At 39.8% G+C, this 72,089-nt stretch overlaps 1 protein-coding gene across 1 annotated transcript; it reads right to left on the bottom strand.

Annotated features, from left to right (window-relative positions):
- Nucleotides 1-15,915: 15,915 nt before the first annotated feature.
- LOC131243234 (uncharacterized) lies at nt 15,916-65,112 on the bottom strand. The gene is made up of 12 exons (XM_058242430.1): nt 64,933-65,112; nt 46,164-46,383; nt 45,867-46,067; nt 39,873-39,943; nt 39,510-39,672; nt 36,803-37,396; nt 31,883-32,263; nt 31,232-31,307; nt 31,072-31,135; nt 30,323-30,458; nt 16,329-16,442; nt 15,916-16,239 (listed from the first exon to the last, which is right to left on the bottom strand). The coding sequence occupies exons 1-12, from the start codon at nt 65,043-65,045 to the stop codon at nt 16,174-16,176; spliced, it is 2,199 nt and encodes a 732-aa protein (XP_058098413.1). The 5' UTR covers nt 65,046-65,112; the 3' UTR covers nt 15,916-16,173.
- Nucleotides 65,113-72,089: the final 6,977 nt, after the last annotated feature.

The raw sequence follows: 72,089 nt of genomic DNA, 5'->3' as shown, positions 1-72,089 counted from the left end.
CATACATTATAAGGGTCCCATGAGGACAGCACGTGCCACCAAGGCAAGCCCAACCGTCCCTCACTGGATGGTGAGGATGCATCACATACATCAGTGGGACCCACCGTCCAAGGTCTGGATGGTGCGGGTACAACACATACCTCATGTGGGACCGTACCTTTACTGAGGTGAGGCACTTTCCTGATATGAAGAACAATTTGATTTCTCTCAATGCACTCGAAGAAATAGGGTGCAAGTTCACCAGTTTTAATGGTGTCCTTAAAGTTTCAAAGGGAGCGCTTGTAGTTACGAGAGCACAAAGGCATGGTAACCTTAACAGGTTGGTCAGAAGCACTTCAACAGGTGGAGCTGCAGCTATGGTAATGGATTTTATGTCTGTACGTATGTGGCATGCACAACTAGGCAACATGAGCAAGTGGGGCATGAAGGTACTTTTTAACCGATACTTAATTTCAAATTTTAAAAGTTTTGATTTAAATATATGCGAGCATTATATATATGATAAACAATTTAGGTTATCTTTTAAATCTAAAAAATATGTATGTAAATGAGTGCTTGATTATGTGCATTCTGACAAATGGGGCGGTAGGCGGTGGTTTCCACCAAAGGATCGTTGTTGTTTATCACATTCATTAATAACCACTCTCGAAAAGTTTGGGTTTATTTCATGAAACATAAATACAAGGTTTTCACCTATTTCAAACAATGGAAGGCCATGATGGAAAAACAGACGAGGCAAAAGGTGAAAGTTTTAAGGACTGATAACAGTGGTGAATTTACTTCCAATGAATTTAATGAGTATTGTAACGATGAAGGGATCATTGAGCACAACACGGTGCTCCACACACCCGACCAAAATAGTGTGGCTGAGCGGATGAATTGGATTGTCCTAGAGAGGGACCGATGCATGACTAGTAATGTTGTGTTAGTCATGGACCTATGGATTGAGGCCGTTAACACGGTTTACTATTTGGTGAATCATTCCCCTTCCACAACGATTGATTGTAAGATTCTAAAGGAATTATAGAGTGGTCAGAAAGTAGACTACTCAGGATTGCATATATTGGGTTGTGAGGCTTACTCTTTGTTTATCATTCACGTACTAAACACATTGATGTTCGTCACCGTTTTATTTGAAAGTTGCTTGAGGAAATAGGTGTGTGTAACGTCCTGGATTTTTGTTATTTTGAATTTCCAAAAACCCTTGAAAACTTTCATTATGACTAGCCTACGCTGTCGCTTATTGGCCCTTGATGCTCGAAGTGAGCTTATATGTGGGTGGTACCTGTAAAGAACCGCACAAATCTGATAAATCAACCGTAAGAAGCTAACGAATTCGTCCGATCACTTAAACATTGGGCTTAGCCTCATGATTTGTTGACATAGAGCCCAAATCTAGCCGACCTATCACTGACTAATCAAGACAACCATGACTAAATAAAGATATACTTAAAACCGAGACAATTAAGTGCCAAATCTTAATTAACAAACCAAACTGACCCAATATCCTTTTAGCCTAAGAACCGACAGTTTATTGTGATTATAATCGAATCATTATTTCCGCTAGTTGCGAATAGGTCATACTATGAACTTAGCTAATCCAAACTCTAATCATTGTGCACAAGAAATCTCGGTGCCCAATTCATTCTGAAAATACTATGATTATCCAAACAAGCTTTAAATCGCTCGTTAGTGGGCCATTAAACCCGATGCTATAAAAATATGTTCATCTTATTAGGCTTAACGTCCATCGCGAGACATCAAGTCGAGATCGTGACTCGAATCGTTCAACTTGGATTTGTAAGGTCGGTGCATGAGTTGTGCAAATATCCTTGAAATTAACCAAGAACTTATGTCGCTTATCTGCGTTCGGTTTTTGCCCAAGTTGTGGCTTTTGGACCATTAGATCACAAATAATTTTAGGACAACAATATAAGTTAATATCTTGCATACATCCGTATAGCCACGACCTTAATTGACCATCGGTGACCATCGAATAGACTTTTGATCATACTTGTCGATCGACACATCCAAATGGCAGGTTGATTGTGTTTATGTGTAGATCATCACTAGGGCCAACTATCCAACTATGGATGTCGACTCCTACGCCCTGTAGTGGCCCACAAAGGGCAGAAACACACTCCCCTAGGGCTAGTATAGAAAAAACCTAGCCCTTAAGGTCATTTTCACCAATTCTGACACTATATAAGGCCCTTGTTTGGGCACCCCCTCCTCCCCATACAAATTTTCCCTAGAAATTGGAGAGTAAGAGATAAAGGAAGGGATAAAGGGAGAGAGAAAGAGAGATAGGAAAAGAAGAAGAGAGTGAGGTACTTGGTGCTTGCTTGAACCGAAATTCATTCTACAAAACCCAAGCCATTACCATTTTTCTCCGTAAAATCCACTCCTACGCACGATCGAAGGTAAGAAATGCTTCCCACCTCCTATTTAAACTATCTCATGTTAGATTCTATGAATTTTACCAAGTTTTCTTTGATTTGATTAGGAATTGATATTTTTTCATAAAACCCCAACACTATAGGCGCTAAGTCGGACGAATCATTGCAAAGGTGCGGACCATTATGCCTAGTTTTCCATTTATCAATCTTTAAGGGTCTCAGTTAATGATGTCTTATGTTGAATGTCTTGGTGATTGCTAACATATCTATATTTCCAATTTGATTGTAACGTGTGTTATTAATTTTTTATGGATGCTTACATATTTGATGAAATTCCAAGTGATTGAGTGTGTTGTTCTATTGATGCTCACATGTTTGATGAAATGTCTAAGTGAAAGTATTTATCTATTGATGCTCATATGTTTGATGAAATGCCCAAGTGAATATATTGTTCCACTTATGCTCATTTGTTTGATGAAATACCTAAGTGGATGTGTCGTTGAATCCATACTTCATATGAAATCTAGCTATGACTACGTGACGAATTGTTAAGTCTGTAGCAATGTTTAGGATTGCTTACAATTTTGAGACAGTCAGCTAACCTCACGAACTAAGGGGTGGCCTGAGTTAGGTCGGCTACCGTAGGCTTATTCGATCGACTCGTGTCGAACACGAATGATCGACAGTAGCTAGACTACACGGGATGTTGGCACTCAATGCTAATTGCGCCGGAGTTCTCCAAGTCAATTGAATTAGCCTAATAGTCGACTGACTATGTGTGTTCACAATGAATGACAAGATCGAATATAATCTAGGATACCCTGTTTTCATTAAATGAGTCTACTTTTAACCGTTAGTGATACAATCCACAAGACTCATGGGCCGGGCATGGTGATATTAGATACCGTATCCGAGCTGTCGACCTATGATGGGGTGACGAGCCTCCCTTTAGTGACCAATGAGCAATCAAGAAGGTTATGAGCCTAGTGCATCCAATTATAATGACGCCGCGACCGCTCCACATTTGTGTTTGGGTGATGACTCTTATATCATTTGTGGGTGCCCTCCACCCATCGATGGGCCGCTTAACCCCATGCATTCGAACTATGTCATCCGGGTCCTTGTGATCGGTCGGGCTAGTGTTAGCCTCACACTGATTGGAGAGTTGTTGTATGGGTGGTAAACCCGAATACGGATCAAGGGATACAGGTGAGGAGCCGCTTCGGTGACCCCGAGCCTAGTGATTCAGTTGAGACCACGATAAGATGAAGGTACCCTAGCTTCCCCAATATGTTGGATGAATAGAACTTAATAATTACTTGATTAACATGAACATTCATCGCATTAGTTTAGGTTGGCGACTAGGTCGTCGAGGTCGCATTGAAGGAGTGTTGGTCATATGCGAACATATAGATGGGTCGCTTGAACTACTATCTATACGAACTGCAAGACCCAAAACTATTAAGATCACTAACTCAACATTATTTAAAAACTTAGGAGAAATCTCAAAACCCAGTTGCTCTCGGAGCACATTGAAACTCTATATTGGACTGGACCACGCATCGAAAGTCCGATTAATCGCGAAACTATAAGGTTATGACGCCTTATTGGGCTTGACAATAATCATAAATCAAGCCCAAATAGTACCCGAAACGCACAACTTAAGCCCTAAGCAAAGAGTGCGAGAAACGCGAATATCTCTAGAAAATGAACTCAAATTTAAGTGAATTGGACCATTCACTTGCGAGCGAAATTAAGGATTTTAGACCGTCAATTTCTAACCAAACTTTACCCATGGATCAAGAAAATTCCCTGCACATGTCAGTATTCTTATGGCCTTGATTGAGTGGCAATGACCGTTAAACTGATACAAGTCCTCCACGGTTGATCCACAAATTCGGTCGGACTGAGATCATAACCTGGCTTAGATCCATGGTCAGGGAACTTACTCCATGATGCAGGTGAGTAATGGTTCTCCAAATGAGTCCTGTTTGCCTGAAACAGATACCCTTTGGCTATAACCTAAGTATACCATGGCCCTGGGGCCATTTGAACCAGTTCTGGGCCTATTTAAGGACCTTAAACCACCCCTCTCTCATTCCATATGAATTTCCCTAACCCTAGGAGAGAGAAGAGAGAAGAGGATGAAAGAGTGAGGAGAAGAGAGAGAGACAAAGAGATCATTGCTTGGATTCACTCCCACTACTCCACGTATCGAATCCCCACTACACCATTGATTCTAGCTTCGACTTGGGTAAGAAATCCTAACCCTAATTTAGTTTTAGGAATCAAAATAGAGGAATCGATGAAATAGCTAACCTCTTTCGTGATTTAGGTAGCCATTGTGCTGTAGACGGGAACGTAGTGTACGAACCGAGTTCGTAATGAGTTTACTGACGAAAGGTGCAGACTATAAATGTTTAGGTTATGGTTTTCAAGGCTTTCAATATCAGCAATGATTTATGTCTAACTTGATTCCTGTCATATGAGCTTAGTTACGATATATTCGATAAACTATACATGTGTGTGCACTATATGAATATATAATGCATTCCATGTATTTGTTGAAATGTTTGAATGAAAGTGCAATTCTGATTTATGCTTGCCATGACTATCAACCTAGAATACATGTTTGTTGTATGTATGACAACTCCTTTGCGAAAGGATTTGCCATAATATATGCTATAACTGATTTAGTTTGTGTATGTAGTATTATGTAGTCTAAGTGTTTGATAAAATGTCTGAATGAGTAATTATTTGGTAAATTGTTTTTATTAAGGGTGTTAAGATGGGATTCTCAACTATCATATCCACATTGGTAGTTTCTTTTATATAACGTAAATTGTTGCTATATGATTTATGGATGAAATGCATATGTATGTCAATATGTTCAATGTGTTTGATAAAATGCTTAAATGAGAATTATGTTTGAATTGTTTGTTAAATGATGTTATGAGTAATATATGTGATTTCCTATGGCATTTGAGTATGTTTGGGACTGCCACTTAGTCTAGGCAATCGGTAATGGCTCTTGATTGAGTGGCCGAACTAGTTTCGCCACATTAGATATGTTCGATGAATCCGAGCCATATGTTGATTGTTGATGGTGGTTAGGCCACGCAGAGTGCTTATGCACTTCATGTCAATTAATTCAACGTGTGCTCGTATCAATCGCATCGGTCAAATAACCCGATTAGCCTATTGTGTGTTTACCATGTATGGATGCTACTGTTTGAATCTAAGGTACCGCTTACCAATGTAAAGCCCATTTCAATATGGTACCAAGATCCACTAAGACTCATGAGCCGGGCATGGTGGTATGGGACACCGTGGTTAAACTTTCGGCCTACGCTGGGGTGACGAGCCTCTCCGTAGTGACCAGTGAGCAACCCAAACTCGAGAGCCAAATATGGTGGTGTATGGGACACCATATTCGATATGTGGGCCTATGTTTACGTGACGACCCTTCCCGTAGTGACCTCGAGTATAAACTAGGCCTATACTAAGGTGACGAGCCTCTCTGTAGTGACCTCGAGTGTAAACTCGTGAACTTACCTATCCACTGCTTTCATCAGGGGTGATGCCCTACAACTTGCCTATCGTATGTGATTAACTAGGATTGAGGACCCTAGATGGATCCTTACTTGGGTTAATGATATAAAGGGAGGTACCTTAGCTTCCTGAATCTGCTATACGAATGAGCCTAATAAATTACTTGGCTAACACGAACATGCACCGCATTGCATGTGCTTTGGCGAGGAAGCGCACATTTAGGGAGTTTGCCATGCGCGATCGTGAGATGATGTCATTGAGGGAGTGCAAGCGAGGGCATGCATCATTATAGCATACCATTCCTATATTAACAAGAGTACTTAGGATATGATTGTTGTATTGCTTTATCATTACTGCTTGACTGAATTGATAACATGTTAACCTTTGCCTTATAGTATCACTGAATTGATCACTCACTCCCACTTTGGGACAGTGTTTTAAAACACCAACCAGATTCTGATTTAGATGAAGGTTGTGATGCAGCTTACGTGACAGAGCCGGACTTCATAGATGAGGAGGAGGAATTCTCCTATATTCAGCTATCAGACGAGTCTCTGTAGACCTTGTTCTGATTCGACGGGATTACAGGGTTATATGAATTAGTTGAACAGTTACATGTTGATATTTTGTAAATTTTGAAACAAACACTTGTATTTATTTAGCCTAGTAACATACTTATACTCTGGGGATTGATAAACACTTATATACCTTGTATGTTCATCTCAGTCTTCCGCTTGCTTAATTTAAGTAACTTTGGAGTATGATATGCTGTTTTGGTGTAATCTCACTCATGTTTAATGCACTAATATGGACAATATTTAATCATTATTATCTATGTTGCATAAGTGATGCGTTGGAATTCAGGAGTTGAGCTCCGCTCGACCCCCGATTTTTGGGGCGTTACATAACTACTCAACTAACATGCACATTCACTGCATTGCATTAGATAGGATTTACGATTTGGCATTGGGCCACCTACGAGGAATTATTAACATATGCGAAATAGGCGTTGAAGTCGCTTAGGAGATAGTATTATTTGGAAAGAGCATGCATCATATTATATCTTCATATGCACATTTAATAAGAATATTTAGGAATTGTTTGATTTCTTGTTTTATCATTACCTGCGCTGATTGAGTTAATAACATGTATAACTTATTACTAATGGAATTATTGAGTTAGCTACTCACTCCCACCTGGGACGATGTTTTAAAACACCAACCAGGCGATGTTGTTGATGCAGGTGATATTGAGATCTCCAGTGGGCGTACTTCATGTGTTGATTTTGGGAATGTATATTATGGTTTGAATAATCCTCATTTGGGTGGACACTACTTTTTTCTATTGTATTTTGACAGTTAGCCCTAACTTCATTGATTTTTGTTATCTCTATATCGCTTTGGATCCGCTAGTTTGAATTATGCTACTCTGATCGCTCTTGTGTGAAATAAATGTGAATCTGAACAAGTTTACACATGCATTTTCATTTGGCTCACACCCGGGAACTCGGGACCAGAGTCTATGTACTCGGGTGTCGATTTTCGGGGCGTTACAGCGTAACTTTGGAGAAAATTTACACGAGCGTGAATCCGCAGACATATTCACCAAGGTGGTTCCTACATAGAAGTTCAAGTTCTGTGCAACTTCTCTAGGCTTGGCAAAGTCGTAAAAGGAGTGTGCACGAGAAGCGATGATGTAGCTATGATGCAAGGCAGGATTGGAGAAGGAGAAAAGAAGCTATGAAGGATGGCGATTGAAGACATGATGAAGATTATTGATAGATGTCTTAAATCTGTAATTTAACAGTATGTCGATGATAGATTCAATGCCATTGAGCATGCTTCGATGTAATCGAAATCGGCTCAATGTTATCGAGATTTTCCGAAATAAATCGATTTGGTTGCTAGACACTTTGGTAACCTTTTCGATGTCATTGAAGACCATTCAAAGTCATCGAAGGTTGTTTGATGTCATCGAAGTTTGTTCAATGCCATCGAAGGCCCGGTCGATCTCATTAGTAATATCTGAATTTTCATGTTTGGTCACTGAAACGTTTTGGTATTTTTTCGATATCATCGAAGTGGCTTCGATGACATTGAAGGTTAAGTTTCAACGACATCAAAAGATTCCTTGTAGATTTACACAAATTTGCGAATTTGCAGGATCTATTTCTGATTTTGATTGGGATTCTCCTAGAGGCTATATATTTTGGTGTAATCAGGATTGGGTGGTAATCTAAGGCTTTGTAATACGTTCATATGGTTTCAAAAGCTTGTAAAGGGAGATTCGAGGCTTGTTCGAATTGGGTATTTTCTTTCTTGTAATTTTCTACTTTCATAGTGCTTTATGTTGCTTTGTGCCGTGGGTTTTTTCCCGAAAGGGTTTTTTCACGTTTAATTCGGAGTGTTCGCATTGTGCTTGCTTAGTGCGATTGGATTACTTCACTTGATTCATCTTTGTGTGCTTCCGTGGTCCCCCGACATGATTGCAATGTAATAGTTGGGTTCTCATGAAGTTGTGAAGCGCAGGGCAACTACTCATTTCAATAACTAAACTTGCAAGCGGTCATAGGGCGACTAACAATAAGGGAAATAACATTTCTTGATCTAAGTGCGGGAGTTGAATCCTCTTAAAGCTGCAAAGCGCATGGGCAACTATCTCTATTTGGTTTAGCATTTGGTTGCACCCAACCTCTACTAAAGAGGGATATTTGTAGATACTCCACCCAAGATGAGAGAAATACTTCATAGGAACAGAGTTGAATTTCAAAATAAGACACCCGGTTAGACTCAAGATGACACTTGGAAACTTAAATCTGGTGGGAGACCCTCATAGCCTCTGAAGTCAAAGCTTGATGGAAAATCAATAGTGATGGTGCCGACGAGAATCCAATTTTTGTTGGCCACCATCCACAAATCAGGGCATGATGTGTGGCACTTGGTTATTGTATGGAAATGTACCTCAGAAAAGTGAGCTTTGTACAACGAGATTTTGATTCCCGACAAATCCAAGGTCAACTACACTGAGTACATAGCAGCCGAGAAAATCCTTAAATTTCGAGATCAATTATGTAGGTAGTTGGTTGGAATCCAATTCCTGCCGACTGTACGTATATAAGCAGATCATCCCCACCTGTAAGTGGAGGTGGTGGTATGGGGTTGTCTCAAAAAGATAGGAGGCCCTGATTTTTCAAGAGAAGAAGATTGGTGAGGAAAAAAAAAAAGATGAGAGAAGGAAAAAAGATCAGAAGAAAGAGAGAGAGAGAGAGAGAGAGAGAGAGAGAGAGAAATTGAAACTTATAGTGTCCTGAATTCAGCAAATAGGGTCAGAATTAGGATACCCAATCATATCTTCTTTTGAATATGAAAGCACGGAATAGCATTTACGTTTCCGCAATATTTCTTTTTTTACTTGCTTATTCTAGCTCATGATCATGATCGTCGTTGAATCTGTCCCCGTGATCTTAGTCATGGTCCTTTTATTTAAATTTTCCTTTTACTTATCTCAGGGTTTGGGTCAACATTGAGTGCTCCGTCTCTGTAATCCCAACCTTGATTGCAACTATTCTCCAGAGGTTAGTAAATCTCGGAAAATAGACATCACATTAGTGTGCAGGTAGAGAAGGGTGCCTAGTCTTTTATTCATCACCGAGGCCCTTACTCAAAATCTATATCGACAGATTTATAGTAACTAATGAAATAAATCAAAGCATAAACCACACCACACGAGAAATTTTTATGTAGAAAACCCTCAAAGAGGTAAAAACCACGGGACCTCGTTCAGATCAACAATCCACTATATAGTAGAATGTTACAACCTTCTTCACTCACGCGGCAGTGGATAAACAATAAGAGAATAAAAGAAAAACAGTGAGATCTCACCGATTACGAGGACGTGGAAGCACTGAAATATAGTAGATCACCTCTACGAGCATAACCTCCCTTCCACAAGCTCTCTCTCTCTCTCTCTCTCTCTCTCTCTCTCTCTCACACACACACCCACACACCTTTGATTTGGGAAACCCTCTTGCATTACTTAAAAAGGCCCTATTCACCCATATTTATAGATTTGGAAACCCCTTTTCGCACCTCTTGCGAAATCGCCTCCAATTTCTGCAGTCCGCATAAGATCCGGACTCAAATCTGCGTAAGCTCGACTAGTCGAGCAGAGTCCTCGATTGGTTGAGCATTGTTCACTCGACTGGTCGAGGCAGGCCCCCGACTAATTGAACACTGTTCACTGAGCTCGCTGGACTTTGAGTCGACTATCTAGTCGTGCCAAAGTCTTTCATCGCAAACGACTTGCCCAATTCCTGTTTCAGCCTGTCGATCTTCTTGATGTCTTTTCCCATGATGAGTATGTCATCAACGTATAATAGTAGAACTAAGAAATCACCATCTAAGAACTTGCTCGTGAACACACAATGATCCAACTTTGTTCTGTCATACCCATGCTTCAACATAAACGAGTCGAACTTCTTGTACTATTGTCGTGAAGCTTGTTTCAGCCCATACAAGCTCTTCCTCAGCCTACACACTATATGCTCTTTGCCCTTAACTTCGATGTACTCGGCCTCTGTCGTCGACAATGCTACGACCTTCTGTAGCTTGCTCTGCCAAGAGATCGCTCCCTTTACAAACGTGAACATGAACCCCAATGTAGACTTACTGAAGTCTATGTCACTTACCATATCTGCATCTGTGTAGCCCTCTAACACAGGTTTTCCATCACCATAGCATAGGCTCAACCTGGATGAGCTTCTCAGATACCGCAGTATCTACTTCACCATATCATAGGTGTGGTTCTTATGCAAGGATCTCATCTCCTCTTGCATAGCTTTCAACCACTCCCCCTTATACTCGTCAGCTAGGGCCTCAGAATAATCTTCTGGCTCTCCCCCATCAGTGAGCATAATGTACTCATGCGGCGAGTACCTCTTAGACGGTTGTCTGTCCCTAGATGACCTCCTCACCTGTAGCTCAGTAGGTGGATCAAGTGGGGGCTGCTCCCCCAGTCCATCTTCTACAGGAACTCTCTCGTCCTCTACACCTTGCTGTACTCCCCCGTCATCAGGCACCACGGGAGGAATAACTGCATTCATGTCCTCTAGCTCACCTGAACTAGGCTAGTTCTTCTCTAGTTTACCAATGTCTTCTATACACTGATTTTTAAAGAAAACCACATCTCTACTCCTGATGAGTTTCTTCTCAGTCAGATCCCATAATTTGTAACCAAATTTTTCATCACCGTACCCTAAGAACACACACTACTTGATCTTAATATCGAGTTTGGACCTCTCGTCCTTTGGTACGTGAATGGATGCCCTGCATCCAAACACCTGAGATTACTGTACAATGAATCTTGTCCAGTCCACACCTTCTCGGGTACTTCTCCATTCAACGGGGCTGATGGAGACCTGTTTATCAGATACACTGCCGTGTGCATTGCTTCTCCCCAGAACATCTTGGGCAACTTCGCATGGGATAACATGCATCTGATTCTCTCAACAATGGTGCAATTCATTCGCTCAGCTACACCATTATGCTGGGGGGTCTTGGGAACCGTCTGTTCATGTCGTATACTTAGGGACTTGTAGTACTCATGAAAGTTGCCAATGTATTCACCACCATTGTCAGTGCGGATGCACTTCAATGATCTACCTGTCTCTCTCTCAACCACAGCAAGAAACAATTTAAACACACTAAAGACCTCGTCATTAGATTTCAAAGTATAAACCCAAACCCTCCTAGATGCATCACCTATAAAAGTAACAAAATACAATGCCCCACTCATGGTTTTTATCCTCATAGGACCACAAACATCAGAATAAACCAAATCTAATTCATGCACTTTATTAACATGAGAAGCAGTTTTAACGAATGAAATTCTATGCTGTTTCCCTGATAAACAATTAAGACAAGTTTTGAGAGGTGTACCTGTCACGTCTGGAAGGAGCTGCTTCCTCGCTAGTACCTGAAGCCCCTTTTCACTCATGTGGCCTAAATGCCTGTGCCACATGTCAATAGCTGAATCTTCCGCTGCGTTCAACCCACCCTTGCACACACTGACACTTGCCTTGTAAAGGGTGCAACACTTCTTTCCTCTAGCTGTGATCAACGAACCCTTGATGAGCTTCCAACGCCCACCAGCAAACCGGCTTTCATAGCCATCATCATCCAACCTTCCCATCGACATCAAGTTGAGGCGAAGGTCTGAAATGTGCCTCATATCCCTGAGAACCAATGTGCAGCCCACATCGGTCTTCACACAAATATCACCGACCCCTACGATCTTCGATACGCTAGAATTTTCCATCTTCACGGTCCCATAGTCACCTGACTTGTAGCTTGTGAAGAAGTCCTTGCGTGGAGTCGCATGAAAAGAGGCTCCCGAGTCAATCACCCAGTCGGTGTCCTGACTCGTAGCCATGAGATAAACATCATGATCTGCTGAAAGAATAACTACAACGTCGCCATCTGAAGCGACCGCAGTGGAATCTGATTCATCTTCCTTCTCCTTTCCTTTTCCTTTCTTGTCGTTCTTATTCTTACGACATTCATGCTTATAGTGGCCCTTCTTGCCACAATTCCAGCATTCAACATCCTTCCTGGTACTCGACTTGCCTCTTGATTTATCTCGGGCCTTCCCGCCCTTCCTGTTCTTTCCTCTCCCCCGTTCCTGTGTCACAAGGGCCTCTTGCTGAGTAAACCCCTGAGACTTCCTCCTTGTCTCCTCATTGAAGAGACAGCTAGTTACCTGTTCCATAGATACCTTTCCGTCTAGCGTGGAGTTACTTAGAGACACCACCAATGTCTCCCAACTATCAGGCAATGAGCTAAGCAATAACAAAGCCTGTAATTCATCATCCAGGACCATCTTCATAGCGGAGAGCTGGTTCAATATATTGCTGACCTCATTCATGTGCTCGGCCACAGAACCACCATCTTTGAACTTGAGATTCACAAGTCGTCGTATCAAGAAAATCTTATTGTCGGCTGTCTTCCTCTCATACAGCCCTTGTAATTTTAGCCATAGGCTAGCAGCTGAGGTCTCCATAGACACATGGTGGAATATGGAATTGTCCAACCATTGTCTAATAAACCCCACCGCCTTCCGGTCCAATTTCTTCCAATCATCATCTATCATATCCTTTGACTTTGCTAATATGCCTTGAATTGGAGAATACAAGTCCTTGCAATAAAGCAAGTCCTCCATCTTAGCCTTCCATATGGTCCAGTTAGAACCATTGAGGCTAATCATCCTTGATGAGCCACCTTCCATAATTCAGAACCGATCCCACTCCATTCAATCAACTTGTCTCTGATACCACTTTGTTGGAAGCCTTATACAAAACCTTAGGATCTAGCCTCCCAAAACAAACTAGAATTATGGGATAATAAAGCAATAAAATAAATCAAAGCATAAACCATACCACACAAGAGATTTTACGTGGAAAACCCTCAAAGAGGTAAAAACCACGGGACCTCGTCCAGATCAACAATCCACTATGAAGTAGAACGTTACAACCTTCTTCACTCACGCAGGAGTGGATAAACAATAAGAGAATAAAAGAAAAACGGAGAGATCTCACCGATTACGAGGACGTGGAAGCGCTGAGATATAGTAGATCACCTCTACGAGCATAACCTCCCTTCCACAAGCTTCCTCTCTCTCTCTCTCTCTCTCTCTCTCTCTCTCTCTCTCTCTCTCACCTTTGATAGCCCTAAACCCTTTGGCAAACCCTTACAAAGCTTTAGGAAACTCTCTTGCATTACCTTGAAAGGCCCTAGGCACCTTTATTTATAGTTTAAGAAACTCCCTTCCGCACCATGTTGCGAAAGGCTTTAGATTTTCACAATCCGCACAAGATCCGAACTCAAATCTGCGTAAGTACGACTAGTCGAGCCGAGTCCTTAACCGGTCGAGCAGCCCACTCAACCGGTCGAGCCCCTCCCTCGACTGGTCGAGTGCTCCGTGTCTGTAATCCCAACCTTGATTGCAACTATTCTCCAGAGGTTAGTAAATCTCGGAAAATAGACATCACATTAGTGTGCAGGTAGAGAAGGGTGCCTAGTCTTTTATTCATCACCGAGGCCCTTACTCAAAATCTATATCGACAGATTTATAGTAACTAATCAATTATAGGAGTCGCTTAAGTTGAAGAACCTTTGATGGGGCTCCTAGCAATTCTCCAGTTTCTAACTTACATTAGATCCTGAGCTTCATCGGACCGTAAAGATTCCAAGTCAATCACACCATCTCTTTTGTCAACATTACACTCTCCCCCACTGATAAGGCAGAGGGAGCGCGTCCCCTAAGAGTTCACAATTTCAGACATCTAATACAATTAAACCGTTCAAATGATAAGTAGGAACATTAATTTACCATGAACATTTTATTTTTTTTCATTTGGTAATCTAACCATCACATTTATACTCATTTATTGGACAGCTATAAAAAAATAAAAATGAAGCATACAGTGGCTGTATTTCATCAAACAAGTGTCAATTAATCGGAGTTCAAGATGAAGAAATTATCGTGGTTTTCACCCTCTAAATTAGAAAAATTAGGTCTCACAATTTAATGCCTGCGTGTCATACGTCATGGGCAAACTTGAGTATCAAATCTCCCCATTTTTCAAGGGAGCGGATAAGGCCCGTCCCCAGCCTCACCCAACACGGTACGGCCCTCACCATTGGGCCCACCTTGATGTATGTGTAGTATATCCACGCTGTCCATCCGTTTTTCCAGCTCATTTTAGGAATTGAGCTTGAATCAGATTCAAATCTCAGGTAGCTCACACCACAGGAAACAGTGGTGATTGAACCCCCACACCACTATTAAAAATTTCCTAGGGCCCATCATTATGTTTATTTGCAATCGAATCTGTTGATAAGTTCACACAGACCTAGATGAAGGGAAAAAAACAAATATCAGCTTGATCCTAGACTTTTGTAGACCACGAGAAGTTTTTAATGGTCAGTCACTGCTGTTTCCTGTAGTGTGGTCCACCTGAAATTTGGATCTGCTTCATTTTTGGTTTCATGCCCTGAAATAATTGGAAAAACAAACGGACACATACATCAAGGTAGGCTCTATGGTCAGGGCTGCACCGTGTTGGGTTAGGCCAGGCCGGGCCTGGCCACACCTAATCTACTCTCATTTTTAAATGAGGCCAATTCATGTACGACGTTTGTAGAATAAGATTAATATACAACGCAGCTTGTGAGGCCCAGCGTCATCCAATCCCATGTGGGAAGCCCCATCAATTTCATCCTTTACATTGAATTCTTCCAGATTTTGTCTGGGGTAAGTTGTTTCTATTGGATAAATTCTTGGAATGAAAGAGAGTAGGGGGCGAGGATTGCGCTCTGCCTCTGGCTGGAAGGACTCGCTCCAGGCAGGGGATCTATGAGGCCCATTATGATGTAGTATGTGTTTTATCCATGCCGGCCAACCATTTTGCCAGATTATTTTGGGGTATGTGCCCAAAGATGCAGAAGATCCAAGGCTTAAGTGCACCACACAGTGGGGATCAAACACCACCATTAAAACTTCTTGGGGCCACAGGTTTTGATCAAGCTGATATTTGTGTTTTCCCTTCATCCAGGTCTATGTGACCTTATGAACAGGTTGGATGGCAAATAAACATCACCGTAGCCCTTAGGAAAGTTTTCAACAGTGAACGTCATTATCACAACTGCTTCCTGTGGTGTGGTCCACTTGAGTCTTGGATCTGCCTCCTTTTCGGGCTCATACCATAAAACGATCTGTCAAAATGCATGGATGGTGTAGCTAAAACACATACATCATAATAGGCCCCAGAGAACCACTGCCTGGACTGAGTCCATCCTTGCAAGAGCAGAACACTATCTTCATCCGAAAATGAGGACCTCGGACCTCACATGTAAATGGATTGATTCAATGAAAACATAAATGAGGACCTCACATGTTAACAGATTGATTCAATGAAAACATCATCGCGCTCCACACAAACTGATGTACGGTAAGCTTTACAAATGTTGTAGGGGGAGGGAGAGTCCCAAAGCAAGACAAGGGTTTTAAGAGCGAGAGAAAAACAACCAAAAGTAATAAATGGGTTTGAAGTTATTATGACTTGAGAAACTTGGGTCCAAACCCAGCTATATATGTATATGGCGGTCTGATGTGCTTTTCACCTTATTGTTTCCTTTTTCTCCTTCGACGTTCAACATGGGAGAATTTAGTTCATCCAAGAAATCCCCAACATTTTAGCCATGAAACTGTACCGATCTGCGGCTTCATCAATCTGCAACAGAAATGGCATGAATCCATATGTTAGACAACCACAAGCTGCTCATCGGACAATTACTCAGGACAGGAGAGAGACACATGTACCAATTTCTGAGTAGGACGACCAGCTCCATGCCCAGCATTGCGATCAATGCGCGCAACAATCGGGTTGGTCTGTGGGCTGCTCTCCAAGCTAGTGCAGAGAACATATTGCATTGTCTGAAAGAAAAGGAAAAAAGAAGGGATAAACAGCAGAGTTTGAAAACCATGAGAGAGGAGTCTCAGAAACAACATCAGTAAGTGGGTGACACAATGTAATAAATAGATTCTAAAACAGCTGTGAATGGCAAAATCGACAAATACCACCTTGTAATGCACGACATGCAATTGATAAAATAAAAAAGGTTTGTTGGGTTGACCACAAAGTAATTGGATCCACCAAGTATAGTTTACTAGAGGCAACCTCAATCATCCACAGGTTTGGCGACGGTCAGTCCTGCTGGACCCATGTTAGGTACGATGATTTGTTGCAGACCACTACTGGAATATTGTTGTTGTTTCTTGTCTTTTATTTAGTTCACTTTTTTTCTATTATTTTATTCTTGTTTTCATTTCTTTTTTTATCACAATTTTAGTCTTTACAGACTGACATATCAAATGAATACATGCTGAGCTAAATACCATTTTTGCCAACTATTCAGTCTTGAATCCTGCCACTTTCAGGATGATTTTTTGTAAAGATAAATGCTTGGGGAATCTACAGTGTACTACATTTTTCAAAATAAAAAATAAAATAAACTACAGTGATCCTACTCTGCCACCCTATATAAGTTCCTACTTAGTAGGATGGGAATGGTCAACATGCAAGGACGGTGAAGTTCTACCAGGTGAAACCCTGACCAACCATCATAGGCTAGTGGTCATGGATGTGAGCATTACAAGACAGCAAAGGGGAGGCTGAGCATTACATGATAGCAATGGGTCGGCAAGAGTAAAAGTTGCTCAAGAATATGATGGTCGAAATTACGAGGGGTAAGGCCCGTGTTATTTAGAGAAAGTAAGAGAAATCAAGTGGAATCTTGAAGCAAGGCTAGAGATGGGTGGACACAAATTTTTGGTTTTATGAAAAGAGTTGACACAAGACACTTGACACGTCTAAAGGGAAGAAACACACACTAGGAGACCTCAGACCTGGATCTAATGGGAATAAACACACTAGGAGGCCTTGGACCGGGGGTTGTGAGTGCATGTTTACAACAAAGAACTTGGACAGGAGAAGTAAAGGCAGCCCTGATAAAGATGGCAGAAGGAAAGGCTGTAGGGACAAATATATACATAGACAAGATTCTAAGGTACTGGATAAAATTCGCTTAGTTTGGTTGTCTTTGAACAAAATTTTACAAAAGAAAATCCAGATGACTGGTGAAGAAGAGAAGCACTATAATACTAATTTACAAAATTAAAGGAGACATAAGAAGTTGCGCCAGTGATCAAGGGAACAAACTTAAGAATCACAATATGAAACTGACATAGGGTGGTGGAACAAAGATTAACACATGAAATAAGGATATCACAAAAACAATTTGGCTTTAGAAAAGACAGATCATCAAAGGAAGCTACTTTCTTGCCTACGCAAGAGATGAAGAAGTATAGAGATGAGAAAAAGAATCAACACGTGGTTTTTATTGATGGGAAGAAAGCATATTGTAGAGTGCCAGTGGAGGTAATGAGGAATGAGGACCAAGTACAATATGTTGGCATCACTGAAAAGATATGCAGGATGGTGTCATTACAAGAATGAAAATCGTCTATTGGATAAGTGTGCCTTGGAAAGCCAATCCGATCTAATCTTATGGAATCAAGTCATTAGTGAGCCCTAGTAATGAATAGAAAGAAATCATTAGAGACCTTTTTTTAAAAATCAATTGTATGTGAACCTTGGACAGATTATTTGTGTTTAGCAGGTTACAATGGATTTCTTTGTGGAATGTAAGTCTAGAAGGCACTGGGAAAAGAATGAAGTGAACACAACGGCCACGATGGAGAATTGTGTTGCCACAGTTGTTGAGTAAAGCTATACTCGTGATGTTAAGTATGGATTGTTTAGGATCCAAGTGTTCTGCTAATGCGGACATCAATGGTGCACCCCTTAGATTGTACCAGAGGAGGAAGCGTCGCTGACAGAGTACCGGAGAGGAGGAGTTTATGTGGATGGACGTTGAGTTCATCAGACCCATTTTCTGACGCACTACAAGTGTAGGAGCGGCGTGACCGCACCCTGACCATAGATCCGTGGGACGGATTTCACACCCTATCACACGGGTGTTTTAGTTTTAGACGTTTTTGTTCTTTTTCTTGCTTCAGGGGCTTTATTGCACTTTCTTTATTTTTTTCGTCTTTTTGTTATTTTTCTTATTTTCGAAGGCTTTAGTGCACTTTTACTTTTTACATAGCTTATATATACGTTGTGAGAAGCCCTATTTTGATTATTATTGAATGAATAGAAATTCGTATTTTTTCTTCATCTTTATTCAAGTTATTAGGGTTTCAGGATTGGCCCTTGGGTGTTGAGGATTCCACCCCGATTTCAGGTTTCAATCTTTCTAGATCTTCGAGGTGCAGGAAAATGTAAGAATCATCCTCCTTTTCTTTTGACGACAAAAGGACATGTACTTTCTTCACCTCGAACCCTTCATTTTTCACCCATTTTGTTCATCTCCGGATATCTCCTTTTTAGTTTGAACAAAAAAGATAGATGGTTAGTCAGTAGAATCAGATCCAAACTTGACCGTGGACTAACTTATGCTAGATCTGGAATATCCCCATATCCCTAGGTCCTCTTTTTTTACTGTTTACGTGATCTTATGCTAAGGGGCATGATCTTGACGGAATAATCTCATCTTTGTGTTGATATTTACCTAATCCATTTGACTGGAAAGGGTTAGTTAATTGGTGTATTTATTTGAACATTCTTTAACCTAATTATACATGCATCTAGGGTTAGGTCATTAAATGTCCCAGCATCAAATTTGGTATCGGATCCAGGTTTTAGCATAGGTCAGTCTATTATCAGTCTGTCTTTGTGGTGAAATTTTTTTATAGAAACCCTTTATCCAAATTTTAAAAATTGTTTAGATTTCAGGCACTCTGCCCCGAATCCCGGGCAGGGGAGAGGAGAGAGGCCGATATTCCAACCGCCACTATAGGTGGAGCCCAAGCAACCCCCGACATCGGGGTTGTCGATCAGTCTCAAGTTATGAGTCCTGATCCGCTTAGGGATGGTTTGGGCGCAGGCCAGGCCCAATAGATACGATGGGGTATATCCATTACCACCTACACACAATCATGATCCTGTTCTTCCCGCCCAATGGGAGGGCATGATGGGGTGCGTCGTCAACACCTCCGGAGATATCATGAGCACGAGGACCCTGCTTATAGGGTCATGAAGGGCATCAAGGTTGACCACCCCAGTTTTGATGGGAGATTGGACACCAAAGTTTTTTTTTTTTTCAACTGGTTAGCAGACATGGACCACTTCTTTGAGTGGTACAGTCTACCAGACCCACGACGAGTCGGGTTCGCCAAGATGAAATTGGTGGGCCAAGCAAAACTATTTGGGGAAATGTGGAGTGTCGCCGTGAGTGATCTGGAGATGGGTCAGTTCTCTTTTGAATTGAGATGAAAGAGTTGTTGCGAGAGAAGTATGTTCCCCTTTCTTAGAGGCAGAGGTTGTTGGATCAATGACACATTTTGCGCCAAGGATCCATGACGGTGACGGAATACATCGCCAAGTTCGATGAATATATGATAAGGTGCGATGTGGATGAGGACCCTGCTGTGGTTCTCTCCCGTTTCCGTATGAGCCTCAAGCCTGAGCTTCAACAGGAGCTCATGCTTCACATGGTCACCAGTCTGGAACATGCTTACCAGGTGGTGCAGGAACTGGAGCACTGTGTGCGCCAATCCAATGTGAGGAGGATTGATTTTCAACCTACTATGCCTAGAGTAGCTCCGCAGGGAGCGAGACCTTAGGTCGGAATTTAACCCAGAGCTCAACCTGGTACCCAGCCAGTCAACAGAAATCAAAGTAATAATATGGCTGGATCAAGTACTAGGTCAACAATGCCAAGGCAGTACTACCGCTATGGTGGCATGGGTCACATCGTTACCTAGTGTTCAAATAAGGGTGGGCGCATTGCCTTTGTTTCCGCACCCCACAGAAGAAGTGGCAGATAAACTTGATGGTGACCAGGATGATGAAGAGATCATTATCCTCTCCCTTCGCCCATCTAGTAATGTCGAGGATGATATTGTGGAGACTATCCCACTTGCAATGGTAAGGTGCGCCTTGACCCAAATAAAGGAAAGTGAAGATTGGCACAGAACCACCATTTTCCACGCTTACGTCAAGTGCAGAGAAAAGAGCTACAAAGTGATTATAGACAGCGGGAGCTGTGAGAATGTAGTTTCCCCAGTTACTTTGAGTCGCCTGGGGTTGAAGCCAGTCCCTCACCCCAACTCATACAGAGCTTCTTGGGTAGATGCGACATCCCTCCCTGTGCCCTAGTGATGCCTTGTTCCGATTGAGTTTGGACCATACAAGGACAAGTTGTGATGTGATGTAGTCATGATGAACGTTGGCAATATCATATTGGGAAGGCCATGACTCTATGATAAAGATGTCACAATATTCAGGTGTACGAATAATTGTGTATTTAAGCATGAAGGAAAGAAACTTGTCTTGAACCTGCTCCCTCCCAAATCGTCAATAGGAGCGAAAGATGTTGCGTCCCCAAGCGGTCCTAAGAGTCAAAGGGCACCTCAGTCGAAGTCTCTCCACATCATAAATGCCAAGGAGTTTGAGAGAGAGACCAAGGCGGGGACTTTGGTGTATGGTCTACTGGCTAGGGAGAGTACACCTGAGGTTAATATGGGGATACCCTACGAGGTTCGTCCGGTCCTAGAGGAGTTTCGAGATTTCTTTCCTGAGGACCTTCCAGACGAGCTTCCACCGATGCGAGACATTCAGCATGCGATAGATCTCGTCCCAGAGGCGACCCTACCAAACCTCCCTCACCAAATGAACCCCACCGAGCATGCCCAGTTGAAGAGGCAAGTGGATGAATTGCTTAAAAATGGATTCATTCATGAGAGTCTGAGTCCATGCGTCGTGCCCGCGCTTCTTACGCCCAAGAAAGACAGCACGTAATGCATGTGTGTTGATAGTAGAGTCATAAACAAGATCGCTGTCAAGTATCGGTTTCCCATCCCGAGGCTTGATGACATGCTTGACATGATGGCCACCTCTACTATCTTTTCGAAAATTGACCTCAAGAGTGGTTATCACCAAATTCATGTTCGCCTGGGAGATGAATGGAAAACTACCTTCAAGACGAAGGACAGGTTGTACGAGTGGCTGGTTATGCTATTCAGGTTAACCAATGCCCCGAGTACGTTTATGAGGGTGATGACCCAGGTGCTGCAACCCTTTATAGGCAAGTTTTTAGTTGTGTACTTCGATGATATCCTCATCTATAGTACGTCCTCTAGCCAGCACTTGAGGTAGGTCTGCAACACCTTGCGCACAAAAAAGCTCTATGCGAACCTCAAAAAGTGTTCCTTCTTGACCTCCCATGTTATCTTCTTGGAGTTCGTTGTATCGTCAGAGGGTATGTCTGTAGACCTTGAGAAAGTCAAGGTCATTGTCAATTGGCCTGAGCCGCGTACCATACACGACGTGCGAAGCTTTCACGGCCTAGCTACATTTTATCGGCGGTTCATCAATGGATTTAACTCGATTATGGCTACCATCACAAATTGCATACGAAAATGGGAGTTTCAATGGACTAAAGTCACAGCACGGGCTTTTTCGAAAATTAAAGAGAATGACGAAAGCGTCAGTCATGCGTCTACTTGACTTTGCCAAAACCTTTGAGGTAGCGTGTGACACGTCAGGAATTGCCATAGGCAGAGTGTTAAGCCAAGAGGGACATCCTGTGGCCTTTTTCAATGAGAAGCTGAACAAGGCTAAACAACGCTACTCCACTTATGACAAAGAGTTCTATGCGGTTGTGCAATCATTGCGCCATTGGCGGCATTACTTATTACCGCAAGAATTCGTCCTGTTCTCTGATCATGAGGCCTTGAAATATTTGAGCTCTCAAAAGAAGTTGAGCCCTAGGCATGCCAAGTGGGCACAATTTCTTTAAGAGTACACATTTGTGCTTAAGCACAAGGTCGAAAAAGAGAATAAGGCTGCTAGTGCGCTTAGCCGTCGTATCATGACACTACGGTCCATGAGTATTAAAGTTACAGGATTTGAGCAACTCATAGGCCCACATAAAATTGTAAAAAGGTTAGGCTCTAATGCTTATGTTGTTGATATCCCTGCTACCATGGGCATCAGTTCCGCATTTAATGTGGAAGATTTAGTTCCCTTTCAAGAGTCATTACCTCTATCCACTGGTTTCTCTGTTTCTTCTCGGACCCCCTATATATGGACCTTAGCCACATCTTGATCTTCTTGTACCTATCTTACCTTCTCTTCCACCTGCACCGAGAAAAGATGAGATAGAGGAAATTTTGGACTCCGAGGCGGTTTCCACTTGCTTTGTGGGTTTCTAGAAATTCTTAGTCAAATGAAGGAACAGGCCCATTACAGATAACTCTTGGATCACAGAGACAGTTGTAGCACATTAACCCCGATTTGCTCGAGAGATACAGGAGTTCACTTTTGCCAGTGGTAAATTCTTCCTACCCGAGGAGAATTGATGCGGACATCAGTGGTGCGCCCTTTAGAGTGTACCAGAGGAGGAGGCATCGCCGACAAAATACCAGAGCGGAGGAGTTGATGTGGATGGACGTTAGGTCCATCGGACCCATTTTTTGACGAGCTACGAGTGCAGGAGCAACGTGACCGCACCCTGACCATAGATCCATGGGTTGGATTTCACACCCTACCACATGGGTGTTTTAGTTTTAGACGTTTTTATTTTTTTTTCTTGTTTCAGGGGCTTTATTGCACTTTATTTATTTTTATCATCGTTTGTTATTTTTCTTATTTTCGGGGGCTTTAGTGCATTTTTACTTTTTACATAGCTCATATATACGTTATGAGAAACCCTATTTTAATTATTATAGAATAAATAGAAATTCGTATTTTTTCCTTCCTCTTTATTCAAGATATTAGGGTTTCAGGATTGGCCCTTGGGTGTTGAGGATTCCACCTCGATTTCAGGTTTCCTTCTTTCTAGATCTTCGAGGTGCAGGAAAATGTAAGAATCCTCCTCCTTTTCTTTTGACGACAAAAGAACATGTACTTTTTTCATCTCGAACCCTTCATTCTTCACCCCTTTCGTTCCTCTCTAGATATCTCCTTTCTAGTTTGAACGGAAAAGATGGATGGTTAGTCAGTAGAATCAGATCCAAACTTGACAGTGGACTGACTTATGCTAGATCTAGAATATCCTCATATCCCTAGGTCCTCCTTTTTTACTGTTTACATGATCTTATGCTAAGGGGCATGATCTTGACAGAATAACCTCATCTTTGTGTTGAGATTTACCTAATCCATTTGATTGGAAAGGGTTAGTTAATTGGTTATTTATTTAAACATTCTTTAACCTGATTATACATGCATCTAGGGTTAGGTCATCACATGTCCTTGCATCATCTGCTCAATAGGTTATTGACTTTAGAGCATCTAACATATAAAAGGTAAGTCTAGTTCTTTTTCATCCCTTGAAACAATATTAATGGGCTCATCTGTCATCTTGGCAGAGATGATACCCAGTCCAAAGTATATGATATGGGTATTGTTCATCTAACTTCTTCCATTCATTGTTTTATGTCCATTGTCCCTAGATTTCCTTCAAGTCTTCTATCCGTTAGCAAGCTCACCAAATCTCTTAACTGCTCCGTGACTTTTTATCATTCACATTGTGTTTTTCATGATAAAAAAATAAAGAAGAAGATCGGTGGAGGACATGAATACGATGGGATGTACTATGTTGACTATGAAGTTGTTGGAGCGGCAATACTAAAGAACCTCTCCGTTTATCAATAGCATTGCCATTTAAATCATCCATCCTTGAATATTTAGAGTGAAAAGTATGTGAGTTGAGTAAATATCATTGTATTGCCTTCCTAACACATGCATAAAAACATAGTTCAATTACCTTTTCTTTAAACCATTCAGATGTTTGGAGACTAGTTAAAATTCCTAGGAGGACAGGGCATAAGTATTTTGTTACATTTGTTGATAATTTTTCACGAATGACTTGAATTTATGTAATGAAAGAGATATCCGAATTATTCTCTATTTTTAAGACTTTTCCCATGGAAGCACAAAACCAATTTAACTCGAAAAGTATTTTTGTTTCATTGAGTTTGTTTTTTTTTTTTTTAATAGGTATATTGCACATTGTGTGTGCACACCCCACAACAAAACAGTGTGGTGGAATGGAAAAACTGTCACCTACTAGAAGTAACTTGTGCTTTATTACTTCATATGAATGTTACGCCTATGCCTGTTGCAGTTGAAGAAGACATAATCCAATCTCGTACCTCTGTGCCAGTTGCCTCATTTGTTCCCACTACACCTCAACTGAAAGTCTAGTCACGACAAAAACCAACAAACAATGCAACTATTCATGATGTGCCATCCACCATATTTTCTTTTCCAAGCCCCTTGTGATCCAATGGCTTCTCCAGATAGATTTGATGTTCCTATTGCCTTAAAGAAAGGTAAGCATGTGTGTACTGATCATCCGATCTCCAAATATGTGTCTGTCACATGCATGTATCCCACTGTTTGTAGATTTTCCATATCCTTGTCATCTCAATCTATTCCCAAGTCATAACCCCTTGTTAAATAGGGGATTGAAGTAGGCAATGGAAGAGGAAATGGCTGCTCTTTATCAAAATAACACTTGGGAGCTCAGCAGTCTACATGCTGGAAAACGTGTTGATTGGCCATTTAAAGGCCGCTCACTTAGTTGCTAAGGAAATATACTTAGACAATTAGTGTTGATTATACTAAAACCTTCTCTTGTTGCAAAGTTGAATTTTATTCGTGTTATTCTTTCCACGGTTGTTAATCATGGCTGATCTCTCTTCCAACCAGATGTTAAAAATGCTTTTCTACATGGTGATCTCTTAAATAAGGTTTACGCGGAGCAACCACCTAGATTCGTTGCTCAGGGAGAGTTAGACAAGATCAGTAAATTAAGAAAGGTAATCTATACGTTGAAACAGTTACCATGTGCATGGTTTGACAAATTCAGTAAACTTTTACTAAACTATAGCTTTGTTCGAAATCATGTCGATCATTTCGTCCTTATACGAAGATGCACCTAATGCCTTATTGTGTAGGTGGTATGTGTTGATGATATTATTGTCATAGGAAGTGATGATAATGAGAATCGAGGAGCTGAAGAAACATCTGCAAAGGTACTTTTTCACCTTCGATACTTTCTAGGTATAGAAGTTACTTGATCAAAGGAAGAAATTAATCGGTCTCAACGAAGATAAATTCTGGATTTACTCATAGAGATTAGTCTTCTTGGTACTAATCCAGTGGATACACAAATGAATCCGTCTTAACAAATTCATCTTTGATACTTTCTAGGTATAGCAGTTACTAAATCAAAGGAAGAAATTAATCTGTCTCAACGAAAATATGTTCTAGATTTATTCATAGAGATTGACCTTCTTGGTACTAATCTTGTGGATACACCAATAAATCCGAATAACAAACTTATTGGTGATCAAAGAGATGTATTTGAAAACCTACAGAGGTATAAAAGATTGGTTGGGAAACTCATCTATTTAACTATTACTTGACTAGACATATCTTAAGTTGTGAGTGTATACAACCAATTTATGAGCTCTCTGAGGGTAGTACACATGGATGCAATTGTTCAAATTTTGCAATATCTTAAAAGGGCACCAATTCAAGGAACATTCATCTTCATGCTATAGGGTACTCTGATGCCAATAGGGGAGGTTCTTTGGCAAATGAGCGGTCTCCTACCAGGTATTGTAAGTCTGTGGCAAGAAATCTAGTCACGTTGAAGAGTCAGAAGCAAAGCTTTGTGGCCTGATAAAATGTTGAAGCAGAATATAGAGCAATGGTTCATACTACTTCTGAATTAATGGTAGATGAAAAAACTATTACAGGAAATAGTATTCAAAGTATCGGTATTGCTACGAGTTTCATCGGCCGAGGATATGGAAACAAGTATTGATATCACCGATAATATCGTCGATTGTTGGAAATGCGGGGAAGCATTGGGGAAACATGGGGGAAATGGTGGAATTTTTCAATGAAACTTCAAGAGATGTTAAAATACATATATTTGCATATTTATTAATTTAAAAAAATGCAAAAAGAATGCATACATAATAAGTTTCCATTTAATGGGGCATAAAAGCATGTATTGTTGCAAGAAATCAGCACACCAGTAATACAACAATAACGTAAATCTCATTAAACCAATTAACAAGAAGACAATCATTCATATATTATACATCTATGCATAAGTATATAAACACAATACACATGCATGATGATCCAACCATCCATCCCATCCAATCACCTAAACTTCCATCCATCCATCCGACCACCAAACCATCCATCCATACATCCAACCATCCAATCCAAACAGCCATCCATCCATCCCATTTATCCATCCACCCAACCATCCATCAATCCCATCCATCCAATCATGAAAACATCCATCCATCCAATCATGAAAACATCCATCCAACCATCCCATCCATCCATCCATCCATCCATCCAACCATCCCATCCATCCCACCTATCTATCCATCAACCATCTAATTTTAACTTTCGAAAATATTTAAACGTTTTTATTTTATTTTAATTTTTGACAAGGAAGTGTCCACGAATCAGAGGTTTGGATTATTCAAACAATCTAATTTGGGATTGTGACTTAGTAACGGTAGGTTCCACAATGTATCGCTTTATTACAAGTTAATATATATGCCACATGTACAATTTCCAAGTGTTGGTGTTTCAAGCAACCTACACTCCCTGATGACATAGTAGAGTCTTTTCAGGCTCATTGATTTTGTCACACAAATCTAAAAAAGAAAAAAAAAATTAAAAAAAAAAAAATCGAATATCCAAGCTTTTTCCTTCTTTTTTTTTTTCCAAATTTTCAGGGCATTTACACACCTCTCTGTTCCTGTGACATTCGGTGATTAGGAGACAGCAGTAGATCTCAACAATATCGCCGATTTCTCCCCATTTTTGACATCAACAACAAAATCATTAAGATATTGTCGACGGTTGGAAGAGAGGAGAACCTAGTGTTTTGGTATCGCAAGGGATGCACATCGAGTCGAACCGAGTCGAGTTGGCCTCAGCTCGACTCGGCTCGGTTGGCAAGCACACCCAGCTCGAACTCGGCTCGGCTCAGTGACCGAGCCATCACCTCCAGCTTGACTCAACTTGGTCAGCAGATCGGACCAGTTCGAGCCAAGTTCGAGCTCAAGCTTTCGAGCTTTCGATAATGACTAGCTCAAATCGTCGTTCGTCTTCTACGATGAGAATAGACAGACGGTGAGAGTCAAGGTACAAACGTGCATGCACCTCCCTACTCTCTCTCTCTCTCTCTCTCTCTCTCTCTCTCTCTCTCTCTCTCTATGAAATGGATTTTTTTTTATATGGCCGCCTGTATTTTTGTATTGAGATGAACACGACATTCAGGGAGTCTCTGTCGCTGCCAAAGCTGTTCCATGGTGATTCGGTCAGGGCCGACGAGGAGGCTTCCATTGGAAAGACGATGAGGATGATTGAGTCGATCCATAACGCGGGGCACTCATTTGTGCGGATAGCAAAGGCACCATACCGGGACATGGGCAACTTGTCCTCGTCAAGTTACGACCCGCTTTTCTACTGCCACCATTCGAACATGGACCGAATGTGGCACATCTACAGGAAGATGCAAGGAAACAAGGTCGACTTCAACAAGGAAACAAGGTCGAATTCAACATCAACAGGCGGATGCAAGGAAATAGCTTGTATTTTTGTATTGACAAAATTGCCCTCACTTTACCACACTTACCCCGACCATACGTGGGGCCACCTCGATGTTTATGAGAAATCCACTCCGTCCATCTGTTTTTTCAGCTCATTTAAGGTCATAGGACAAATTATTGAGGCATATCGAAAGCTCAACTGGTCCCTTAATGGCCCCAAGATATTTCAACTGTGGGAGTTCTTTCCCACTCTGATCGAGTCAATCCAAGTCGAGTCGAGTTCGAGCTATATATCGAACCGAGTCAAGTCGAGCTCGAGCCAGCTCGAACTCGGCTCGAACTCAGTTTTGAGCTCTAAAAACCAGCTCGGCTCGGAGTGAACTCAGCTTCGAACCGAGCCGAATCAAACTTTTTTGAGCTGAGTCAAGCGAGTTGACCGAGCTAGCTCGGTTCGTGTACACCCCTAGGTATCGTCACTACAATGATAACAATATTATCGCGATAATATTGATAAAATCACCAAAACTTCAAACAATTGCAGAAAATGGGGTTTGCAATGAATCTATATATGCAATTGTTTCTATGATTATCAGGCAGCATCCCACATTGCAAACCAATTTATCATAAAAGAACTAAACATAGTAAGGTTGATTGTCACTTTATCTGCGAAGTCTCCATTTGCGAAATATCTACACTATATATCCTGTCTCAGAATCAACTTGCTGACATATTCACCAAAGCCCTTATCACAATTAGTCTACGCGCATATGTTCCAAGCTTGTATTAACAACATCTCTATTTCAACTTGAGGGGGAGCATTGACACATACTGATGTGGGCCGTATAGTTGTATGGCCCACCTAGCCCTCTTCTTCTTCATGATGTTTGTGTTAAGAGTAGGAGGTTTTTAGTTTAAGGCTTCATGGGGATTTTTCTCTTTGTTACTTAACGGTAATTTGGTCCTTTCAACTCTTATTAAATTAATATAAACTCTCTCTCTCTCTCTCTCTCTCTCTCTCTCTCTCTCTCTCTCTGTCTGTAATTGTACAACGATGATGATAACACTGACATGATGATTCTAGTGGCAGTGGTGACAACAATGACAAGGAAGAGAGGAGAAGAAGATTAGTAGAAAAAAACGGTTTCACCCATCGCCATAGCCCCACCTACTTGTCACAGAAAAAGAATGAGTTTCTCCAACCCCAACCGCCGAACGGTTTCTCCCACCTGAAGAAGAGTGTAGGTCTAGTTTTTTCCTTTTTTTTCCTTTTATAATATTTTTCTTGATTTCTTTTAAGAATAAAAAGAGGTGAATGTTATTTTTCTAACTTTTTTACTAAAGAAGAAGATGATGAAGAACAATAAGAAAAAATATATATATACTAATATGTATTTATTTTATTTCAAAAATAAAACAAGAAATAATAAATTGACCCGACTGGTCAAGCGACCTGACCTGATGACTGAAAGAGTCCCAAGCTGGGTCCAGATTTGCAAATTATGAGTACAATCACAACAATAGCATCCACCTACGGTTTACTCAAAACAAGGATTACAAGGCTATAAAACCAGGTCCTTACTCATGCCTCAATGGTAGACTCACAAGAGTTTCAACGCGAGGCCATGGGTTCGAGTACTCATTGCAGTGAAATCCTACTGTGGTGTGAGTGCATGGGTGTGTGTGGAGTTTGAGTGAGTGTGTTGAAAAAAAAAAAGGTTACAAGTCTATAAGCAATGACTTATGGCAACCATACTTCTACATAGCAACTGGTTTTGGAAGCAACTAAATGTTTAGGGATGGATAACTATAGTTAATAGAAGGTAAGAAGATGGAGACCATATTTCCAATCTTGATCATCAAATCATCTAAAACCATGTGATAATGAGAAGATAGTGATATCAGCAAATCAATCCATTTCACATGTTAGAATACATTTCTGTGTGCGAAGTTTGATGTGTAGAACATGACAACTACAGATAAAATAGCAAACTTTTACTCAACTTGTGGGTAAAATAACTGTTACAGTGATGCCACAATAAAGAAAGTGGAACACAAGCCTATAATCCTATTTAAAATAACGAGTAGGAACTCACAGCCAATAGCTTCAATGAGTGTAAGGGCACCACCCGATCATCATGATCAGCTGTCAATAGCATGATAGGGGGGTATTGGCATGTCTGACCACCAAAATGTTCCCATGGTCTTTTCACATTATGAAGTGGAGAGTATCTGAGAAGGAAAATATTAACGCTTAGCAACATCATGAACTAAAAGTCAAATTTTAAATGTGAACATACCAACAGCAGGATCTGGACGAAATAACACTAAATCGCAAAAATATTCATCATATTGGAAAAAGAGAACAGATCAACAGTGTGTGTGTGTGTGTGCATGTGAATCATATTGAAAAAGGGGAACAGATAAACAGTGTCAGTTTGTGTGTGTCATCATATTGATAAAAGGGAACAGACGAACAGTGTCAGCGTGTGCGTGCGTGTTTGAAAAAAGGGAAACAGATTAGCAGGGTGAGCGTGTGGCGTTTGACAAAAGAGAACAGATTAACAGTCTCAGCATGTATACTTGTCCCTCCCTCCCTCTCTCTCTAAACAACGACAGGCATGGTCTTTGTGAATATACCAAACTCCAGCCATAAGGAGTCCCACCATAACATGGAATACAAGACTCTAAAATCAGTAAAAATGCCAACAAATGCCTTAATAAGCTCAAAAATGAAAATCATGAGGCCATCAAAGAGTTTACAGCAAATAGGCCCCAAATGGTAATCCACAAAAATAAATTTAGATAACAGAAAGGGATAAAAAGAACAAGTTAATTTTCTCACTTGATAAGCCATTGGAATTCTTCTTCCTTGTCTGAACAACCGTAATCAGAAGTCCATGCATGGCCTAAGAATAGAAGCCAGATACATGCATCAGAAAGTATAAGCAAAATGGACAACGTGCAAGAATTGAGCTACCTAGTAGTGTTTAAAGAAACCTCACCTATGGTGAACTTATGGAAACGGAGCATGTCCATAACACCAACGTGCGCGAGAGCACAGCCAAAAAGGTCGGGCCGCTGTAACCAGAAAATGTCTAATTTGTTTACTTAAAACGTGATTTCGATATGAGAATACACTGAAAAGTAGCCACTAATTTACCAACAAGAAATTTCAACTTATTCAACAAAAATGAGAATGTGATGGCTACTCGCCAGAGTAGAACTTTGATTCATAATTTCCACACAATTGCCAATGTATCACATTGAAAGATGTGGCTCATTCATCAGGTGAGCCCCAGACTGCCTATGGCCGCAAATCATGCTGGTCCAGTCGTTGGGCAGGCAACATGTATGAAAAAAAAAAAATTTATATATACATATATATCAGCTGACAAGAAGTGACAACAGATCTGCAGTCAACCTAGATGTGTGGCTTACGTGATTATCAGACCAGCTTGATTTTCCTGCTATGGCACATATTCAGTGGAAGCTCACCTGATGAACAGCCTAAATCTACCATACACACTGCTGCTCATGGAGTAAGAGTAAGGATTGAAATCTTACTCTTGCAAGTAGCCACGAGTACAACAAGGCCTGCAGGAAAACACAAGAAACCAGAAACAATAACATGTTGATAGCCCCTAGCTCCCTACCTGATTTACACAAGCTGCAACTAGAAGACCACCATTGCTTCCACCTTCTATGCACAGCTTCTGAGGCTGGGTATAACCAGCAGAAACAAGATATTCAGCAGCAGCAATGAAGTCATCAAAGCAATTCTGCTTCTTTGAAAGTGAACCAGCTTTGTGCCACTCCTCTCCGTACTCTCCACCACCACGGATATTTGCAGTGGAGAAGACCACACCTAAGTGTCTCGTGAGAACAATTCGGCTCACACTGAATGATGGTGTTATACTAATGTTAAAGCCTCCATAACCATATAATAAAGATGGATGTGATCCATCCAAAACAATATTCTTCTTACACATGATGAACATCGGTATCTTGGTACCGTCCTTACTAGGTGCGAAAACCTGAGAACCACATCCAACAAGGAGAAGAGATAATCAATCATAGGTGGTAGTGTGATTTCAGAACTAAATTCATATTCTAGTCGTTTTCTGGCTTTTAGCTTTTCTATCGTATTTTGATTTGATATTAAGAATATCACCATTGATTCATGTTAGAATTACAGACTGCATTTTGGAGAATTGTTATCTTTCATTAATGTAAGAATCATTGCATCATACACATCCTAAGAACTGAGATGACAGGCATGTACAGCTTTGTATAGAGCTGACCATATCTACTAGACATGGTCTTGCAGACACTAATCTACTCCCCCCTCAAACTCAAGCTTGCTCAAAGGACTAGCTTGAGTTTAAAAGGCATGGATAACATCTATTTACAAATAAAAACTTCCACGACAACGAAACTTGAGCAGCAATGAGTACATGAGTGGCTAGCTGCAAGCACATTATGGTGACAGCAAACATCGGGTGATTGATAGCAGCGATAGGAGAAAACATCTTTGGAATGACATGATTTTCGATAACTTCTGGGATGTAAACCACTGGCACTTCCAATAGCGGGCAAAGAATCCAGCAGCACTTTTAGGGCGTGTTTGGGCACTGGGATTAGAAGGGATTACGTGGGATGGAATTGCATTTGGTCCCGTGCCAATTCCACTCCATGTTTGGGGAGGATGGAAAAGCTGTCGATGGAATTACATTGGGTCCCATGCAAATTTCACTCCATGTTAGCAAGTTGTGTAGGTCCCACTATGATGTGTAGGTTAGATCCACACCGTCCACCCATTTTTTGAGATTATTTTAGAGCATGGGCCAAAAATCAGGTTAATCTAAAGCTCAAGTGGACCCCACCATAGAAAGCAATGGGGATTGAATACTTACCGTTGAAAACTTCAATGGGGCTATATAAGTTTTGGATCTATCTCATTTTTAGGCCCATGCCATAAAATGAGGTTACAAAACAAATGAACGGTCTAGATATAACACGTGTGTTATTCTCAATAACTTCGAATGATGGTTAGTATATCCATTCAATGTACCACCGGATTACCAACAAAGCATGGAATTATTCTTATCCCATGGCAACAGGGTAATTATGTTATTTGAATCCCATCCCACCGAATCCCTTCCAATCCCAACGCCCAAACACGCCCTTAGTGGCTCAGGTTTGAAGTGTTGGTCTTCCGAAGGCAACGAGACTTTTTGTGGATGAGATATGAATCATGGGCACTTCTGATGGCTCTAGAATGTTCCAACAGCAAATTGGTCATGGAATTAGTTCTAATTAGAAGCCTGCGAGAGAGATGGAATTGAACGTCCACAGAATTTGGTGCACTTGCAGAACACCAAACCAAAACTTGAAACAAGAAGCAAAGCTGGAGCTCAAACGCTCTTTCTTCTTACTTTCTATACAGGCACTGGGCGGAGAATGCTGCAAATGGGTTCCCAGGTACAACAGGAATGGTGGTGAAGAATCTATAGCTCTGATGGAGTTCCATGTGGATAGCAATGGGGTTCCGATGATGAAGATGATGATGTGGTGACAACAGCAGCTAGGAATGGGTTGATTGGATCTGGTTCTTGTTCAGATCTAGATCCAGTGAGTTCTCTTGATGAATGGACCAATTATAGAAAAAACCGATCGAAAACAGAGGTGGAAGATCAGGTTTGGGTTCAGATCAGTGTTTTAATAGCGGTAGTGTGTTGTGTAGTGCTCAGCCCCCTATAGTGTGTAGCGTAAGCATGTTCAAACAAGTTTTTTTTTAATGCAAAACAAGTTATTAATTATCATTTATCAAAAGCCAATCCACATATACAAATCAAATCAAATAATTACCACATCAACAACTTTCTAAGCAAACCACTTTAATTAATAATGTCTTATTGGAACCACTAAGTACAAAAAATAAATAAAAATCCCATAGGTTAAAAGTATCAAGTACAATACAAGTCTCGCATTTCTCAACATTAGATACAAAGAAAACGTAAAAAAAAAAAATAATAAATAAATAAAATAGTTTAAAAAATAAATTGTAGTGTACGCTACACGCTATGTAGTTGTAGCATGCACTACAACCCCTATAGTGTACGCTACACGCTACATAATTGTAGCGTAGGCTACGACCCCTATAGTGTACGCTACAAGGGATTTGCACTATTTAGTACGATGTGGCATTACGGCTACATTACGAGCATTACTTGAAACACTAGTTTAGATAGATGTTGTATATTGTGCAGTTGTGGTGGGTTTACCAAGTGATGACCAATTCACTGGCCAGATTTGGAGAAGATGAAGGGAGGAAGCATGTTCTGCAATGCACGGTAAGGGGAGGGCAAGATGCAATTGGAAACAGGCTGGCATATTGGTCGATATGAGGATCTGCTACGTGTAGGCAGTGATGGTGGTGCTTGTAGGGATGGTGATGCCGGAAATATTGGCGAGCTGTGGTGTGCTACAGACCTTGTGGTGAAGAGGTAGATGAGGATGCCGGATATGGTTCCGGTCTGAGCTCGCCAAGCAGATCGCATGTTGGATGTGGTTCAAGTTGAATGGAGGTTTGCGAACGGTGGTGAGTTTGGACAATTGGCGAGCATACCGAAGCAAGGAAGATGGCAGCAACAACAGTCAGAGACGATGTACAACACCCCTCCCTGTTAAGAGTGCTCGAATAGACATGGCATCTGATAGATCACTGATGTTGCAGAGGTCAGCAACGAGTTCAGCGCACTAGTTCTTGAATGTCTACGTTGGATCTGATCTAGGGTTTCTATGGAGATGGGGCCTGCGACGAGCGATGATGCTCTCAGATCTGAAGATGGTGATGGCTATGGCAGTGGTTACTCTGATCTGAGGTGGTGAGCGGCGAATGGTGGTGGTTGTGCTATGTTTGCAGTGCGTGATCTATTCATGCATGGACTGCGGCGGGTGCAAATGGAGAAGAGGGCAACCCTAGATCTCTTAGATTCAGACCTAACGCCCAAATTTGGAGATGGACGTGCTGGGTTGCAGATGGGCAGCTGGATGCCTATGAGAACAGTGGGTTCTTCATCTCAGTAGCATCAGAAGAGGGAGGTGGTGGTTGAATAAGCATGTATATCAGAAACGTAGCTTTGATACCATGTTAGAATTAGGGACAACATTTTGGAGATTTGCATTGTTATGTTTCATTAAGATGAGAATCATAGTATTTATACACATCCTAAAAACCAAGATGACAAGTATATACAGTTGTACCAGATCTATGAGATATGGTCTTGTAGATTACTGACAATCCAGAAGACGAAGTATGAAAAGGAAAAACAAAAAAAAAAATTAAAAAAAAAAAAAAAAAAAAAAAATCCTTGAAGGCTGTTTTATGAATGAAACTATGACTGGACTCCAAAGTTCAAATAAGCAAACAGTTCTCAAATAAGTCCCATCTTTACTAGATGAGACAAGACACTTGGGAGTGGGAGGGGGGCTTTTGTGAGGGATTAGGGTTTGGAGGAGTAAGGAGGGTTGATAGGTATAGATGGGAGGTTAGGGAATGTTTGAGAGGGATGGGGAAGGAGAGGAGGGGATGCTCCATAGAAGGTTTTTGGGAGTGAGAAAACAACTTTGGCTTCTTTCGCTGAGAAATGGACTTTTGACCCAAAACTCCTCACTTTTTAGCAAATGATTTTTGCTTATGTTGGCATCCAAGTGCCGAAAAAGAAAATCATTATAGGCGACTTTTTATTCAGCGACACCATCACCACCAGAGCCTTCTCCCAGTTATTTGGGATCAGCTTTAAGGTTCCTGTTTCGCCATCCATTCGAAGGCCCTATCCTCAATATGTTAACAAGCATTTGTATCCCTCCTTACCACCTCGATCCCAAGTCCTTTTAGGTCTTCCTGTAATCCTCTTTAGAGGCCCTCTGACCACATTTTCCTTCTTGAGTTGTGGTTAGCCATCTCTGGTGAGGAGACTTTATACAGGAATTCATTTGGAATAATTTTGGGGTGGCATCAGAAGGGCCCCTTGGGTTTATTAATATTTCCACAACTCCACAGAACTTTCAGGAATACATGTGAACATGCATCAGTGGACAACAAAACAAGTGCCCAGACAGGCAAATGTGTAAAAGCATAGAAGATCCAAGCCATCCATCAGCCGGGCACCACAGTTAATGTAGCCAAACGAGAAAAACAAAACAAAAAAAAAAAAGGCAATTGCATTAATCAGGTGGTCCACAATTGTATGAAAACTGTATGGTTAAAGAAAGGATAACCAATGGTCCACATCCAATGTACATATGTGGCCCACCTGATAAGAAAACCAGCCTTTTTTTGGTCTAGGGCACATTCACTGAGGGCACCATCTGATGAAAGGACCACATCTCTCACAATGTGCCACAATAATGCGTGTAGCATGCTTGCAGATGCATTCTGCAAGTAGCATTCCTCCACAAAAGTTTTATTCGGCTCATTGGGAGAAGAGTATATCTGCAAGACAGATACCATAACAGTAAGAAAGCCTTTAGGTTTGCAGCACAAAACCTATTTTTTGTAATAAGCTTACCTGATTAACCTGGAACTCTGTGCGATCAAATCCAGATATAACAATCTCACGGAATATCTTCATTTCTGGAACCTCAGTTGCTAAGTTGCACCTATAAATAATGCCGGGAGTAAGGAAGCTAGTGAAGCTAATAAAAACCTCATGGTCTTTACGCTTTCCAGAAATCCCGTAAATGGTACCTATGTCTAGTGGTATGGGATGTTGCAATAGACCTGTTTCCAAGTCCCTTATCTGCAGAACATACTTGCAATCACTCAAATAGCTCACTAAAAGTTGGTTACCATTCACGGCTTTTGCCGATTCGAGCACGTCCTTTTCACCTTCTTGGAGCACATCAGTCCATACACTTGGCTCCCTGAGGTCTACCCGGACCAACTTATACCTCGGAGCATCTTTATTTGTTCGGAAGGTGAATTGGCAGCCATCATTTGATACTGCTTCATAAAGTGCATCGAAATTATCAACAAGCTTAACAAAGGGGAGCATATCATCTCTCTCCCTTAAACCTCCAAGCCCTTCAGGAAGTGCAGACAAGTCGCAGTAGTAAAGTTTGTTGACTGGATCACAACCTTCCCCAATAGATAAAAGAAGATACTGCAGGTTCGAATAAAATAAGTCAGCTACTTAGCCAGAAAAACTTTACACAAATCTTTCAGTCTATACTACAGAAAATAAGATGAAGATGTAATGTGATGCACTTATTTATGATACAAAAATGTATAACTGGTAACTTTGATGAGTAATGACAAGTCATAAAGCACTGACTTATTTCTATTTGAAATGTCGAGTTCTACAATGTGAGCTATTGTAATGGTAGGAAAATGCTCAAATATGCATGGCTAGAAGCATTCATCTGATATCCAATCAGGTGCAACGAAAGAAGAAATTAGCCTGCTCTATACCGTCGAAAACCAGCATTATATGGAATCTCCCTTTGAAATCCGGATTGATAGTTGACACATGTCAGACTAATCAGACATTGTGTCTGACATTTAGACCATATGCGCAAAAGGATAACAGGCATCAATATGTCAAACTAGAGCACCATTCATTTCAATACTTGAATTCTATGACTCATCACTTCAGAGCATTATATTCAAACCTCATGCTCATACGAGCAAAGCTTGATGATTCATTGGTCAAGGACTGGAGCTAGGCTTTAGTTCTTTGTTTTTCTACAACAATCCAACCAATGTGGAACAATTCCATCCTCAATATATACAAGACTTGAAACTCTAAAAAAAGGACAAAGCATAAGAGAGAATAAAAAAAGACGGTTTTCATCATATGCCATGTCATGGCCCATATGTTCTGCCAAACGATGTCCCGTATAGCCTAGCCAGTCGAATAATTGTCTTATAAAATTTCCCTTATATCATATGCATGCAGTGATGACACAAAGCTCTAAAGGCACATCTCCATTTCATCCACCCAACTCTAGTTATGTTGAATTAAAACTAGGCAACCTATTCATATTGTACATTTGTCAATAACGACTGAAACAAATGAGGATGGTTAGAAGCTTAGAGGTGATGTACAATGAGAGTTTCGTACTTTCTACAAAACAATTTGAACTATAAGAAGCCATCCTCCTGTTTGAAACCATGTGTCCTTCAGTGGAGACAGACCTTTTGTGATCTTCAGATTAGGAAGCAGCAATGGTATGTTAGTGCTTTTGGCAAAAGGTAACTGAGTGGCTGTGGGACCTAAAGATATTGCCGCCACTATTCCACTAATGTTTCTGGAGAATACCTTGCAAGGACAGATACAATCTTTACACACATAAATAAATATACACACACACACACACACACACACACACACACACACACACACACACACAATATATATTCTCCTATGTTCTTCAGGCCTTTATTTAAACTTTTTTGAGAACTCATCATATCCGATTAGTCTCGAAAATCTGAATGGTCCACATGAAGCAGAACCTCTTGAAACCCCTTGGTGCAAATTTTTACTTTGAACCAAAACTTCGGTGGGCCATGAAAAATGCAAACAGTTTCTTCCCTTGATTTGAATTTCTCCTTGCTATGGTCCGCCAGAATCGTAGATCAGGGTGAAAATTCACCCCCTAAGGTTTCATAGGATTCCGCATCTTATGGATCGTTCGGATTCGACACCCATGACACATGTGCAAAGGTGCGCACGCGCGTAGGTGAGCATGCCTCTATATATATATATATATATATATATAGAGAGAGAGAGAGAGAGAGAGAGAGAGAGGGGCATGCTCACCTACGCATGTGCGCACCATTGCACACGTGTCATGGGTGTCTAATCTGAACGGTCCATGTGATGCGGAATCCCATGAAACCCCATGTGACAAATTTTCACCCTAATCTAAAATTCTGGTGGGCCGTAGCAAAGAGAAATGCAAATCAAGGGAGGAAAATGTTTTCATTTTTCATGGCCCATCAAAGTTTTAGATCAAAGTAAAACTTGGGCCCGGGGGGTTTCACGAGGTGCTGCTTCACATGAATGGTTCAGATTTTGGATCCACATCACGTATGATGGGTTCTCAAAAATGTTCGCACCAGTTCCATGCGAACTGGTGCGCAGGTGAGCATTTCCTTATACACACACACACACACACACACACACACACCAAATGCATCACATTCGATGTTTTCAATTTAAAAAATTAAAATAATAATAATAATAATAAAAAGATGAGCAGAGAGCATGTTACCTTTCCGTCCTCAGTGACTTCAGCTGAAAATGACCATTTTGGGTGCTCTGGATCCTTCCAGCACAAAATATCTTGTGATTGATCTGTACCCAAGAAATGATAATAGACCTCATGATTAACGTTAATGTTGGTCTCTGTACCGGCATCCAATTGTTCCCCTTCCCTATACAAGGCCAGAACAGAATTACCCATCATGAACATAATATTGCACGAATGAATGCATTGATATTCAAAGACATCATTCCATGTCATTTAGTTGGAGCTAATCCAGAAGATTAGTGGCAAACAAGATTCACAAAGCCAACCCTAATAGCGGGGACAAGGCCATGATCACGATGATGCTGACAGAGAAGTATCACTTACTTCGGAGCCGGATAACGAGAATAAAAGAAACCTTTATTATCATGAGTCCAGCTAATAGACGAAAACTTGACCTGTAACAAGTAAAATATACAGACATAAGAGACTTGAAGCAACAGACGTACAGCAATTTTTCATTTGTTAAGAAGTACACGAAGCAATTCTAAGTTCAAATGGAATAAACATCATGAAAGCATTTTCCTTAAGGACATGATTCACAAACATGTAGAAATATGCATCCATATGGTGATTAGGATCTTCGATTTGGAAGGCCATCATATGCATGAACCATACTCCAAGTGATGCCATAGCTCTGGAACTCCTACAGACAGGAAAAAGAACTTTGGGACCCCGCAACCATGACAAAAATGAGAAGAAAACAGTGGCACCGATGCCTGCCTGATGACATCAGCGTGCAATCCTGCTGAGGCTAACATGAAGATGTCAACCCAATTTGGGTATGAAGGAATTTTGTGGAGGCAATTCTAGGTTTAGTAAGGACCGTTTGAAGAATGTTTGGCACTGTCATTTTAGTTTTTGGTTTTTTGAAACATTCTAATTAATTTAGGGATTAAATTACGAGCCCGTGTGGGGTTCGCTTTTAGGAAGTGCCTAATTGATTCACAAAAATAAAAACTCCAGAATTGTTATGAGATATGCTTATGCTTAAAAAAAGCGGGAAAAAAACATAAGGTAGTTTTATTGGACACACGGACCATGCAATCATCAATGTGGAATGTTAATCCAGTCTAACCACACTTCATGGACCACCTATTCAAGATCACACTTATCAGCCAATAATAATTGTTAGATCAGCAGCCTGAAAAATAGATTGTCCAGATAAGTTGGTAAACATTGTCTTAACCATACATCTGGAGAGTCAAAGGGTGCGTGAACATGGATTGCTTGCATCTCTCAAGTACTTTGGAGGCATATAGAGCATACAGTGATAACAAAGAGAAGGGCCATTGATTGGATGGTTAGAATCTTCATATCATTGTGATTTTTGCAAAATGGCCAAGAAGCGTGAGTGACTGGCAGGACAGTCTAGCTCACCTTTTTGGCTGTATTCTCTTGTTTAAATATGGGCACGTATCTATTAGGGGTCATTTCAATGACTGTAAAATCATTAAGTGGTAACCAAATTACAGTAATCCAATTATAGGTGTAAAGTGTTTACAGCCTGTACCGTTTGGCTTTAAGCTGTAATCTGATTACAGGTAAACAGTCGTCTGTGTTTGGATAACCTGTAATCGGACATTCAAGCACGGATGAGCTTAGAGTGCTAGATCCTTTAAAAATCATCAAATAACATATGAAGTCTTCATTTAAGATAGATCATTAGGATAAGCCCAACTCAATAGAGCCTATGGCCGATCGTTACGCTAAAACAATCATTTGGTGGGCCACAAAATTGGGCCCACTTATTCAAATTCCATTTTATGATGAGATGGTCTGTATTCATCATATGTGGCTCGCCATCTACATCCATTGAGATGATCTAAGCCATGCTTGATAAAATCGACAATGTACCATTCTTGCACAAGCAGACTCAGATTTGGTAGTGATCCCTCCACCACCATGGTACTGGTTAGTGCTCTACGGACCCCACCATGATGCATTTGCTCTTTCCAAGCCTTCCACCATTTTTCTTGCTCATTTTAGGGAATGAACCCAAAAATGAGGCAGATCAAAATCTCAGGTGGACCACACCATAAGAAATAATGGTGATTGAATGCCCACTATTGAAAACTGTAATGTTTATTTGCCATCCAACCTGTTGAGTAGGTCACAAAAACCTAGATGAAGGGAAAACAAAAATATCAACTTGATCCAAACCCTATGTGGCCCCCAAGAAGTTTTTAATGGTCGGGTTCAATCACCACTATTTCCTGTGTGGTCCACCTGAGATTTGGATCTGCTTTGTTTTTGGTCTCATGCTGTAAAATGATCTAGCAAAATGGATTGACAGTATGGATAAAAAACATACATCATGGTGGGGCCCACGAAGCACCGACCTCAGTAGTGGAGGGGTCACTACGGAATCCCAATCCCGTTTGAGGGGTTTCTTGCGAAACCCTAGTGACAGTAACCCGAGAGAGAGAGAGAGAGAGAGAGAGAGAGAAAGAGAGAGAGCCTTGATCCAAACACTTGCCGAGGGAGAAGGTATGTCTTCATCTTCTTCTTCATCTTCCTCTCCTTCTTCCTCTTTTTTTTTCGTTTTGGGTCCTGGTGTAGCCATTGGAAGATGATCCACAACTCTCCCCCAGATTGGAATTTTTCAAAAATTAGAACCAATGCCTGAAATCACTTTACCTGTAATATGAAACACGACCTTTAGCCATGTTTCAGATTACAGCTAAAAGTTGTAAACCGATTACAGCTTGCAATCTGTTTACAGGCAAATACAACCATCCAACGCCCCCTGTAATCAGATTACCACTTAATGATTTTACAGGCATCCAAACAACGCCTTACATGTATTCCATCCCCTCACAAGAAGGGCCACTCATTGAATCACGATGCTTTTGAATGCGTGGAAACACCTCCTCGGCAATGTCCCCTGGCACTTAAGAAAGAAGCGTTGTTTTAAGTAATTGTGTCTTGATGACTAATTGATGTGGGCCCCAAACCAAATATTTAATGCTTAAATAAGTGATTCTAACAGTTATAATTGTCTAAAAGCACGGAATAACACAATGCAAAACAGCCCTGCATATTTATATTATGGAAAATTTTCTATTTTGAAAATTACATCACAACCAAGGGTTCATCATGGTTTGGTAAGTTTTAAGCTAGGGCACTTCACTCACGACACATCTTATATAGGTTTATGAATGGTCGAGATTAAAATTAAAGATCAGCCATATGGTCAAGATATTATCAATTATGGAAGTCACTCTCCATGATGTTTCCTAGTGATGTTGCTCATCTTTAGATGGAAACACCCAACTGCAGCAGACCTTACCAATTGTCTTCTCCCCAAAGTTTTGTAGGGTATCTCTCACTATTAGGCTTTTGTGAGACGCATCCCTCGTATGATGCTCTCCATGCCTTTTGGTGCCTCTATTTTACACATTTGCCTAAGGATCGACGACCAAAATTGGATTACAAATCCGAGTGATGTATCACGGTGGTATATAGTGACAACCACATTCTCTCTTAAGCACAGGAAGATTCTTGTATCTTGACATGTTACCTTCAGTGAAGTTGCCTTCTTTGATCTTCTGACACATATCACATCCAGGCTTGACAGATTGTGTTCCATTGCACTTACTCTCTGCTCCAAAAATGTGTTGAACATTGTTGTCTCATCATATACAGTTCTTCCCATTATGGCATCAGATGCACCGCAGGAGTTTCCGTCCGTTAGCAGTAAACCTGCTCCTGCATCCAACCCTATGATGTCCTCGATCCAGCCATTTCCCATTGTCTATCAATGTCAGAATTGGGGTTCGTCTTCTTCGGCTACTGATGAAATGCCCATTGCTCTCCTAAACGGAACAAGGCTGTGCATTGTATCCTAAAAAGTTCCTATTAGGATTCATCTCAAACATCAAGACAAGTTGCTGAAATCACATCATGTAAAGAATCTAAAAAAACCGCCACCATTGGATCAACGCCATAGCCGAAGAAATGGATGCCTTACACACAAATGATACATATCGTTCCTTGACCTATGAATAGAAATGCTTCCAGTTGTCAATGGATCTGAAAGGTGATATACAGAGACAATAGGAGAAATGAACGCCGTAAAGTAAAGATTGTTGCTAAGGGATATACAAAAAATAGCACGGCATTGATTGCGATGAGATGTTTAATCAAGTCATCCAGATGGCTAACAAGCTTATTCTTGCTATTGGCAACACATACTCGTGGCTGCTTCATCAAATGGATATTAAGAATGCCATTTTACATGGTCACTTTTAAGGAAGAAGTTAATATGTAAACTCTATTGTGTTTCTCTCAAGAGGGATAAAAGAAGTTTGTATGTCAACTCAATTGTGCAATTAATGGGCTCCAGCAGGATTCTCGTGTCTCATTTGAGCTTCTTCCTGAAGCTCTCTGAAATCAAAACTTTTACAGAAGCATTGCAGACACAACTCTCCATTTGTCGAATTCACTTATGCAGCCATTATGGTGGTCCTCATATACGTTGATGGCATTATCATCACAGGTAGTTATGCAGCTTCCATTTTGACATGAAAAAAGCAGTTGTATACTCATTTCAATGTGAAAGACCTCAGCCAAGTTACACTACTTTCCGGGTGTTGAAATTACATCTTACTCACAGGATGCATCTACTAACCACTAGTGTTCAAAATATCGGTATCGCATTACGTATCGCACCCTTCGGATACAGATATATATCGGTTATCACACGGGATATATCATTTGTATTGGGTAATTTATCGCACTTTTTGGGAAACATGAGGAAACATTGGGGAAATGGTTAAAATTTTCAATGAAACTTCAACAATTGTTAAAAAAGACCTTGATACACTTTTAAATCATAACGTCTCAAAAAAAAAAAAAAAAAAGTGCACATAATAGGTTTCCTTTGTATAGGGTCCTAAGTTATGCGTTTTTTGACTAAACTAATGCAACTATATTCAAATTAAATGCATAACATTTTGAGTGTATGTGATGATCACTTCATCAAACACTCCTAAATACTTCAAAATTAGTCTCAATTGACATCTGGTTGCAGGAAATTTTCTCTGTATATATATATATATATGTGTGTGTGTGTGTGTGTGTGTGTGTGTGTGTGGAGAACATGAAGAACCAATGGATATCGAAATCAAAGCTCCGAATCCATGATTTTTCATGCAAAACATGAAGAACCAATTGATTTGAAACCATTTGACATTGATTTAACATAATTTCATAAAAAAAATGGATCGGAAATTGAAAATGCTCCCCGGATCGAACATGTTGGATATATCAGCACTACTTGTGCGTTTTGTATTGCACATGTGGGATACAAGATATATCATGGGATATATCAGGCGATATCGTTGATATTTAAAACATTGCTAACCACTATCAATGCAAGTATGTTTATTACTTCTTAGATGTTTTAGGATGCTTAAGCATAAACCAATTGACATTTCAGCTATTCTTAACAAGAAACTAGATGATGACAATGATAACCTGCTAGAGACCCTATGGAAGGTAGTCTCCAATATCTCATTGTCACTAGACCCCGTTACCTTTGCAGTAAATAAGGTTTGCCATTTCTTTCATCCATCAAGAATTTATCACCATCAGAGAGCTAAGATAACTTTTCCGTACATCAAGGGAACATCTGGCTATGGCATCCTCTATTATTCCTATTGGCACCAATCCAATTCATCTCTGTGGCTATTCCAATGTTGATTCAGATGGAAACCCAGATTCATGGCATTCACAAGTAGGTATTATTATTTATTTATTTATCATATGACAAAATAAGGAATTGGCAAAGCTTGTACTGTCATGAAGGTAAACAGACAACAATAAGTAGATAATGGGCAGAAAATTTTCTTTAATGTGTTTGGTTGAACAATTCCCACACCTTCATTTCCTTTTCTGTTGCGTGCATGGTTCTTAAATAACCCTAAATATTAATATACCGACATGAAAGGGAATTTGCATTGTGCAATGCAAGGATATCCCTAATGCTTTGTCACAATCAGGCCAACGGATTGCCATCTACAACAAGCCGCGAGATCATATCCTAGATTGCCACCCGCCGGGATGGTTGCCATAAATCCCGGGAAAAAAAAAAACAAAAAACTAAAAAACAAAACAAAACAAAACTGAGAGTAATTAGAAGAGGCAGATTAAAGGAATGTGCAATTAATTGCTTCATCAGTGTCTTTTCTAATACTGCTTTTTTCTTTGAACAGTAGCCTTTTAATAACATAAATAGAACGTTATATTAACAGTCACATTTCACATTATAAATATTCAAGATAAAATGAGCTTTGTGCATGTTATATCAAGACTCACCCATGATAATGAGTCCGGCTCAGCAATCTTATCCTCAATCCGCATGACTTTGATTGTGACCCAATCACTACCACTTGAACTAAGTCCATAAGCCAAAAACTTCGCATCCTCGCTTACAGAAGATATACTCAAAGCGACTGTTCCATCCTTACTTAAGCTATTTGGATCAAGCAAAACTTCTGGCTTTCCCTCCAAATCATCCTAATAGACAAAAATGAATCCAATATACAGCCCAGTGATAATTGATCTCCAAACCAGAACAAGAAAAAGTATCCCATCAAATTTGCACCTACATACCAGCATGTATAGAATACTCTGCGCCTGTAGTCCAGTGTTGTGGGAGTAGAAATACTTGTCGGCTTGTTTGGAGGGTGTATCATACCGTGGGTGATCGAAGAGTGCCAATATCTGGTTCTTTAGCTTCTCCCTTGTCTCACAAGACTGAATCAACACCTCCGTCAAAGTTGCTTGCTTCTCAACGAAGTCCTTAACCTCATCAGCATCCGGGTCTTCAAGCCTAATAAGAAAACCAAGGCCTTAATAACAGGATGTGAGCATATTATGTGAACTTCTCAATTTATAGACTGTTGTAGCAGCCCTAACAACCAGAATCACAGGACATTGAGTTTTGAAATAATAAAGAAAGGACTCATTAACAGTTTCTAAATATTAAAATAGGCATGTGTATGGCGTACACCATACACAGCTGCAGTCTTGTAAACATGAATATGGTTGTGTGCATAGTTACCTGGGTCTCTCAGTCTACCCTCGAATTATGATTCAGTTCGAGCAACCAAAAACACAGTTTGATTTGCTAAAATTCAGTGGTTACAATCATACTAGATAGCTCCAGTTCAATCCGTAATTCATGACCCCTTTGATGCTAAAATGAAAGTAATTCATCCGGTGACAGTGTATATGCTAGTCAGGGCCTGCTTGGGTAGATGCAAACAGTTCACATCGACAAGACATTTGCATCTGTTCGGGAAGCAGCGGATGATGCAAATGCAGTGTGTTTGCATTTGCTTCCCTTCAATAAGGGAGTACAACCTTCTTCTTCTTTTTTCAAGTCAAATAGACAGAAAAGAGTTTGCCTCCGATATGACATTTTAAAGGCAATTTTGGAGGGGAAAAAAAGAAAGAGGTTTCCATTTGTGAGATTGTGAACCAAACAGTTTCGAATGCAAAGGAAAAGCATTTTCCAAGACATTTCTTTAGCAAAACAAAGAGGTGCAAAGCATTTGCTTCCGCTAGCACTGATGTCAGGTTACCTTCCACTTACGTCACATCTTTGCTTTCCCTTGCATTCTCCTAGTTTACCTTTAATCCAAACATACCATTAGTGGACAATATACTGTGGCAGTGTATATGCTAGTTGGGAGAAGTGCTGACATACTTATCATAATACACCACCATTTTAAGAATGGTGGTGATTCCTTACAGCTAGCATAGTTGTACGGCAACACAGACCATCCAAATTGCTGACCCAATTGTGGATGGATAATAATCCAGACATTAGACTGAGAAGTGACAGTGACCATCTGATTTTGTCCTAGGCATTTGGACCTCTCATTATTTTACTTTTAACCATCCATTTGATAGCCATCAATTGGATGGTCAGGAATGCTAGATCAGACTGGTTTTAAAGATGTTCTCCATCCACAATGTGCCTCACAATTTGAATGGTGTAGATGGCAGTGCATGAGTACCACGTGTGAGAAAAATGAGCCGCCACCATTTTGTGGGAATCTATACTCTAGCCTATGGCAGCAGCCACACATTCATGATGCTGTAGACAAGGTTTTGATACTTTTGCAGAGTATATGACAGCAGATTCACTCAAATTTTGTACACAGGCAGATGTTGCAGTAGAGTATAAGCACAAAAATTTGTATACTCTAGGCTAATGATATGGAAAAGAGTATTTAGTGTATATTTTGGGCCTATCATGATGGAAATCATATTCGTCATTCACAAACCCAAGTTTGGCGGCCATTTAAATTGTGCTAACAACCATGGATAGGTCATTCATCCAAAAGTGTCATTGGTTAAACAATCCTTTCTGTCAATAGGCATTTGTTTGTTGAATTCAGATTGTTGTATAAATAAATCCATGTTGAACTAGAGTAATGAACTGGTATATTGAACCTGGCAAACCCGAATTGCAAATTAGAAGAATTGAAAAACGAATTAAATAAGCTTATCACATTCGATTGAGGAATTTTAAAATGTATCAAACTGTGACATACGAATTCAAACCCAAATTAATTGAATTTTGATTCAAGCAACTATGGTTGTGTATACTTGTTGTATATAGAAACACAGAGAAGTATTCATCCCTAAAATAATAGCCGGTTTGGCATTCTATCCTAAATAATAGCAGATATCTGCATAGGTGAAGAAAACAGGTACCTCTTCAATCAATTGGGTCCGAGATCTGATTAATAACAGATGTAATACATATGGCTTGAAAGGTCGTGCTGTTTGAAGGTTTCCTATCAAGTGTTGTCAAATTGCATATGCGATCGCATAATCGCACATGTCATCGCTTTCATTTTCTTTTTTGAAAAAAAAAATGGGAAAAAAAAAACTAAAAAATTAGGGAAAACTTCCCTAAAAGAATGAACAAATGAGAAACTATGAAAGAATATGGAAGAAGAAATGAAATGATCTTGATTCTTGAATCTCGAATCTTGATCTTGGATGGTTGAACACTTCAACTTTTAACTTCAAATTCAAAGTTCGATCTTGAATACTTGAATGATGAATCTTGATCATGGATGGTATTGTTGAATCTTGAATGATCTTGGAAGAGTTCAAGTTTGTAAATGGGAAATTAAAAGTAATAGAGAGAAACTTGAAATAAAAGTCGATGAGGACATCAGACCCTTCAAAGTTTATCAAAGACAAAGGCGACCGACGAATACATCTTTATGGCTCGATGATGATTCGTGGCACAACCAATGAGGATTTTGAAGACCTTACATGTGTCCCTGGATTAATTAAAGGCCCCACATTAGGACGACACACGTGTAGGATGAGTTAGAAGACTGATCTGTTATGCAGGATTTATTAGAAAGCTTTGTTTTGCGCGTTTTTTTTTTGTAATAGGGGTAGTTTAGTCTTTTTTTTAATTCAAATTTTATAAATAAGGTGTTTTCTACCCTAAATTTAATGATGTTTTTTAATGAAAGTTTGGTGCCTCCTTTCCCTTTCTCTTTGTGGTAATTTCCTCTCTTCCCCTAATCTCATTTTCTTCTAAATTCCGTTTTTAGCCCTCCAACATTCTTCTTCTCTTTCTATGCCTAGTATTCTTTGATTGCTATTGTTTACAATTAGATTCTTTGAAGTCCCCTTACCATGAAAATCTGATAATTGATCCCAACCCTCTTAGATTTTTCAGCCGTCCCTATTCCAGAAATCCTTTGATTTCCTGGACTAAATAAGCTAGATTGATTGTTGGATTGAAACCATGCAAGATCAGGAGGTTCCATCCCTCGCCGGATCCAATCCACGCATGATTTGAATACAGTACTGCAATATTGTGATGATGGTCTTCAACCATTACAAGTTTCCTTTGTTATTATCTTTACTATGATGTGGAATGTTGAATATTTCAATTGATTTGCTTAGTTTATTTTGCTGGATAATTTTTGTGCTCACACATGCATGCTAGTTTAGACCGTCCTGCATCAAAAGGGTCCCACATTGCAAAAATAAAAATAAAAATTGCTCCCAACAGTCAGAAATAAATTGCTCCCAATAGTCAGATTTCTGACTGTTGGGAAATATGCGATCACATATGCAATATGCAATCGCATACTCGAACATGCCATGGCATACTTGTCAGGGATCGCATATTCGCATGTGACAACAATGTTTCCATCAAATAAGCATGTCGATGCAAACCGTATGCATATCCTCCTATTAAAAAGGACCTAGAACATCCATTAAAAGCAGGTGCTACATCATTTGTTGAGGATAAAGAGGTTCATACTGGGCTAAAAAGTGTGATAAAGATATTAGAGCCTGACTTAAATTCGCAAATACGGGCATCAAACAAAGGGAGTAAAAGTCTTTAATTATTGGTCATTACTTATTCATTACATACATATTTTATTATTATTTAAAACAATATGAATGATTTCGTGTATTGTCCACGATAGGAAATATATGGACTTCACATGGGCAGCTTCTCCAATCCACTTGCACAAAGAAAAAAAATTTAGACACCTCCAGGTAAGAAACTAATGTTTTATTACTATTATGTAACCATATAGATTGTTTTATTAGTGATGTTGAGTGGGGCATTTGCCAATATTATTGTTACGTGCATAACATAAGTTTCTTGATTGGTGGCTTCATTTTGGAGAAAGTGCAAAGGCTCTCAAAACAATTGTAATAAGTTTTAAGCCAGACAATTCCTCTAACTGTGAGAAAAGCTGGAGTTGTTTTGCACACATTCATTCGAAGCAAAAGAAGAAGTTGCAAGCCAAGATAATAGATCGGCTTGTCTACATGTGCTACAACATAAAGCTGAGATTACAGATTGCGAAGCGTGTGATGAACCTTATTGAAGAAGGTGACTTTTGTACAATGAACTTAGACAACATCTACAGTGATGAGATGTGTCTGAGAGAGGACTCGAGAGAAAACCTAAAGAGAGAGAGAGAGAGAGAGAGAGAGAGAGAGAGAGAGAGACATCTGAAGAGAAAAATAAAAGGAAATTCTGAGAATTAAACATAGAGTGAGAGAGGATTCGAGAACGAAGGCTCTCTCGTGATGCCCAAGAGATCCTCTGCATCATTTCTTGAGTAAGAAGCAGAGAGAAAGACGAAGTTCGAGAGTGCAATCGTGAGGCAGAGACGACTGAGGAGGTAAAGAGCGGCATTCAAACATGTCGAGTACCAAAAGGACCTCGGAGCTGGAGCACGTGGTATAAATAGAGGCAAACTATTGTTAAGGTTCAAATCTAGAGAGAGACCTTGCTGAAACTTTCGACAGAGGTCACCTTCTAGGGATTTTAGGAGCTGAAGGAGAAAGGACGATAACCCTTCGGCAATGAGGTGGCTTCTCAGTTTGGAGGAGCCTTGGATGATACCTCCATAGTCTAGGCAAAGGTTTCTCTACCAGGCATCTTAGGTAGGGTCCCTAATAGTTCTCTGGTGAAGGAAGGATGGACGGTTATTTCCCGAAGGCACCCTTCTACCAAGCATGTGATCAGTGTTCAAAATATCGGTATCGCGTTACATATCACATCCTTAGGATACAGATACGTATCGGTTATCGCACGGGATATATCATTTGTATCGAGCAATTTATCACACTTTTTGAGAAACATGGGGAAGCATTGGAAAAATGGTTGAATTTTTCAATGAACTTCAAGAATTATTTTTAAAAAGGACCTTAATATATACTTTTAAATCATAACATCTCAAAAAAGAAGTGCACATAATAGGTTTCCTTTGTATAGGGTCTCAAGCTATGCGTTGTCTGATTGAACTAATGTAACTATATTCAAATTGAATGCATAACATTTAAGAGTGTATGTGATGATCATTTCATCAAACACTCCTAAATACTCGAAATTAGTCTCAATTGACAGCTGGTTGAAGGGAAATTTCAAAAAATATATTTTTTTTTAATAATATTTTATTGAGTTTTAATTAAAAATTATTTTTATTTTTTGAAAATTGACAAGGACTTAACAAATCAGTAGATCAACCCTCATACATGCTTGATTTCATGTTTGGAGTGCAACATTACAAGCAATTTGGGAGAAATTGGAGAAATTTGGAATTTTCCCCAAATCGGACCACCTACACTCAAATTTCAAAATTAGAGTGTATATGATGATCGTTTCATCAAATACTCCTAAATACTTCGAAATGAGTATCAATTGACAACTAGTTGAAGGAAAATTTTGACAAAAAAAAAAATATGGAGAACATAAAGAACCAATGGATATCGAAATCAAAGCTATTTTTCATGCAAAACATGAAGAACCAATGGATTTGTAACCATTTGACACTGATTTAACATAATTTCAAATTGGGGGGGAGGGCGTGGATCTCGCATCTAAGATATATTGGCACTACCTATGCATTTCATATCACACAGGTGAAATACATGACATATCGTGGGATATATCGGCCGATTTCGTCAATATTTAAAACATTGCCCGCTATGCCACACAAGCTCACCCCCTTGCCAACCATTTTCGTCTCCAACTTCCCCGAGGACTGGGACGAATACAAGCTCTCCAAGGTCTTTAGTGGAGCTAGTGAGGTGAAAGAGGTGGTCCTTCCCCAAAAGAAAGGATCATCTGCCAGTCATGGGTTTACCTTTGCTAATATGGTCTCGACAGAGGTAGCTACTAAAGCCATCTCTTTTATTCATTGATCCAGCTTCAATGGGAAAAGGCTATTAGTTCAAATGGCTCACTACAGGCCAGAATTGATCTCTCACGTCCCTGGGAGGAAATCCGGGGAGTCCAATGCCATTGGGACCTCTTCTAAGTCGGTTGTTCGTCCCCCACATTCCGAAGGGGACCAGAGAGTCCATGGTCGTTCTTTCAAAGATGTTGTTGGGGCCATCCCAGGAAGCTTGTCTTAACCTCCTTCCTCTACTCCTAGGGAAGCCTTTGGTCCCTATGGGTCTTGAATTCATAAGGTATAGGGTGCCTCGGGCCCTAAGGTCTCTATCGATGCCTCGGTGGTGGATGAAGCAAGCGTTGTATTTTTTCAAAGTTTAGTGATCAAATGTCAAAAAGCAGACATCAACATCTGGCTGGAGGCCCACTATAATCTCGAGGCAAAAAGCTTTTGTCTCAAGCCCCTGGGAGAAGACGAGCTCCTCGACCCTAGCTGGATGAGAACATCAATAATATTTTGAAGGTGGAGGACCTTGTTTAATGATTGTCTAGTTCTATTCCTTTATCGTTGGGTGGATTACTCCATTTTGGCTTCGAGGATTCCTAGTTTCATCTGTGCGAAATTCCTCTTGAACTATAAAATTGTGACTTTCTGATGGTTGTGGGCTCAAGCATTGGAGAAGTTCTCCTACGACTTGACAATGGAGTCTGGTTAGGAGCTTCGTTCGGCCTGCCTCTTGATTAAGAAGAAGCGTCCAGATTTGCTTCCCTCTAGAGTCCCTGTTTCTGTGGGGTGTAACCACATTAACATCCTAGTGTGGCCGGAGGTTCCAAGTGTGGGAGACTTGGGTGGCCAGTATACTCCAACAACACGACCCGCTAAAATTGTTGCAATAGGCAGACAACCCATCCCAGAGATCCCCTCTCTTGTCTTCTCGATTAGGCCCATAAATAGAGGTGAATAACTACGAAAAACCAGAAGAAGTATCCTTTAACACCACTGAGCAAGAGAAAGAACCATCGCATCAATCAACCTTAGACTACATAGAAGAGTCCCAAGCTACTATTATGCCCCCTAATCTCCCAACCACATTAATAGCCACCCAATCCACATTTTTAGCTCCCCAAAGAGTACCCAACTACTTCTGATTGAAATTCAACACCTTTGTTTCCCAAAACGTGACCAGTTGAACCTTGTAACGCCTGCATACATCCTTGATTTGACGTCTTTTCTGCTTACAACCCACACCCCTAACATTCCAGGAGAGAATCTTCATTTCGAAACCAACTTTCCCCATCTTCCCTTTCTCATAATCATAATTGACTGCAGGGGATAAACTTACCAGCTCCCTACAACTCATGAATAATCTAATTACTTTTTTGGGAGTGCTCGAAGTCTCTTTTGGTCAACCACACCATTCAACAAACTAGAATAGCTCGTAGTAATCCTCCAACCTACCTCCAAAAGATAGACCAATCAATCTTCCGAAGTGACCCAATGCTTCCATGATCCATCTCTTTCCACTCACCACTTCCACCAGACCAGCCCAGCTCAGTTCCGCTTTGTCTGAGAGCCTTGGAGTCTTCTTTGCTAAAGTTAGCGCCTTCTGCTCTGCAATCACCATCACTTGAAGGCATTCCACTTCAACGACTTCCTTGAAACAATCTTCTAAACAACGAGGGGAGATAGATCCATGTCCATGAAGAGCTCCAACAAAGCATTCTCTTCATCCAACTGACAAACGCTTATAGTTGACATCGATGCCCAACCCGATTCCGATTCCACTTCGCTAGGAGGGGAGTCTTCTACTAAGAGCGCTGCAAACCTATGAAGCAACTCGGGGAAAAGAAAGGTGTCTCGACTTAAATAGAAGGGTGCTTCCTCACGTGTCACGATTTAAGTAGGGGAGAGCACATGCGTCTTCCAAAAAGTATTCCACACGAGGTAATCCACATCGCGCACTTGGGACTAAAGCTGATTCGAGGAAAACATCTCATGGCTCGGATTCAACCTTGATTACGTGTTGGTGATACAACTATCAAGATGACACCCAACCCACCAGGATCGACACCCAATCCTACTCTAGAGCTAGAAACGCCAGTGTTGTCACTCCATACTAGCTCCAACGAGACCGAACAAAGCATCTCTAAACCAGATCTAGCCTCCAAACATGCTTTATCCTTTTGAAGTAGCCAACGATCGCCACCTACCCCCATTTGATTGTCAAGCGTCACGACCCCATTCACTTTCCCATCAATCATGACCGACAGAACAACAACATTAAATGATATTGCAAAAAGTGTCATCTCCGCCTACCACATATAGGCATTTGTTAGAAGGGGCCAGAGATGTAGCCATGTGTCTCCCTAAGGATCTCATACTCCACCGGAGCAAGAAAGCGATACTCCTTCAGCTTGCCAAGGAGCCAGAGAACTCTACATCGTCGGATAATCACTCGCAATTGAAGGCGAAAGCTCTTCTTCCTTTCTTAATAGAACAATGATCTTTACATCCCTTACCGCAATAGTAGTCTACTCTGGTGGTTCCTTCTTCCAACTTAACCTGACACAGACCCGACCTCATTGGACTTCCTCCCCCAAGATGGTCGCCATATCGATCAACACCACCTCACCAAGTCATTCACCTATAAGTTTGGAAGTATCTCCAAACCACAAGTCTAGCAGAACCCCTTCAATCCGGAACTAGCAATCTTCTAACGCAAACGAGGAGCAGGCAGAGACGATGTCTCCAGCTTCAACATTGGACCACCCACAGTCACCTCCCCCAAGGATAGAATATGCTCAAGTTCCTCTTGCGAGCTCAAGGGGATTCAAACCCTCTCATCGGAGAGAGCTTTCAGCATCACGGGTCGCAGATTTGCACTTTGAATGCCCAACATCCACTTGTTGATTTCTTCTATGTGGTTCTGCCTCTCATCGTCACCACCAAGCTCCATTTAAGCACCACTGTAGCATTATCTAGGATAGAAGGTCGGTAACGGATCACTGGGCCATCAATAGAGCCCTCTTTACAAAGTCATTTCGACATCGAGATCTCCTGCTGTAATGCAATCGAGTGCTCCACCACCCTCTGCCCCACAGCGACAACATCACGGAAAGAGACACCCTGCTTGCCACAGTCCCTTCTGTAGGTAGTAGGTCTTTCCAGTTGGATTCATCAATGCAATGGAGCTCTAGAACGTCGAACCCTAGGGTCCAAAGTTCTTTTCGCCCCTTGGTTCTTTCTGCTTCACCTATTCTCAAAAAAGGATCCTTCTTTGCCTCTCTTGAAGACCCTACCCCTCTTGCCTTAAGGTCCCTCTCCAACAACCTCCTATGCATTTTGCTCGGCATCTTCCTCCTTCAAGGATCCATTTTCAAGATTGACTTTCTTCGGCCCATATTTGACTCTCTGAACAGACAGGGAAATACCCTCAAAATATCTGTTGACAAGATCTTCCACCGCATGTTCACTTTCTTCATCCTCTAATCAAACAGAAGCAAACCTACAAATGGCGTCATTATCCTTCGATATTGGCAAGACAACTTCTCGAACCTTCCCAACCTGGCCAAAAAACCTCCTAAAATTCAACTCTGAACGCTAAGAGGGAACTATTCTACAAACAGCATTGGAAATTCAAAAGGAGGACCCAGTCTAAAGCCCTTTCTTTTCCGAGCGAACTTCCCTTTCTTCGAAACTGGGATCCACTCTCCTTCTTCCCTTTCATCCCTTCCCTATAGATGACCTGGCACCTATGTCTCTGCTTTAGCCTGCCCTTCTATCCTTTTACCTTTCTCTTCCCTTCTCCTAACTTCGTCGGTTTTACTCACTACAACAACCTTTCCCCTGCCATTCCCTACAAGTGGATGTCGTGATTTTGAACGAGGAGCTCCCCACTCGCCACCTTCGTGAGGGACAAGGCTAGAAGCTCGCTGATGACCATTGTCAATATAGATTTTCTCCCAAATGATTTTCCTACTGAGAGGTCGATTCCAATGAACAATGGATCTCCCATGACTACGAGTCGAAGACGGCACACGTCTCCCACGACTCGTTGTGCTTTCTATATTGCTATTACAAGGAAATTCCTTGCATGGTTATTGTTGGTTGTTGCCTCTATTGCCTCGGTATTGTTTTCTTCCAAGTATTTTCGAAAGTGATGTATGCAAAATTACCATGTAGTGTAGGCTACACATGACTTAAGCTATTTTCATAAGCTACATGACATTAAGGCTAAGCTATGCTACGTAGCGTAGGCAACACGCTACATAGCGAAGCGATTTACAACGAGTGTTTGTGCAGACATCTGAATTCCTCCATTACAACCATTGTTCCTAAAAAGGTTGAAGTTAAAGAGGTTTGAATTCCTCCATTACAACCATTGTTCCTAAGAAGGTTGAAGTTAAAGAGGTTAAGGATTTCATACTGATAAGCCAGATCCGAGCATCAGAAAAATCATTGCCAAGGTTCTAGCCTCAAAATATTTGTCAAGTTCTTAATCATCTCATCTCCCCTTCTTAGAGCATGTTCACGTCAGGGAGGTATATCATTGATGGCCCCTTCCTAGCTCACAAGCTGGTTGATGAGATTAAGAGTTAGGGCAAGAAGGCTTTCTTCGAAAGACCAATTCAGAGAAGGCTTACAATTGTGTTACCAGCAATTGCTAGATAATGTGTTTGGAACTTGGAGAAGAGGGTGGATCCAAGCCTATGTCCATGAACATTCGATGTTTGTTCCAAGCCTATGTTTCTTTGGTTCAATTTTCAGTTTTGAAAAATGGCATACCTAATAAGCTCCTTCAAGTGTTCCAAGGGTCTTCATCAAGGGGACCCAGTCTCCCTTCTTATTTACAACAATAGCTAATGACCTCAGTATAATACCTAGGCATGTGGTCAACATGAACATTATCAAATTGGAAGGTTTGTCGGGCTCGATCACGCACGTTCAATTTGCAAACAGCACTCTGCTCTTCAGAGATGGAACTTAGTTGAAAGTGCAAGGGTATTAGCCTATTAGAACATATTGCACTATTATGAGGTTGTCCATGCATAAACCAACATTGGAAGGTTGGACAATGTTATTGAACAATGTAATAAAAAACCTATTGTTTGAAAGTTAAATGGTTGTCTATTAGAGGTATAATCATCTTGATCCGTGCTATCCTTTCCAACATGCCATCCTATCTCATTTCCCTCTTTCATTGCCCAACCAAGTTAGTTGCAAAGATCAAATCCATCCAAAAGAACTTCCTCTGAAACAATAGGGCGGACATGCATAAATTCCATCTAGTTGCATGGACAGACATGTGTAAGCTGATAAAGGATGGGGGGCTGATAAAGGATGGGGGTAGGATGTCAATGGGCCAGGTCCAGGCTAGGAATAGGGGTACCCAGACCCAACCCACAAATGGGTACTGCACCCAAACCCATAACCATACTGGGGCCTAAAATGGACACCGTGTTGGTGTACCCATTTGGATACTCATGATTTGAGATTTAAAAAAACAAACACAACATTAACTCAAAATATTAAAGATTATTATAAGAGATTTTTTAAAAATAAAACTATGGTTTTTTCTTCAAAACATAAAAGCAGCATAATAGCATGCTATTTCTTATTAATAATAATAATAATAATAAAGAACCTTCTTCATGTTATTTTAACCCATCACGTGATTAATTGATAAAAAGTATCATAGTGAAATTCTATGCTTGGAGTACAAATAATTAGAATATAAACCATCCAAATTGTGGGCCCCATATTAAATGCCTTCCACTAGCAGTCACAGCTTCGAGCTGTGGTGAGAGAGAGAGAGAGAGAGAGAGAGAGAGAGAGAGAGAGAGAGAGAGATGAGGACCCCATATTAGATTTCAAATGAACAAAAAGGTAAGTTTGTTTGATTATCTGTTTATCAGATTGGTGAGCCTTTTTTAGACAATTAAAAGTGAAAAATATATGATGGTCCTATTTCAAAAAACAAGTGTCTACAAATCAAAGGTTATGATGGTTCAACCAATCTGATGTTTTTACCGTTAGTCAGTGATATTGATTTCCAAAATTTATTTGGTTTAATTTGACATATAACTGGCCGGGTGTACAATTTCTAAGTGCCTGCATATCGAGCTTTATACACAGCCCAAATATCAAATTACCATTTTACTACAACTCTTGATTTATTGTGTAAATTCTACAAAAAGACTTTTGATTTGATATATGAACTCTACGTAGGTCCTACACATTAGCACTTGTACGACAGTTCGTTTTACACCTTCAGTGGGCCACGTGTCTATAGCAAAATAGATAGTTGATAGGTTTGATCTAGATGATCCACTATTTTAATACATGGTACATGCATAACGTGGGTCACGAAATCGATTTTTACTTTAGTAATCTGCCGAGGACTGAAAATGTCATTATGCAACTTGTATATATCAGATAGGACTCACTGCTATCAAGCAAGATCCCTCTTCTTCAGGTTCAGCAACTCATACAACCTACATGTTGCATTCTTGCATGGTAATTTTTGGACCATCCAAATTATGGGCCCAAGGGCATAGTGTGAAAATCTTATTCATCAGATGACCTTAACCATCTGATTTCCCTTGTAAAATTATGACTGTTGATGCGATTCAGTTTACCTGTCCATTCGATGGTTATGGTAAGATTATTCAAATCATCTAACTAGTTTGTTTTTCAGGCCATACTCCATAACATTAGTTCCGTGATTTGGACCATTCAGATTGGCTTGCATGTGTGCCATGGGTATGGTGGATGCAGTGTTTGAAATATCGGTATCGCTAAAAGTTTCGCTGACCAGGTTTACGGAAACAATATTGATATCACCGATAATATCACTGATAATCGGAAATGCGAGGAAATATGGGGAAAAGGGTGGAATTTTCTGCGAAACTTCAAGAGATGTTAAAATGAACATATTTGCATATTTAGAAATTAAAAATTACAAAAAGAATGCATACATAACAAGTTTCAATTTAATGGGACCTTAAAAGTATGTATTGTTGTAAGAAATCAGTCTAACCATCCCATACGACATATTTAACCATCCAAACAAACATCGATATTGCAAAATATCAAGACATGATATTTCACCGAGAAATCATCAACAATTGGAAATGAAACAAAAGATTGTGGTCTCAATATTGTGCATGTTGCGATATCGATAATATCGAGATATTATCAATGATAAATTGAACACTATATACAACCATGTGCCCATGAAAAAAAGTCAAAATAAAAATTTACTATTGAAATATCGTCAATACACTTATGATAAAAGCATTACCTAGAATTTACATAGTCAAAAATATTGGCGTTACATTGGTGATATTGATGCAATAGCTATACAAGCGACACTTAGAATTTACATAGTTGAAAATATTGGCGATCACATTAACGATATTGATACGTTGGCGATACTTAGCCATATATTGCTAATACCTGGAATTTCTGATACTACCGGCGTTATCGGTATCGCTACCAGTGTTATCGGTATTGCTGAGCTGGAGATAAAGATAATATCAGAGATATTTCGATAATATTGGAGATAATTCAAACACTGGGTGGATGAGTTGTTGCACCTGAGGAAGGTGCAACTTGCCTGATTTTATCTTTCCCACTAATGTATTACTTTGGGTGTTGTTATTTCAACTTGAAGCTTTAGCTCAACCCCATAAAGGTTTTGGTTATTGTAAAAATTGATGAAAGTGGTTGTACGAAGAAGATCTGATGACTAAAGTACCCTATTTGGATGGAATCAGAAACTTTAGGTATTGGAAGTGACATTCCCCTAATCTCTAGCAGTATTTAATAATCATCATCAGCAAGAAGAAGAAGAAGAGTTTGGATCCCTTCCATATGCTCAATCCTTTTTTAGTGGTAACCCCAAAGATCTTTATTCATTCATGGAGTTGTATTTAGTACCTCTAAGAAAGATGATTATCCGCTGTTAGCCAGTAATGTGGGCTGTCTTGGACTATTTAGTGGTGTGCCTAGGAGGGCAGCTCGTGTTGGGATGCAGAGGAGCTATTATCCCCAAGCTCCCTAACCTAGTGCGGCACTTGGTTTGGACCGTAGGGATAATAGCTGTATCCTAGCTATTCGTCGTTTAATGCTATCCAGCTTTCTGAATGTTATTTCCACGATTTAAGTTGCTAACTCTACCCCTAAAGGGAAGCTAATCGTTATCAATATTGGTAAGAAGTAAGAACATTCAGGAAAATTAATGTTTTTTCTGATTAGTGACATACTTTATTCAATAGAAGCAAGAGAAATACAAATACCCAAAAAAAAAAAAAAAAAAACAAGGGTCGCTAAATAGGACTGAGTTGTCGATGACATGTGACCCACTCGTCATAGCTCCAAGGATTCAACACATCATTTACTTCATGACAAAGAGATTGAAAGGGGAGGAGGAGCTTTATATCTTTTGAAATAATAGAAAAGATTCTTTAAGAACCCGACTTTAAAGAGAGGACCCCTTCCGATCTTCCACAATCAAAGGCGCAAAAAAGGACATAAAAAGCTTTAAGCCGAGAAAGTGGAACCTCTTTTGCATCCCTTGACCCATTCAGTTTCAAACAGTTTTATAGGGGTGGAGCTAAAAACATTAATGGTGTAGACATAATGCATTATGCATCCCACCATTTCATTAGTGCATATATGTGAAATTTCTCCAGATCGGATCTCAATAGACGGAGGGGTCTGCTCGACCAAATCAGGCCGAGCTTTCTTGTCCTATTTGTCTTCCAGTGCCATATTTACTATTTACTGGATTAATACAGTGGTATGAATCACCTACTTTGTATGGCTGTACTAGATCATATTTTATAGGAGGATATGCAAACCGTTTGAATTGACGTGCCTATTCGATAAGAAACTACAAACTGTATGGCTCTTCCACATGTTTGTATATACACCTGTATCATACGATCTTGGCCTATTCTTCTGATTTAATAGGATCTCAGTCCTGAATGATTAAAGAGATACCGATTTTATAGGACCTAAGCAGATATCTCCTCTTTGTAGGATAAAAACCCAACTAGCTGCTTTTCTTTGATGAATGAATGAAATATTTTATTAAAGAAAAAGGGGGGAAACAGCTACAACTCGCATGCAAACAAACCCAAAAAAGGACAAACAATAGAAAAAACTAGCTTGGGCTCAAAGAGGCTTGGCCACTAGAAATACACCCCTGATCCAAGAAAAAAGGACCCACTCACACTCCCTAACTATGTTAACAAAGATGACTAGATCAACATGAACATCACCCTTCTTGGCCAACTTGTAAGCCTTAGAATTTGTTGGTCAGCATGTGAGAAAGGGAAATGGCCAAGGAATCAAAGGGCCTATTGCTTCCTCCAAAATTTTAGCTAGGATGGCAAAAACCCTTCCTAATCCACTAAACGCATTTCTCAAGTCACCTTCAATTATAATGGGGCTAAAATTGTGTTGGTAACTGCAATGTTTATACTTGGAAAAGGGCGGCAGCTTCAGTGTAATTTGACTCGCGAGTGTCAACTGGACTAGATTTGATCTCCGTTCATCGCTACCAATGGAAACATGCCCCCTTATGCTTGCTAGACTTGGATTCCCAATGAACTGCAGTTGAAATTGAGTTTACACCATTCCTTGGGATGACACCCATCTAACCAAAGCCATCCTTTGCAAACTACCATAGGACAAAATCTCCTCCAAATTTGATTGAAAGAATGAGAAGTACCTAACATGCCTCTATCGAGCACGCCCCACTCTAGCACACAAAATGCTTCATTGCTCCTCTCCTGCCACAACTTCCACAAACCTATTTTGAGTGCTAGATTTCACAACATCATCCCTGTAGAACCTCAAGCATTTGAGTTCCACCAAGCACACAAGTCCCTAAATGTCTCATACATAAGCCAACTTATCTTGAACTTTGCTGCTATGTAGACCAAATGCTTGTGGCAAAGTTATAGTACAAAAAGAAGGTGAGAGGTGCATTTAACAGCCAGGTAACATGATGCAGGATGGATGGTCTAACCTAGAATAATGCAATTAGATTATCAACGGATTAACTAGAACAATTTAAAGCACAAAATAATGTTAATCAATCACAAGCTTAATAAATTCAAGAATTTAACTATGCTTAGATTAAATACTAAATCACATCCCATCAATTAGATCTTATAAAACATTATTAGATTGGACCCATGGAAAGTAGAAATTCCATCTAGCATAGGGATTCACTTGGTTTAGAGTTTTGGCTAAATTGGGTTTAGGTTTAGGGTTTGGATTTTGGAAATTGAATTTTAGGTTTAGGAATTTAGGGATTTAGAGTTTTGAGGACTAGGTTCTTGAGAACTAGGGTTTTGAGGATTATGATTGAAGTAAAGGATAAGGGATAGAGAGGAATAAGGGAGATGAAACAAGAGGGCCACAAGACAAGGGGTCGTCTGTACGACAGCCGTACGCGTGTGTCTGTATGGCCGTACGAACACGAACTTGGGTCGAGATTTGGATGGATTAGAAGAAGTAAGAATAAGAATGGAGATGGAGATGGTTATTGTTAGAGAAAGAAGAAAAGAGAACTAGAAAGAAAGAAACATCTTTTGATGGAAGAGAATTAAAGAGAAGGATAACTAGGAATCACTCCATGGCATCACACCAAATTGCTCCAATCATAGGAGGTTTTACTTCATCACAAAGCAAAGAGAAAGGGTTTTTTTTTTTATTTCATATGCAATAATGAGTTAGGGTGTGGACGTCCAAGCCTTTAAGTTTAAAAAAGACTTTTTTACAAAAAGATGCTCTCAGATAAAAAGTTATCACATAAAGACGCTCAATAAAATAAAATTTGTTCCCTACTCCCTAAACTCAGAAAAAATATAAGCTAAACAAAAAAAAAAAAAAAAAAAACTAAGTAAACTAAACTATTTTGTGGCCCGTGGGGTCCACGATCAAGATATCCAATGACGTTGATCCAACAATCAAAATGGTCCACAGTCGAAATCCAACGGTCCAACTAAGCAACCCACATGCATTTTCCTAGTGTGGGGCCTTCGGAAATGCAAGATCATGATGGAGTCTTCAAAGGGCTAGGCACTTGAATTGGGCCCACGGGGCCTCATGTATGCATCACCTAGCCATAAAGAAACGGAAGCTCTCCTCCTCTGGTATACTCTGACTGATGCTCGGATGTCCTCATCATAACACATCGCACATCCACTAGATAATGCCGAGCCCTTTTTATGCAACTTGTCATGAGCGAGAATATTATTGAGGTAAGCAGTCCATCAAAAAGTCTTAACTTATTTTGGAGCATCACCATTCCAAACTCTAGAAGCCAAACTGTAAGAGACTTGAGGGGAGGCTCAATGGTAGTGACAGAATGATGGGATAGAAAACTCACCGCTTGGATCCAACGTCTATATTATTCGCTCAATACCGGATTGGGGAATATAGACTCTTTATAGTAACTCCAACAGATGAGAGGAGATATTTCCTCTTTCAAGTTTTGCCAAAATGTTGAAGCTCGAACTCCACCCGCCATCTATTGATAAAAGCTAGCCACAGCCCACAGGTCCCTCTTTGAATGTTGCAATCATATATGATAGGGTAGAAGAGCAACATAAGGGAGGGTCATGTGCGCCAGTGGTCCTCCCAGAATTGCTCTGTGCCATACTGCCATCCCCAATTGTAAATTGAATTTGCTTGAAAAAGACTGTAAACCTTTGAAATTGCTTTCCAGATGACCAAAGCTCTTCTACCAGTTGCAACTTTGTCATCCCACCTATTTGGACAATGTTGTATTTGGCCACAAGAATACTTCTCAACATAGGAAATTTCTCATCCACAAGCCTCTACCACCAGTTTGCTAGGTGGACCACATTAGTTTCCCACATCAGACTGCTATCCAATCCCCATCACGGGATGTCGACCGGCTGGGTGCACCCAAAGGGGTACCTGAGTCCAGCCCAACATGGGCCTATGGGTGTCAGTGTGGGTCTGGGTTTTTTTGTTAGCCCGATTAATAAATTGACCAGGTGTATGCCCCAACCCATATGTGAACCCCACCCAAACCTGAGCATATAACATTTTTGTCCTCTGCAGATTACTCAAATAAGAAGCAAATTCGTGACCTGTGTTTAACTGAGGATATGATCCTTGATCGAGTGAAATTGCATAACAAGATCCATTTAGCCAACCACAATTAGTTGGCATAAGGCTTGGATGATGATGATGATGATGCTGATTTTGCAAACTACTGATACATGAAATTAGAAAGTGTGCATGTGAAATGATCCGTCCATTGGTCACAAACTGAGACCATTAGCATTGCTCTTTTCATAGAACAAAAAATTGTCCAACGTCAGGCATCAAAACTTGTGGGCCAAGAGACAAGCACAGTGGGGGTCGCCTGCTGATCGGTTTGGCTTTTGCAAAAGCTGTCTACATTGGCATGTGACAAATTATCTTTCTATGTATGCATCCACGCACAGATGTTACAAGGTCCACTAACGGCTGTTATCTGGCTATAACAGAACACCGCGTAGGGGCTGTAGCTCAATAGCATTTAGCCCATATTCTCAGAAATCGCTATGACGGCTGTTACAATTTGGTTCCGAGTTCCTCAACTTCTAGTAAAAAAGAAGTAAAGATTCCGAATAGGAGGAGAGAAAACATAGATATCCTACCAGCGGTAAGGATCAGGAATTCGAACGCCGTGGTAATCATCAACAACAGAGTCGTCTCTACGAACGGGAGGGTATTGCAGATGGAGGTCCTCGAGTACGGAAAGAGATCCCATTTTGGGTTTCAGATGCAGGGAAGAAGGAGAGAAAGGTCTGGTTTCGAGGGTTTTGTTATGGAGAGGGAAGAAGTAATAGCGTGACAGCGTGGCCATCGGATGTGGGATGCGAACGCGGACCATAGCGTACGGAGTAAGCTATGTGGAGCATACGTGTGTTTTATCCATGCCGTCCATCCGTTCTTCCAGCTCATTTTATGGCATGAGCCCAGAATTGAAACATATCCAAAGCACAAGTGGACCATGTGATATATCACATGAAAGACGAGGAACAATGACGGTCACCGTTTGCGCCTTCCTATGTCCCACAGCGATGTTTATTTCCAATCCGACAGGTTGAAGGTTAAGCACTGGATGAAGGGAAAGCACTTGTACCAGATTAACCCTAATTTTGGCAATTCTGGCAATTTTAAAAAGGCCAAAGTGAAATGACACATAACGTTACGCTATATGAACGATGGAAAGTGAGTAAAAAAATCTTCAAAAGATATGAGCGCTTTTACAGGTTTGTAACTAGTGTAAATTTATCTTTATACGTTAGAGGATTGGTGATAAAATGTCGTGAACAATATATAAGAAGTGTGGTCAGATTGTTTAAGGTATAAAGGGTGATTGAGGGTAGTATAGAAAAAATTTGGCCGATGAAAGTAAAGCAAGTGGCCAAAAAGCATTTAGAAGATAAACGGTATAGGGATCTAGAAAGATACTTTTTAACTATCATAACTATTGTAATAATAAAAAATTGATATGCAGGAATAAGTTACAACAAAACTCTATAAATAGCAGAGGAATGTGACAAAGAAAAAGACCAATCAAAACTCAATCAAATCTTAAAACCAACAAATCAACGTTTATCTTATCAATTTTCTTTATCTCAACTTATCTTACGAGTAGCAATAATCCGATAGTAATAATTTTTAGTTATAATATTTAGTTGTAATTCGAGTTTATGCTCGTACACTAGATTTGTTCTCTATTCAATATCAATCAACTTTTTTAAGAGGCATATTCATGCAATTGCTCATAGTGACTAATTATTAGTTCTTCCTTTTGTTTGATTTGTACTAGTATTTTAAAAGTCTTTTCTTGTGTAAAGCACAAAATAACCTATCTTCAAAGGAAAAACTCAACCCTCTAATTATTGCATGGTCGTTATTAAACTCTGTAAGTAGTTGAGTAAATGACCGATCTTCATAGAATACGGTTATATACGTTCATATTGGACATATTTGCTTATTTTAACACCTGGGGTCAATGTTGATCGATTTAGATCGAGACATTGTATCGATTTTGTTACGCCCGCATAATTAAAAACAAACTAAGCAGCCAACATTTTTAACACACCTGGCGAGACATCAAATTACGTGGTTACCTTAACATTTGGTTGACTCAAGTATATTTGTCGGTGCAATAATTGTTCGGAATCACGAGCCAAAGGGATGCTCATAATTATTCAACAGCCATTACTGCGGCTAGTGTTTGAAGTATCAGTATCGTTACAAAGTTTCGCTGACCAGGGATACATAAATAATGTTGATATCGGCGATAATATTGTTGATAACCAGAAATGCGGGGAAACATAGGGAAAATTGTGAAATCTTTAACGAAACTTCAAGAGATGTTACAATGTACATTGCATATTTAGAAATTTTAAAAAAAATAATATATATATACAAAAAAAAGTTACATACATAACAAGTTTCCATTTAATGGAGCCTTAAAAGCATGTGTTGTTGTAAGAAATTAGTCCAACCATCCCATTCAGCCTATTTAACCATCCAACTTTTCATCCAAACATCTATCGATATTATAAAATATCAACAACATATGATATTTCACAAAGAAATCATTAATAATTGAAAATGAAACGAAAGATTGTGGTCTCAATATCGCGCATGTTGTGATATCGATAATATCGAGATATTATTAATATTATCAATGACAAATTGAACATTACATACAACCATGTGCCCATGAAATAAAAAATTTCCTAATAAACAAAATTTTGATGATATCAATATGTTGGCGATATTATTGAAATATCGTCGATACACTTATTATATAAGCATTACCTAGAATTTACATAGTCGGAAATATTAGCGATACATTGGCGATATTGATGCATTGGCAATACAAGAGACACCTAGAATTTACGTAGTTGAAAATATTGATAATTACATTAGTGATATTGATACGTTAACGATACTTAGTGATACATTTCTAATACCTATAATTTCTGATACTACCAGCGCTATCAGTATCGCTACCAGTGTTATCAGTATCGTTAAGTTAGAGATAAAGATAATATCAGAGATATTTTGACACTATTGAAGATAATTCCAACACTGACTATGATTAGCGAGCTTCCTACTCACGAGGAGGATGTGTAAGTCCAATAAGTACTTGAGCAAAGAGATCCACCACCTGGTCTGGCGCCTGCTCATCTAAACCCAGACAGACTCGATATCCCAGATTAAATCTCTTGAGATTATGTGAGCCGGGATGATTGATATATAGAGGGGGATTCAGCATATTGCAGAATTATCGCGGGTTCAGGCAAAACAATCGTAATTACAGGTCGAGACTTTTAATAGATAGATAGTCGGTCACACCGAAAGCATGAATCGGTTGGTAGCTTTGTTTGTTGATAAAACGTTTGTTGCACCTCATTAACAGATCGATACAAGTTCTGTTGAAAATCAAGCACCTGTACCATCAGTTCAGCCAATGCCACATACACTTTCATTATAGCGAAATTTACCAACTGGTCCTAACCCTGGTCCAATTCAAGATATGCAAAATTCACCGATACTGGTAGATTTCAGGCATCCTGGACATGTTCTTGTCCAGAACATATGGAATTCGCCACCACCTGTGGATTTCAAATGTCCTAAACGTGAGAATAGGAATGTAATCTACGAGGCTATGAATCAAGGGATGCTTAGGGGGTACAATTTGCCTAAAAATCAACCGTATAATGAAGAACAGTATCAGGATGGCCCTGAAGTACCCCCAGTTGCTACTCAATAAAACTGAGACTTCAACTGGTTCAAGAAATAGTAGGCCAAGTTCTGGGCCAAACTACTACTCCTATTTACCATAAGGCATATCTTAATTAGATCAACCGACAATATCCATTATCGAGGAACTATCGACCTGATTTTATGTTATTTACAGATGATACAGATTAATCAACTGTAAAATACATATGTTGCTTTATCATATAATATGAAGAATTGGCCAATAATGAATATTACAAATTACAATTATTTATCCGTTCACTCACTGGGATAGCCTTTACTTGGTATTCTAATTTGCTCTTAAACTCAATATAAAACTGACAAGAAATGGAAGAAATTTTGTATGCTTAATTCTTTTATAAAGACAGAAATTTTCATTGTCGATCTTGCTCGTTTTCAGTAATTGTTAGGGGAATCGGTTGAGAATTACATTACTCGGTTTAAAAGAGTTAAAAGTCGATGTAAAGTAGTTATGACTAAGGCATAATTTGTCTAGTTAGTTCAAGATGAACTGACCCTGATCTGTAGCTCAGCAGTAGGCTGAGTGAAAGATACCTCGTTTTAACATTGAGGTCTTGGGATCGATCCCTAGTGGGGGTGGCTAACAATGAAGTGTGAATTGACAGTGGGGTGTACTAACAAGCTGACAAAGGGAAAAAAAAAAAGCTTAAGATGGACTGAAATTTAAGCTTCAAAAGAAATTTATTATAACAGAATTTACAAATCTTTATGATTTGACCCAGAAGCTGTCTGATATGAGGCTTTGCTTTAAGAGTCAATGAAAGAAAAGAATTTATCAGTATTGACATATTACTATGACCCTAATTATGATGTTGTAATGGTTGAAATAGTGGCTAAATAGTCATTCACATGTTTGGCTTTAGTTAAAGAAGAAACAGTAACAGCTTTTAGTCACATTGGTCAAAGATCCTATACCTTTAATACTTCTCATGCCGATGAAATATTTGATATTATGCTAGCTGGCAAGTTTATCAAAATACTAGTTAATCACAAGATTCTGATAGTCGAATAACTTAAAAAGATTAATTATTGTAAATGACATGAAACTTGGTTTTATTCTATTAACAAATGTGTTGTTTTCAAGAATATTATTATCATGCCCCAAAATTAAAACTCGGGCATTACAACTTCCCAAGTCTAAACTCGAGTCGGAGCAACTTCCTCACCACTCACCAGACTTGGTGAGTGGTTAGTGAACTTCCCAAAGCACCAAACCCGGCTCATGGCGAGGGAATTTTTTTCGAAACGGTTAGTTTGATTGAGCGGTTACTGTTGAGAGTCAAATATTGTATATTTAACCGTTCAATTACATTAGTTTTATTAGCATTTAAGTGTTAATTTAATTTAATTATATACATTTTTGTCATGCGAGGTGATTCAGAAGTCTAAGATGAAAACGCACTTAAAATGATGGAGCTTAAAAGAAGATAATGAATAAGTGAAGATTTGGAAGTCATTAATGAAGAATTCACATACCAAAGATCTAAGGAAACCAAGTGAGGAATGAATGGAATCAAATATTTGAAGTGTAAGGAAAAGGAATCCTAAAAATTCAGGACCAGAAAAATCATATTCTAAAATTCTAAGGCTGGAAAAATATAGTCCTGCAAAATTATAAAGCCAGACTTTGATTTTTACTGCCATTGAAGCTAACTCCGATCCCATCGAAGCCACTTTGATCCCCATCAAAGCCATTTTGATCCTCATCGAAGCTACTTTGATCCTATTACAAAAATTAAGAAAATTTTGATTTTCTTACTAGACATGTTCATGCACCCTTCGATGTCATTGAAGGATCATTCGATGTCATCGAAGGTGCTCTCGAAGGTGCCATCGAAGCTGCGGTAACTGGGTAAATTTAAACTCGGTTTGCGAACTTTTCTGAGGCGGTGTGAAAGATTGAGTTCCAAAACTATTTAAAGAAGTTCCTAGGCTATTCCAAATAATCTTCTAAGGTTTGGAAAAGGAGAGAAGGCTTAAGTGGAGTGTCGACAATGTTCTTCTACTTCGATTTCTTCATGGATTTTACTAGATCTTTTAGTTTTTCTTTTGTTTTTTAGTTAATTATGACTAGATAATCTCTTAGATAAAGCTAGGAGGATGAAGTTTGTAGTTATTCTTAATATTTAGTTTACTTTAATTCAAGTTATTTGGTTTATATGTTGAACAATTCATTGAGATTTGATATGAATGAAGAAGTATTTCTAGTTTATTTTTATCCATTGTCAACTCCAGGTATATTGGATGCTTATAAGAGTTGAGAATAATTTATTATATATTTTGCAAGGGATTGATCTATAAAATTCATTGATCTATCATAGACTCTGGGCACGATAGATGCTTTAAATTTTCTACGATCAATACTTTGGTGCATAATGTGGGAATCAATTCAATTGAAGTTCAAATATGTTTTGATACATGAATAATGGTTTAACATAATTATATACCAATTAAATAGGATAGAACTTTGATTCAAATTGAGTTATCCATTGAATTAGTAAATTGAATATTGTGATTACTATGAGTGAATTCCCATATCCTTAGTCATTTATTTAATTGTTTTAAACCTTTTTTCTATCTCGTTGGATTAAAATCTCAAGCAAATATGTTAGACTTAGATTAATTATAGACCGTGTTCCTCATTTCTTATGGATTCGACCTCAGTCTCATCGAGTTATTATTACTTCGCAACCCTGCACTTGAGGTTCATGAAAAAGTTTTTGGCGTCATTGCTGGGGAGTGACGTACACAATTAGGTTTAGGTTTTTTACTTAGGTTTTGTAAAATTTATAGTTTAGTTCTTCACTTCTGATAACATCATCAACTTGTTTTTTTAATAAGATTTTTTCTATAGAATTTTTTATTGCTTCATTATGTTCATGCAAGAGGAGACACGTGAATACTCTAATCAACTTCTAAGAGAAGAGAGATTAGTTGAAGGGTTGTCAGATGATTACGTTAGGAAACACCCTACATCTTGTAACTTAATTGAATCTATGATTGAGAACTGACTGGAATATGATGATCCACCGATTAAGAAATCACTACATGAATATAGGAGGGAGAACAATTATCATCCACCAGTTAAGAAGACAACGCGTGATTATTATATGGATGGTAACACTTACCAACAACTATCGGATACTCCCACTTATGACCCGCATGACTTCAATTGGTGGAAACATCGGAGGTTAAATTGGAGAAGTGAACCAACCATGCATTCTAATGAATATCCCCTTAGATCCACTACTTATGAGATCAAATCAAAAATAATCAAAGAGGATTCACTTCAGAAATTCATAGATGCTCAAGAACTAATCAACCAACACATTGCGCAATCATTCACAGACATTAGAACATCATTAGAGTTGCTCGAATCCTCCATTCAAAGAATTCAGTCACGGGAAGAGGCTAGTTTAGCCCAGCCTCAACCCAACTAGAAACACACAACTCACTTCTAGAATATACTGAATTTGAGAACGAGGAGGAGTTGGATTATGATCATGAGCTTATGGTCCAGTTTTCCCCAAGAGTCAATCTCAATTATAGCTTAGGTTAATGATTAAGAAGCATGAGTACTTTTCAAACATAGTGATATTGATCTACTCCACCTACATGACACGCTTGACCTCAATATAAAGAATGTGTCCCTTTCAACTGAATGTCCCGACTCTTTAGAAGTTTATTTGACACACCTTGAGGATTCTAATGATAATATGATAAAAGACATAGTGAGTGACTTGCAAGACAATACCTCGGTAGTTGATACTAACCGAGAGAATTATTATTCTGAAATGTCTCCTTCCACGTATCCAGAATGTTTACCATTAAAGGTGGACCTGGAATTTAAACCGACGTTTGAAACTTTGGAATTTGTAGAGATTACATTGCTTAATGAATTTTTTTTTTAGAAATTTACCTAATTATAGTCTCTGATTCATCGTGGTATCTTAACATTGAAAAATTTTCTACCATAGGTGAATATTATCCACTTTGGATACCT

The sequence above is a fragment of the Magnolia sinica genome, chromosome 4 (genome assembly GCF_029962835.1).
Source record: "Magnolia sinica isolate HGM2019 chromosome 4, MsV1, whole genome shotgun sequence".
Taxonomy (NCBI): Eukaryota; Viridiplantae; Streptophyta; class Magnoliopsida; order Magnoliales; family Magnoliaceae; genus Magnolia; species Magnolia sinica.
This window is presented reverse-complemented; position numbering and strand designations above follow the sequence as displayed.

Coding starts and splice junctions, on each gene's coding strand:
- LOC131243234 (XM_058242430.1), bottom strand. CDS start 65,045: ATGGGATCTCTTTCCGTACTCGAGGACCTCCATCTGCAATACCCTCCC. Junction 39,673..39,872: donor TCTCGTTATCCGGCTCCGAA/GTAAGTGATACT, acceptor GGCCTTGTATAG/GGAAGGGGAACAATTGGATG. Junction 30,459..31,071: donor GAATTCCAATGGCTTATCAA/GTGAGAAAATTA, acceptor TTTCCTTCTCAG/ATACTCTCCACTTCATAATG.